The sequence below is a fragment of the Loxodonta africana genome, chromosome 24 (assembly GCF_030014295.1).
Source record: "Loxodonta africana isolate mLoxAfr1 chromosome 24, mLoxAfr1.hap2, whole genome shotgun sequence".
Taxonomy (NCBI): Eukaryota; Metazoa; Chordata; class Mammalia; order Proboscidea; family Elephantidae; genus Loxodonta; species Loxodonta africana.
This window is the reverse complement of record NC_087365.1, coordinates 29957928-30029630: the sequence shown is the minus strand read 5'-3', so window position 1 is coordinate 30029630 and position 71703 is coordinate 29957928. Positions and strand designations below refer to the sequence as shown.

The window sequence follows — 71703 nt, the reverse complement described above, 5'->3', positions numbered from 1 at the left end:
CCCAGTTTCTGCCTTCCATTGGGTGGCACTACCTGCCCACCACCCCTGAGAGAACATCCCATAGGGGGAGGCCTAGGAGGGGAGCAAAAGAAGAGGGGCCTGCCGATGCCAGCTCCTCCTGTTTCTGCTGTCAAGACTAAATCTTGGTGCCTCTCTGCCCACTATTTACAGAGGGGCCAGGACATGGCCTCTTCACTTTGTCCTAGAAGCTAGGCCTGGCAGAGATCACTGTGCCTACCTGTTTGTTTTCCTTTTTTTAACCTTTTTTCATTAAGGTATAAAATACACAATGAAGTGTACAGAGCACACAAGTATACACCTGCGTGGCTACCATCCAGATCAAGATATAGAACATTTCCAACCCCCAGGAGGGTCTCGGCTCTACCCACCCAATCCAGCTCACCACTATTCTGATTTTTATCATTATAGATTTTGCTTCTTCTTGAACTCAGCGTAAGTGCAACTGTCCTAATTGTGCCCATATGACAGATGAAGAAAGTATAGGCCAGACCTGGGAAGTTGGCCCGCTGGCAGCTCAGAGCCCAGCACTCATAGGCACACCTTTGGGCAGGGAGACGCGGGCAGTGGGCCTTCTCCAGCACTCCTTAGCACCCTCGTGCAAAAAATAGCCCATGGCTTTCTTTGTCTAATGGAAGGAAATGTGATACCTAGTTCCCTGCTAGATAGGATGGTGAGCAATTGTTCATTTCAGAGGGACCCACAGGGGTTCCAGGGTTTTTTTGGTCTTGAAAATTTAGGGAGTATTGGCTCCCTTCAGGATCATCAGGGAGATGCTTGCTGTCTGTACTGGGCTGAGCAACGTTCCACCCAAATTCACGTCAACCCAGAATCTCAAAATGTAAACTTATTTGGAAATAGTCTTTGCAGATACAATTAGTTAACATGAAGTCCTCCTGGATTAGGTTGGGCCCTGAATCTACTGACTGGTGTCCTTGTAAGAAGGCCATGGGAGACACAGAGACAACATAAGGAGAATTCAAGGAACACCAAGGACTGCCAGCAACCACCAGAAGCCGGAAGAAGCATGAACAGATTCTTCCTCAGAGACTCCAGAGAGAGCATGGCCCTGCTGCCATCTTGATTTCAGACTTCCAGTCTCCAGAGCTGAGACAAAAGGTTTCTGTTTTAGGTCACTATGTCTGCGATATTTTGTTACAGCTGCCTTAGGGAAACCAATACATTTCCAAGGGCAAGGTCTCAGGCACCTTTGACCCCAAATTGGAGCGGGATTCATCTCAGGAAAGAAAACTTTAGACACTCAAAGAACCTTTCAGGGACTCTTTCTACAAGGGCCTGGAGCTCAGAGCATAAATACTCGGCTTGCTGGGATGGAAGAAAGGAGAATATCACTCCTCTCAGGTGCTAACCCCAAAAGCAAGAACAAAAAAGGTACCTTAACAGATGACCCTGGCGTGTGGCACACTCAGGTTCGAGCCTTTTACACAACCCCAAAACTAAGTCTGCAGCCGCCACCGCAGCCAGCCCCTCTGCCAGGCAGTGTCTGCTTTCATCCTTGCAACAGCTTCTGGAGGTTTCGTTACCCGCACTTTACAGATGAGTAAATGGAGGCTCGGAGACTTTAAGTGACTGAGGCAGGAGGAGCCAGAACCCAGGGTTTGGAGCTGATGAAGCTGGGACCAGATCTAGGCCTTTCAGTATGTTATTTTCCCTCCCAAAGCATCCAGCTGCTGAACCACAAATAACAAGATGTACTACTGATCGGGCCGCCTTTCCAAGCATCATCCCACTACTCTTCATACAACCCTTGTTGTTGTTAGTTGCCGTCAAGTTGGCTAATTGTAACAAGAGAACAGAACATTACCCATTCCTGCGCCATCTTCACAATCGTCGGTATGCTCAAGTCCACTGTTGAGGCCACTGCGTATTTTTAGTTCCTTCCAACCTGGGACCTCATCTCCCAGCGCTATAATGGACAGTCTTTTCTGTGATCCATGGGGTTTTCATTGGCTGATTTTTGGAAGTAGGTTGCCAGACTTCGGACTTCTAGCTTCCTAAACTGTGAGACAGAAAATTTCTCTTGTTTTAAATCACTCAGTTTGTGATCCTTTGTTACAGCAGCCTTGTCTGTCTTAGTCTGGAAGCGCCGTTGAAACCTGTCCACCACGGGTGACCCTGCTGGTATTTGGCACACAGGTAGATAGCTTCCAGTATCACAGCAACACACAAACCACCACGGTACGACAAACTGACAGACGGGTGGCGGTCACATAACCTTAGGAGGCAGCTATGACCAACCCCACTTATAGCTGAGGAAACTGAGGCTCAAGGAGGGAAAGGGTGTGCTCAGGGACATGCACATACCTGAAAAATGGGCGTAAAAACAAAACCCACCTCACAGGGCTGTACTGCAGTTTGGGTTGAATAAAAAGATAAGAATGTGAGACTGGTACACAGGCAGTGCTCAATAAACACCTTGCTTGAGGTCTCACAGCTGGCGAATGGCTGGAAAAACAAATCTCAGCTACTACATATACCTCATATAGCACATACCAGGGAGGGAACTGGCAGGATGGAAAAGCTGGCTCAAAAGAGGATCAGATGACACAGTTCAGTACAAAACTGGTTACTTTCTTACAGGGCAAAACCCCATAAACTTCAGCATTATTTTTACTAGAGGACAGAAAGTATTTGCAACTTATTCATCTTCTACAAGTTTGTAACTTCGCGGAATTGGAAATCAAGACTCTAATCAGTAATAAACAACAAAGTTAAATAAAGGAGCATACCCTAGAGAATCAGGTGACCCAGCCAGGCTCATTATACAGTACTTTAGTATATGGAAAGGGCACGAGAGCATCTTTTTTGCCTTATTTCCAAGTTTTGGGTATTTTTTTTCTTTACAGTTGCTGTTATTATTATTCAACTTCTCCCTGCCACAGGCAGCCGCTCACAGACCGCATAGACACCGGGAAGCCTAGGCACGCCCAGAGCCCACCCTTCCTCCATTCGCACAGGGACACAAGGGCAGAGCCTTTGCCCACCGAGGAACGGACAGCCTGCACAGAGGCGGGGAGCAGATCACACCCAGGCTGAGGGAGGATGGAGGTGGAGCCAATGTTTGCCAGCCAACCCAGGGGGACCTAGGGCAGCATTGTTTTGTAAACAACCTGCCATGAAAAGTAAAATAAAGCGACCCATAGATGAATTAGGTAGTGTGCGATTTCACGAAGGTTAAAATCCACGTGTGTAGGTGCGTATACATTTACAAGCGTGCATGCAAAGAAAAACCTCTGGAGAAAGCCCCCAAACTGAGGATCATGGAGAGTGAGGATGAAGGGGGACAATCCAGCAGAACCCACTGCATTGTTTAAATGGGTCACGTCCAACTTGTTTTCCTGCGTTACTTGCATTCTCTTAAGAAAGGATATATATACATGCGTAGGATATTTCTGGAAGGTCGTCCCTGAGGACTAGACTGGGGGATGGTTTTACCGTCTCCCCTTCTGTACCCTTTGGATTTTCATCACTGCTGTTATTATTTCTGACCATGAACACACCTCCACCCCGCCATCTCGGGGGACAGACCCCAGGCTCGCGGCCCGGGTTCCCGGATGCCCGGCCCCTCAGGTCCAGTGGGGCGGGGCGGGGAAGGGTGCGGGCCTCCGAGCTTGGGAGGACACCCTCGCCGCCCTCCCCGGCTGGGCCGGGTCCGCAGCTGACGGCGGGGGTGGGGTGGGGAGCAGATGGACGAGGCGCCGGACGGCTCGGGGTCCCCCGGTCCCGTCCAGGTGGCTCGGGCCGACTCCGGGCCAGCTGCGGGGGCCGTGGAGGGGCGGGCAGCCCGGGCAGGGAGGGAACCCCATTTTCCATGACAATGCCGAGGCGGTGCGTACAAAGGCGCCGCAATCAGCGTTTTATTGGTTCGAGTTAATTATCCGAGGGGGGGAGGGGGCGGAGCGGGACCGGAGATTCCCTTGTGGGGCCGAGGGATGGGGGGACTCGCAGGGAGGGGCGGTGAGAAAGCAGCTTTCTCCTGTCACCTCCTCCGCCCTGGGCTCGGTGGCAAAGCGCCATCGCCCCCTGGTGGCCGCTTCATTCAATTGTTCAATCATTCGTTCACTCAGTCATTCACAAAGTAATTGCATGAAGTGCAGAGAACAGGACTGGCACGTGGGCCAGATTTTTAAATTGCCTAGTCTCGGGCTAAGGAGTCCCTAGGTGGCGCAAATGGTTAAGTGCTCCACTCCTAGAAAGGTTGGCAGTTGGAACCCATCCAGAGGCGCCTTGGAAGATAAAACCAAAAACCAAACCCGCTGCTGCCGTCGAGTCGACTCCAGCTCATAGCGACCCTATGGGAAGATATATCTTGGAAGATAGGCCTGGTGATTTGCTTAGGAAAGGTCACAGCCTTGAAAATCCTATGGAGCAGTTCTACTCAGCTCACATGGGGTCACTGTGAGTCAGAATCAACTGTGGCAACAAGTCTGGGGCTGGGCCCCTCTTGGTTCCCAGCCTTGCCAAGGAAAAGCTCTCAGCCTAGTGCTGCAGACAGATTTATAAACAGACAGTTACCGTGCAGCCTGGCAAATGTAAGGGTAGCAACAGGGGGCTGGGGTACCAGCTCAGAGGAGGACCTTCAAGGGAAGGCTTCTTGGAAGGGGCCCTGCCTGGGATATGACTTGTGGAAGTCAGCCAGGTGAAGGAATGGAGAGCTGTGGGGAGTAAAAGCATTTCAGGAAGAGGGTTCATCAGGTGAAAAGCAAGTAAGGTGCATGCTGGGAAGAGCAACTTGATGGGGGCAGGGAGCAGAGATAAGCAGTGAGGTGGACAAGTGGGCCAGGGTCAGATGGCACAGGCCACCTGAGAGCAAGGACTGAGGGTGGGGTGGGGAGAGATCATCTGTCAGGTCGTTTCCAGCTTGTCATTCTTCCTTTTATGTTTGAAGAGAAATTGGCTGTCTCTACCCCTAGGTGGTGCAAATGGTTTGTGCTGGATTATGAAACTGAAGGTTGGCAATTCCAATCCACCCAGCGGTGCCGTGGAAGAACAGCCTGGCAGTCTGTTTCTGTACAGGATACAACCAAGAAAACCCTACGGAGCAATTCTACTCTGTAACACATGGGGTTGCCATGAGTCAGAATTGGCCGCAATGGGTTATCCCCACCTAAATTGCTCCTATATGGGTTCAGGCCTTGTCATTTCCCCTCCTTGACTACTGTCCCATTGTTTCGTTGGTCTTCCTGCCTCCTGTATCTCACCCTTCAATCTGCCTGCACCGCAGCTCCAAAAATGACCTCCCAAAAAACAAAGCTTTGTGGGACTATTTTTCCTCAAAATTACAAATGCTGGGGTCTATATATATCCTGGTGGCTGCATGTGACAGAAAACCCATAATAATCATGGTTTGAACAAGGTAGAGGCATTTATCTCTCATGTAAATAAAGTTTGCAGGCAGGCAGGCAGTCTAGGGCTGACTTGGTGCTCCATGGTTCAGGGACCTAGCTCTTTTTATCTTGTTACTTTACCACTCTCAGCCCATGGCTTCTATGTCATGGCCCAATATGGCTGCTCAAACACCAGCCATCACATCTGCATCCCCAAATGGAGTGTCTGCCGGCCACCAGAAAATGAAAGGAGCCAAGAAAAGGGGGGATATTCCTTTAAAGACTCTTTTTGGAAGTCACATATGATCCTTTTGCTTTTATTCCTTTGGTGAGAATTTGGCCATGTGGCCACACTAAGCTACAAGAGAAGCTGGGAAACATGGTCTGTGTTCCACATATTATGGTCCAGATGAAAACTGAGGGCTCTATTTTAAAGAAAGAAGTGGAGCCTGGATATTGGGAGACAACCATCAGTCTCTGTCTCAGGAGTGTGTCCTAGAGGTGTGCTCGCTTATATGACGTAGGTACATCTACAAGGTTATTCACAGCAGCCTTGTCTGTGACAGCAGGAGACTGGAAACAACCTAAATGTACCTTAATAGGGAACTGGTTGAATAAATTACGGAACATCCATGCAATGGAGCGCTAGACAGCCACAAACACGAACGAGGAAGCTAACGGTGCTCTGGTATGAAATGATGGTTAAGATACTTCACTTTAGAAAACAGTTTGACCATTTTTTGTAAAGTTAAACATACGTCTACCCTATGACCCAGCAATTTCATCCCTAGGCATTCACTGCCAAGAAATAAAAGTATATGTCTCCACAAGGACTTGTACATGAATGTTCATAACAGCTTTATTTGTAATAGCCAACAACTGGAAATAGCCCAGTATCCATCAACTGGCAAATAAATAAGGAGCCCTGGTGAAGTGGTTAAGTGCTAGGCTGCTATCTGAAAGGTTGGCGGTTGAACCCACCAGCTGCTCTGAGGGAGAAAGATGTGGCAGTCAACATCCGTAAAGAAACCCTATGGGGCAGTTCGACTCTATCCTGTAGGGTTGCTATGAGACGGTATCGATTTGATAGCAACGGATTTTGGCAAATGGATAAACCGGTGCATCTGTACACTGGAATACAAAAAAAAAAAATTGCCATCTAGTCAATCCCGACTCATATGGCAACCCTGTGTGTGTCAGAGTAGAACTGTGCTCCACAGGATTTTCTTTCTTCCTTTTTTTAAAAAAAATTTGCTTTATGTGAAAGTTTGCAAATCAAGTTAATTTCTCATACAAAAATTTATACACATATTATTATGTGACCCTAGTTGTAGTCCCAATAATGTGACAGCACACTCCCCCTTTCTACCCCGTTTTTCCCGTGTCTATTCAACCACCTCCTAAGAAGTATACTTCTTAGTTCAAGTAGATACATGAGACTAAATGGGCAGCTCCAGTCCCTTTCTGCCTTCTCATCTCGCCTCCGGACAGGAGCTGCCCATTTAGTCTCGTGAAGCACACTCCTCACGATATTATTTTATGTTTTATAGTCCAGTCTGATCTGTCTGAAGAGTTGGCTTCAGGAATGGTTTTAGTTCTGGGTTCACAGAGAGTCTGGGGCCGTGTCTTCTGGGCTCCTCTAGTCTCAGTCAGACCATTAAGTCTGGTCTTTTTACGTGAATTTGAGTTCTGCTTCACAATTTTCTCCTGCTCCATTCAGGCCTCTCTGTTATGTTCCCTATCAGGGTGGTCTGCGGTGGTAGCTGGGTACCATCTAGTTCTTCTGGTCTCAGGGAGGGGGAGTCTCTGGTTTATGTGGCTCTTTCTTTCTCTTGGGCCCATATTTTCCTTGTGTCTTTGGTGTTCTTCATCCTCCTTTGCTCCAGGTGGTTTGGGACCAATTGATACATCTTAGGTGGCTGCTTGCAAGCTATTAAGACCCCAGATGCCACTTATCAAAGAGGGATGCAGAACTTTTTCTTAATAAACTTTGTTATGCCAATTGACCTAGGTGTCCCCTGAAACCATGGTCCCCAGACTGCAGCTCCAGCTACTCTGTCCCTTGAAGTGTTTGGATGTGTTCAGGAAACTCCTTAGCTTTTGCTTTGGTCCAGTTGTGCTAACTTCGCCTGTATTTTGTGTTGTCCTTCCTTTCACCGAAGATGATCCTTGTCTACTATCTACCTAGTGAATTTCCCTCTCCCTCCTTCCTCACCCTTGTAACCATCAAAGAATGCTTTTGTCCGTATTTAAACCTTTTCTTGAGTTCTTGTAATAGTGGCTTCATACAATATTTGTCTTGTTGTGACTAATTTCACTCAGCTTAATCGCCTCCAGATTCATCCATGTTGTGAGATGTTTCATGGATTCATCATTGTTCTTTATTGTTGCATAGTATTCTGTTGTGTGTATGTAATTTGTTTACCCATTCATCTGTTGATGGACACCTAGGCTGTTTCCATCTTTTTGCTGTCGTGAACAGTGCTGCAGTGAATGAGTGTGCATATGTCTATTCCTGTGATGGCTCTTATTTCTCTAGGATATAAATTCCTAGGAGTGAGATTACTGGGTCATATGGTAGTTCTATTTCTAGCTTTTTAAAACAAAAAAAAATTTTTTTTTCTTTTGAGGGAGTGCCAAATCCATTTCCAAAGTGGTTGTACCATTTTACATTCCCACCAGCAGTGTATAAATGTTCCAGTCTCTCCACAACCTCTCCAACATTTATTATTTTGTGTTTTTTGGATTAGTGCCAGCCTCGTTGGTGTGAGATGGTATCTCATTGTAGTTTTGATTTGCATTTCTGTAATGGCTAATGACCGTGAGCATTTCCTCATGTATCTGTTAGCAGCCTGAGTGTCTTCTTTGGTGAAGTGTCTATTCATATCTTTTGCCCATTTTTTAATTGGGTTATTTGTCTTTTTGTTGTTGTGGTTTTGCAGTGTCTTGTAGATTTTAGAGATTAGACCCTGACCGGATATGTCATAGCAAAAATTTTTTCCCAGTCTGTAGGTTGTCTTTTTACTGTTTTGGTGTTTGATTTTTAGGAGCTCCCAGTTATCTAGTTTCTCTTCTGGTGTTTGTTCATTGTTAGTTATGGTTTGTATACTACTTATGCCATGTATTAGGGCTCCTAGAGTTATCCCTATTTTTTCTTCCGTGATATTTATTGTTTCAGATTTTATATTTAGGTCTTTGATTCATTTTGAGTTAGCTTTTGTACATGGTGTGAGGTATGGGTCCTGTTTCATTTTTTTGCAGATGGATTTCTAGTTATGCCAGCACCATTTGTTAAAGAAACTGTCTTTTCCCCATTTAATGAACTTTGGGACTTTGTCAAATATCAGCTGCTCATAGGCGGTCCATAGGGTTTTCAATGGCTGATTTTATGAAATAGATCACCAGGCCTTTCATCCAAGGTGCCTCTGGGTAGACTCGAACCTCCATCCTTTCTGTTAGCTAGCAAGTACATTAACCCTTTGCACAACCCAGGGACTCTACTGGAATACTACACTAAGTATAAATGAGTGAATTAATGATGCTCACAACAACATGGATGAAATCTCAAAACAAGCAGATCAAAATAATCCAGACACCAAAAATAGCATGCTGTATGATGCCTCATATATGAAGTTCTAGAAGGGCTGAAACTATTCAATCTATGGTGATAGGAATCAGAGCAGTGGTTGCCTCTGGGAGTGGGGGGGATGGATTGGGAAGGAGCAGGAAAGAACTTTTTGGGGTGTTGGTTACACAGGTGCATTTCCTTATTTAAAAAATCAAGGTGCAGGACAGTGTGTAAATGATGCTGTCATTTATGTTTGTAAAGGAAAGAAGTTTGCTTGTATCTGTGTAGACTCTGCTTGGGAAGAGACTGGTTTTAGGGGTTGCCTGCAGGAGGGAAACTGGGGGGCTCAGGGCTGGGGGAGATGGAGACTTTTTGCCATATTCTCTTACACCTGTTAAGGTGCCTGGGTGACACAAACAGTTTGCACTTGACTACCAGCATAGAGGTTGGATGTTCCAACCCACCCAACAGCACCACGGAAGAAAGGCCTGAATACCTGCTTCTGTAAAGATTATGGCCAAGAAAACCCTATGGAGTGGTTCTACTCTGTAACACATGGGGTTGCCATGAGGCTGAATCAACTGGATGGCAACAGCCAAGCCAAGCATTATACCTATTGAATTTTAAATGTGCTACACAGTTAAAAAACAAAAATGAAAAGATCATTTAGATGCAAATCTGACATCACAACGCCTGCTTTAAATTCTTCAATAGCTGCCCATGATCATCTGGGCAAAATTCAGACTCTGAGTTGTTCCCACCTTAACTGGCCTCACCCAGCAGCATCCTCTCCAGTCACATACCATCTACCAGGCGCCAGCTCAGTGCCCAGTGCCCTCTCAGACCTGTACTCATCTCCCCTTCCCTCAGCTACTGTTTCCCTTCTGGCTCAGCTCCTGGGTGAAGTGCTCACTGGACCCTAGACTGACTAGGCTGCTTGGGACTCAGTGGTCCCGCTGTGCTTTGCCCCTTGCCAGCCCTCCCCATCCCCCGCCCCCGTCCAGTGCACAGATGTTTGTTGGGGCTCACTGTGAGCTGGAACTAGACATGGATGGGAGCCATCTCTAGGGAGAACCTGTCTCCATGTTTACCTCCCCACCAGTGGGCTGCTTCTGCCCAGAAACTCCGTCAGAACCCCTCTGCCAGGACCCACCTCTGCCCTGGGGCAGAGGCCTTGACAAAATCTGTCCTTTTTCAACTAAGTGACATCACTTGGCTGGGGGTCAGGAAGCCTGGGTGCTAATCTCCGCACTATCGGATACATGATCTGGCCATATCTCTGGGCCTCAGTTACCCTATCTGGTTAGTGAGGACAATTAGATTAGATTGGTGGTTATCAAGCTCTTTTTTTGGCGCAGAACTCATTTCTTAAGGGAAATATTTAATGGAAAAACAATTATATAAGACAGAAGTGGACCTGCCTGAGAGGAATTTGTGAGGTGGGGTCTTGCAAGTGGGCTTCCCAAGGCTCCTTTCCAGAACCCCAGGCCCTGAGAGCTGCTTCTGTCACTGTGTCAGTACATGGTTATTGACACATTCTTGCCAGACACTGCAATGAGTGCTGCGGTGTTGCTGTGACTAGACGGACACGCCCTGCTCTTCTAGAACACACAGGGAAAACGCCATAAACCGACAATTCCAGGTAGTGACAAGTGCTTTGGAAGAAAACAAAACAAAACAAGGCATGTGATAGTGACGGGGAACCATGTCACATTATTAGCCAGGGTGGTCAGGGCAGGTCTCCTGGAGGAGGTGATGTTTCTGAGGAGGCCTAAAGGATGAGGTCCTGAGAGGGGAAGGTTTGAAAGCTATTGGAGGCAACACTGACAATGGAGGACACTTTGCTGGGGTCCCTGGAGAGTTCCCCAGGTGTGAATCGGGAAGGGACTCTCTTAGCCTCTGTAGGTCTCAGAACCTGTGTGGCTGATGCTGGTAGCTCCTTGGCCTGGGCCGGCTGGCAGCCGAGGGATGAGAACAGCCTCACAGCTGACACGCTGCTCTCTAATTGTGATTAACTACTGGGCCCTCTCCCCTGCTCGGGCCTGAGGCCATGGGTGTGACAGCTGCAGAGTGAAGCAATGAGGCCAGGAAGGGGTTAATAGGCTGCCCCTCCATCTGAGCCCCTCAGACAATGAGAGGGGGTGGGGAGGGCTCTGGTGGGGTGTGTGGCATCAGCTGGGGTGAGTGAATAGAGGGGACAGAGGCCTGGTCACTGGGGACAAGGCATGAGTGCTCTGTGGGGAGAGGGGTCAGGAGTGCCCCCCCCACGCTATTATTTAGCCCCTCCCTGTCATCTTCTCCCCACCCCCTCTGGCTGTGCGGCCCTACAACTGCCTCTTAGCTTGAAGGTGAGCAGCATCCTCAGCCGTCCGGAATTCTGAGGCAGGAATCGGAAAGCCAGAGAGCTGCAGAATTGTGAAGCGTCACTACTATGGGGGCTAATGGATTCCTGTCATTTTCCAACTTTTCTGGTTAATTGTGAGGTGGGGTCTAGCAGTGGAACCCAGAAACAACCCTCCCCCCATCTCTCCCAGTATAATAAAGGGCACATCCATTATGAGAACAGACTCCAGTGCCAACCTGTCTCATTCATCCCAGTTCTGAAACTTAAAACCAGAGCACTTTGGGGGGAGTCAGCACAGGTCAGTTTGCCTCCCTGGGCCCAGTTTCCTTACCTGGAAACTGGGATCATATTGGCACTATTCGTAGGGCAGTAGTGAGGATTCAAAGGGATCATGCGTGGAGAGGCTCGTTCTGGTGTGTCCTTTACTGTACACACATGTGAACGTCTGGGTGTGTCTGCATATGTGTGGTTTGGACTCCTGACTCTGCTCTGAATGTCCGCCCCTCCCTGCCCACAGGACTCCAGCTGATAAACCTCCTCCGCACAGCGTCTTCCTGCCCCTCTTTTTCCAGCTTCTTGGGCAGCAGCTCCACCTGCTGGCGTCATTCGGCATTGCACCCAGAGCACACTAGCCTGCGTCAGTAGGGCGAGGAAGGGAATATACACGCGTAATGCTGCGTGCGGAATACTTTATATATACATACACCAAGGTAAGTATCATTACCTCCATTTTATAGAGACTGAGACTGAGGCTCAGGGAGGTCCCACAGAGCCAGCTGTAGAGCTGGGATTCAAAACCACATCCCCAAGTGCTGCACCACCTCCTACCCCCAATACGGTCTTAGGGTGGGAACTCTGAGTTCAAGTTCTCCAGTAGGTCCTAGAGGACAGACCCTCCTCTGTACTCAGAGAGGAGCCAGGAGCTGAGGTTGGGTGGGGGATCCATGGGAGAATGGTCAGGGTTGTCCCCCCCAAGGCCAGGATTGCAGAAAAACGGGCACTGGACTTGGAGTCCCCAAGTTGGGGTCTCACTCTGACTCCCCCAAACACCAGCTGAACAACCTTTGGAAAATCTTTACCTACTTGTTCGAATGCTTATCATTTTGAAATATACTGAGGAGGGCATTTAATGTGGGCGTTAAGTTCTGACGTGAGAAGAAAATTGCAGGCAGTAAAAACAAAAATTTGAAACTCCAAAAGATCCTTTAAGTCATCCATAAAGTCCGGTATGGGGCATTTTCTAAATACTGTCCTTTGCAGTCATAAATCTACTGAGCACAGGGAGGGGCAGTGTATGACAGCGGTCACGTATATTTGCAAGCTCTAAGTTTAGATTTGACTCCTTGAGAGATGTGTGGGATAGATAGAACAGTGGATCTGTACCCCCCACTTCGTGCTCACAGCTCGATTTATGTCTGGACAGAATCGCCCACACCTTGTACATCACTCTCCCTTCTCTCTCTCTTTCTGAGCACATACAGTTGCATTTCTGAAGTTACATAATAAATACAGCTAACATTTACTGAGCATTGATTATGCATCAGGCACTGTTCTGAACCCTTTACTTGTATTAATTCATGAATCCGTTGAACAATGCTATGAGGTGAGTACTATTCTTATCTTGCCACTTTAAAGATGAGGGCACTGAGGCACTGAGAAGTAACTAGCCCAAGGCCACACAGCCAGTGAGTGACAGAGCCCAGACTTCAAGCCAGGAAGCCTGGGACCAGAACCCATACTCTTAGGCATTATGCTACCCACTTGAATGGATGCTCCATGAGTGCTACGTGTATGTGTCCAGGTTTAGCCCACAAGCTCCAGTAGGGCTGGCTGGCGCCCCGTCTGGGTGTATTTGCATTCCCAGTGCATCCCCAGTGCTGGTCCTTTCCATCCAGTGCCCCCACTCAGGGTGTATGCTTAGTAACTGTTTGTCAAACAAATGCATGAGGCTCCTTGAGCCTCAGATTCCTCGTCTGTAAGACAGGCATAATAACCAGCACGTCACAGATTGCTGGAGGCCCCAACGAGCCTGTTGGTGGGAAAGGTCTCTTAAAAGACACTCAGTTCTCCCTTACCTTCCGCCCATTCACCCCTCCTTGGGCTTTTCAGTCTCCTGAATTTAGTGACCTGCACCAATTCATGACAGCTGATTATGTGCAAACCAAAAAATACCAAGCTGATTGCCATCCAACTCATAGCGACCCTATAGGGCAGAGTAGAGCTGCCCCATAGGGTTTCCAAGGCTGTTATCTTTGCTGAAGCAGACTGCCACATCTTCCTTCCATGGAACAGCCAGTGGGTTTGAACTGCTAACCTTCTGGTTAGCAGCCAAGCGCTTAACCACTGTGCTACCATGGATCCTTGTTTGTGTGCATTTCTTCCCAAATCTGCATTCAGTAACATGAAGTTCGGAGCTTGAAATCAGCAATGGTGAGAGTATTTACACCATGGTAATTAATTGGCAAATATTTCAAACAGGGTTTTTTCTCCCCAGAGATGTTAAATACCACTACTTGGGAACCAGGAGGACATGAACCCCTTAAAGGCCACCTTTGGGCAGGCTACGTGGTGGAATGGGCACGCCTGGCGGCCCTCGCTCCAGACCGCTTAAGTTCAAACTCCAGCTCTACTACTTACCAGCTGTGTGACCTCTGTTCAGTTACTTAACCTCTCTGAGCCTTGTTAGTCTCACCCATAACATGATTATTTCATTAAAGAGTCAATCAATGTTAGCACCATATACTCTGTCAGTATTATAAATCATAGAAGTGAGGGAGCTTTCATGTTTTCTCATTTTGGGAAAGGAAGTGATGGGACTAGGACTTCCCATGTCAGAGAGAAACCTTGATAAGGGCAATGCATAACCCCAGGTCTGGGGCCCTAATGGAGGGTGTCTTGAGCACTGACAGGCCCGATCTTTGTGCTGTGTGCATGGGGGTGGGGGGTAAGGACCCTCCACTTCCTCAGAGAGAAGGGTACTGTTAGCTCTGGGGCCTAGAACAGATTTTGAGGAAAGTGGGTGATCTAACCAATGATCCATCTGTCCTCCCCTCCTCCCCTTCTTGCTAGAGAGCATCCTAGGGGAGGGTAAAGGATTCCCCATCCCACCCCCTTCCCCCTCCTCTTCCACTCCTGTATGGGGGTCAAGGCCACGTAAAAACTTCTATGGTATACTCTGGACCCCCCACCCCTGCTGCTGCCTGAAGACAAGGGCTCTCCTTGGAATTACTAAAGGGACAGAAGGAGGGAATCAGACAGCAGAACTCTTTTCCAGATGCAAAGAGCTTGATCCAAAAACTCTGAGTGGAAAAACCTCACCCGACCCTCACCCCACCCCACCAACAGCATCAGTTTTTGGCTGGCAAGACTAATAGATCACATACACACTCATGAGCCAGGGGGCTCCTGGGGCCTGTGGGATCCTCGCTCAAGGTGAGGTCAAGGTGCTCCAGGGCTGGCCCACTCCTGGGAGATGCCCACACTGACCACGATGCCCACAAGACCCTGGAAAGTGTTGCTCCATGTGCCTCCTGCCCCTTCTCGTGAGTCTCCATGCAGCACGAGGGGTCTTTCCAGAATGTGAATCAGTGGACGTCACTCCCAGCCCATCTAAACCCTCCAATGACTTTCTGTAGATTAAGACCTAAATCCTACCCAAGGCACCCCCTTAGGCCCTGCAGGGTCTGCTCCTGCCCGTGTCCCCTCTAGTCCTCTTCTCTCTCTGGCCCCAGACACTTGAGCGTCCTGGAAACCCTTGAGGGTGCCACCCCCACTCTTGTCCAAGAGTCTTTGTTCCTGCTGTTCCCTGGACCCAGGACACTCCTTCCTGCCCTTTGTACTTTGTGAGGCTGAGAAGCAGACGGAATAGTGGTGGGAGTGAAGGGAGGCCACATTGCTGGAGTATTTCAGCTCTGTCACCTTAGGCTGTGTGACCTTCACCCCTCTGTATCTTAGTTTCCTCCTCTATACAGTGGGGATAATAATAGCACCTGCCTCCTGGGGTGTGGCGAGGCTCAGTCGGCTTAATCCCTGTGAATTGCACAGAGAAGAGCCTGGCATTGCCTTTGTGGCAGTTTTTCAAATGGCTGTGAATTCTTCCATACTCCTCCTGTCTGAAGGTGAGCCTGTGACCTGTCTCCTTGAATCTGGGCAATAGGGTAGGGTGGCAGTAATGCTCTGTGATTTCAGAGCCTAGCTAAAAAAGACCCAGTCACCAAAGAGATAACTATAACTAGTGAAAATCATTATTTTTTAATCGTGTTTTAGGTGAAAGTTTACATAGCAAATGAATTTCACATTAAACAATTAACGCACAAATTATGTTCTGACTTTGGTTGCCAACCCCGTGATATATCAACACTCATCCCTTCTCCACCCCAGGCTCCCTGTTTCCATTTGCCCAGTTTTCCTGTCCCTTCCTGCCTTCTCATCTTTGCTTTTGGGCAGGTGTGTCCATTAGTCTCACATACATGATTGAACCAGAATCGCGTTCCCCACATGTGTTATTGTTGGCCCTATAGACCTATCTAATCTTTGGCTGAAGGGTGAACCTTCAGTACTAAATTAAAAGGGTGTCTGGGGGCCGTGTTCTTGGGGTTTCTCCAGTCTCTGTTATACCAGCAAGCCTGGTCTTTTTTTGTGAATTTGAATTTTGTTCTAGATTTTTCTCCCCCTCTGTCTGGGACACCCTATTGTAGAAAATTATTTTTTAAAACCCCAGCCATTTAAAGTCTCTGGGAATTGTCCTAAGGACATACAGAAAATGAAGAAACATTTATTCAAGAAAATCTACTACAACTTCTGAGACCATGGCCCTTGGACACCCTTGTTAACTCAGAACTGAAGCTACTGTTTAAGTTCACCCTTCAGCCAAAGACTAGATAGTCCTACAAAACAAATAGTAACACATGTGAAGAACAGGCTTCTTATTTTAATTATGTATATGAGACCAAAAGGGCAATACCTGCCCAAAAACAATGACGAGAAGGGAGGGACAGGAAAAATTGATGAATGGGAATGAGGAATTGGGATGTGGAAGGGGAGACTGTTGCCACTTCACAGGGATTGCGACCAGTGTCACAAAACAGTTTGTGTATACATTGCTGAAAGAGAAACTAATTTGCTCTGTCAACTTCCACCTAAAACACAATTAAAAAAAAAAGGAAAATCTACTAAATCTCAGTAGAAGTTGTAAGCCTGTGGAACTTGAGACATGATCCTTCCCCCTGCCTCCACCTTAGTGTGAAGGAAGCTCCACTGTAGTGAGTGTGGCCAAGAACATGGGAATCCCTCTCCCCCCTGCTCCTAGTCAGTGGGCGCAGTGTCTCCCCAGGAGGGGCAGGCTGCCGGCATTTCTCATCCCCACACCCCAGATCTGTTGCAGAGGTTAAATTCTAGGCAAATGCAACTGAGAGACCAAGGGCTTCCTTCCTGAAGTAGATTCTAATAAGTTGAGATGTATATGGTGAGGCGGGGCCAAGATGGCGGAGTAGTCAGGCACTTCCTGTGGTCTCTCTTACAACAGAGACCCCCCAAAAACAAGTGAATCGATTATATATGGCAATGTAGGAGCCCTGAACATCAAAGACAAAGTTGAGGAGTTGGACTGAGTGGGAGGGGAATGGAGAGAAAGTATAGAAGCAGCAAGGATTTGCCAGACCTGACCTGGCTGGCACCCTGCAGGCTGGATTGGCTGGTGCACAGGAGCTGAGGCAAGCAGTAGCACTCAGGATGAGTTTCCCACACTGGGAGAAACCAAGCATCGGGAAGTCTGCACAAGCCCGTGGGACTAGGAGAAGGTAGCACTGGATCTGTGAAAGCTAAGTGCAAGCACCTGACCTACCTTGCAAGATCAAAAAAAAAAACAAAAAAACCTTTCCCCCTCTGGGAAGTATCTCTCTGCCATTTACCTACCCCCTCCCCTCTCTGCTCCTGTTCCGATTCAGCTTCAGCGATTGCTGAGCCCCCTGGGCTGGAAGTGGGACCCATCATCTGGGCTTTGGAGAGGGAACAAATTAATATACAAAGAAACAGGAAAAAATAATTTGCCAGCTCCCCTAAACTGGGACCTCAGAGCAGGCACAGCCCCTTTGCACAGGCACAGGCGTAGGGGGCCCACAGACTTTGAATGCCTTCCACCACTGTCTAGACCTGCTTAGGCCCATTTCAACAGCACAGGCCCTCTTTAGCACAGCACAACAGGGTATATTCCTGAAGCCTATTTTCAACTGTAACAGCTAAGGGGGAGTGGCAGATTCATGACATTTGACACTGCCCTACCCATTAAGCAACATCGTCACCTACCCACATTAGGGGCCTGAGGACTGTGGCTCCACCCACTCTACCTAGCCACCCAAGACAGGGGTTGAAGAAAAAGTGGTGCCTCCTAGTCCTTACAGCCAACAGCACTGGGTGCCCAAAGTCTGGCCACAAAACCCACCCACCCATGCACTCTAGGGAACAGGGACATACCTTCCACCCAGACACACAGGGGCAGCCATCAGCCCCCTGCCTTGCTCAGCACATAACCCCCTATTGCAGCCAGATACCTGTGCCTCCTCCAATCACCCCTATATAGCCCTGCCTGTCTAGGATGGTAGGTGAGAGCCTACACCACAAACCTGGTGACAGGCAACCTGGATACCTGAGCTGACTCCGCACAAGAAAAGTAAATGGACTCCTGGGCTCACATACCTAGTAGCAGCTCTAACCACCTGGTCACAGGACGTGAGAGCTTCAAAGATGCCAATAATCAAAGTAGCTCAGGTGACCAGTCTATTTGGGCGTATCGAAACAAAACAAAACAAGAAGCTGGGACACAGTGAGCAAACGAAAATAAATAAATATAATAACTTATTGATGGCTCAGAGAGAACAGTCAATACCAAATCACATAAAGATGAAGTCCATGATGGCTTCAGCAAGCGACCAAAACAAAGAACCAAGAAACCTCTTGAAAAGACCTAAATATAAAGCCCAAAACTATAAAGATCATAGGAGAAAAAAATAGCATCAACACTAAGACCCTAATACATGGCATTAACAGGATACAAACCATAACTAACAACACACAAACTCCAGAAGATAAGCTAGATAACTGGGATCTTCTAAAAATTAAACACTTATGCTCATCAAAAGACTTCACCACCAACTCCTGTCTAGAGGTGAGATGAGAAGGCAGAGGGGAACAAGAGCTGGTTGAATGGACACAGGAATACAGGAATGAGAGGAGGAGTGTGCTGTCTCATTAGGGGGAGAGCAGCTAGGAGTACCTAGCAAGGTGTGTATAAGTTTTTGTATGAGAGACTGACTCGATTTGTAAAATTTCACTTAAAGCACACACACAACAAAAGACTTCACCAAAAGAATAAAAAGAGAACCTACAGACTGGAAAAAATTTTTAGCTATTACAAATTCGACAAAGGTCTAATCTCTAATAAAATCTTCAGGAAAATCCAACACCTCTAGAACAAAAAGACAAATAATCCAATTAAAAAATGGGCAAAGGAAATGAACAGACTGTTGACCAAAGAAGGTATTCAAGCGGCTAACAGACAAATGAGGAAATACTCACCATCACTAGCTATTTGGGAAATGCAAATCAAAACAACAATGAGATACCATCTCACCCCAGCATTACTGGCACAAATAAAAAGAAAGAACATAACAAATATTGGAGAGCCTGTGGGGAGATTGGAACTATTATGCACTGCTGGTGGGAATGCAAAATGATACAACCATTTTGGAAAACAATATGGTGGTTCCTTAGAAAGCTAGAAATACAAATACCATATGACCCGCATGATCCAGCAGTCCCACTCCTAGGAATATATCCTAGAGCAATAAGAGCCGTCACATGAATAGACATATGCACACCCATGTTCACTGTAGTATTGTTCACAATAGCAAAAAGATGGAAACAACCTAGATGCGCATCAACAAATGGGTGGATAAACAAACTATGGTACATACACACAATGGAGTACTATGCAACAATAAAGAACAATGATGCATCTGTGAAGCATCTCACAACATGGATGAATCTGGAGGGCATTACGCTGAGTGAAATAAATCAATCATAGAAGGACAAATATTGTGAGACTACTACCATAAAAATTCATGAAAAGGTTTACATATAAAAAGAAACAATCTTTGATGGTTATGATGGAGGGGAGGGGTGAGGGTGGAAAAACACGAAATAGACAATAGATAAGTGGTAACTTTGGTGAAGGGTAAGATAGTACACAATACTGGGGAAGCCAGCACAACTTGTAGAAAGCAAGGTCATGGAAGCTCCATAAACACATCCAAACTCCCTGAGGGACTGAATTGCTGGGCTGAGGGCTGTGGGGACCATGGGGTCTGGGAACATCTAGCTCGACTGGCATAACACAGTTTATAAGGAAAATGTTCTACATTCTGCTTTGGTGGGTATCGTCTGGGGTCTTAAAAGCCTGTGAATGCACAATGGAATACTATGTATCGATAAAGAACAGTGACGAATCTGTGAAACATTTCATAACGTGGAGGAACCTGGAAGGCATTATGCTGAGTGAAATGAGTCAGAGGCAAAAGGACAAATATTGTATAAGACCACTATTATAAGATCTTGAGAAATAGTATAAACTGAGAAGAACACATACTTTTGTGGTTACGGGGCGGGGAGGGAGGGAGGGTGGGAGAGGGTTATTTACTGATTAGTAGATAAGAACTACTTTAGGTGAAGAGAAGGACAATACTCAATACACGGAAGGTCAGCTCAACTGGACTGGACGAAAAGCAAAGAAGTTTCCGGGATAAACTGAGTGCTTCGAAGGTCAGTGGAGCAAGGGCGGGGGTTTGGGGACTATGGCTTAAGGGGACTTCTAAATCAATTGGCAAAATAATTCTATTATGAAAACATTCTGCATCCCACTTTGAAATGTGGCATCTGGGGTCTTAAATGCTAACAAGCGGCCATCTAAGATGCATCAATTGGTCTCAACCCACCTGGATCAAAGGAGAATGATGAACACTAAGGTCACACGATAACTACGAGCCCAAGAGACAGAAAGGGCCACATGAACCAGAGACTTACATCATCCTGAGACCAGAAGAACTAGATGGTGCCCAGCCACAACCGATGACTGCCCTGACAGGGAACACAGCAGAGAACCCCTGAGGGAACAGGAGATCAGTGGGATGCAGACCCCAAATTCTCATAAAAAGACCAGACTTAATGGTCTGACTGAGACTAGAGAAATCCCGGCGGTCATGGTCCCCAAACCTTCTGTTGGCCCAGGACAGGCACCATTCCCAAAGACAACTCATCAGACATGGAAGGGACTGGACAACGGGTTGGAGAGAGATACTGGTGAAGAGTGAGCTACTTGTATCAGGTGGACACTTGAGACTGTGTTGGCATCTCCTGTCTGGAGGGAGATAGGAGGGTAGAGAGGGTTGGAAACTGGCAAAATTGCCACGAAAGGAGAGACTGGAAGGGCTTACTCATTAGGGGGAGAGTAAGTGGGAGTATGGAGTAAGGTGTATATAAGCTTATATGTGACAGACTGACTTGATTTGTAAACGTTCACTTAAAGCTCAATAAAAATTATTTAAAAAAAAAAAAAAGCCTGTGAATGGCCATCTAAGATATTCTACTGGTCTCACAACTTCAGGACCAAGGGAGAATGAAGAAAACTAGAGACACAAGGGAAAGATTAGTCCCAAGGACTAATGGACCACAACTACCATGGGCTCCACCAGACTGAGTCCAGTACAACTAGATGGTGCCTGGCTACCACCGACTGCTCTGACAGGGATCACAATAGGGGGTCCTGCGCAGAGCTGGAGAAAAATGTAGAACAAAATTCTAACTCACACACACAAAAAGACCAGACTTACTGACCTGACAGAGACTGGAGAAACCCCAAGAGTATGGCCCCTGGATACCCTTTTTGCTCAGTAATGAATTCACTCCTGAAGTTCACCCTTTATCCAAAGATTAGATAGGCCCATAAAACAAAATGAGACTAAAGGGGCACACCAGCCCAGGGACAAGGACTAGAAGGCAGGAGGGGACAGGAAGGCTGGTAATAGGGAACCTAAGGTTGAGAAGGAAGAGTCTTGATGTGTCATGGGGTTGTTAACCAATGTCATTAAACAATAAGTGTACTAACTGTTCAATGAGAAGCTAGTGTGTTCTGTACACCTTCACCTAAAGTTCAATTAAAAAAAAAAAAAAGAAACCTCCCAGAGGAAAAGAAGATCTTGGAATTACCGGAGGCAGAATTCAAAAGATTAATATACAGAGCTCTTCAAGAGATCAGGCAAAATGCAGACCAAGCCAAGGAATACACAGACAAAGCAATAGAGGAACTTAAGAAGGTTATACAAAAGCATAATGACAAATTTAACAGGCTGCAAAAATCCACACAGAGACAATACAATTTCAGAATTAGACAACGCAATAGAAAGTTATAGGAAAATTGAAGCAATGGAAGTCAGGATTAGTGAGAATTGAAGATAAAGCACTAGGCACCAATATATTTGAGGAAAAATCAGATAAAAGAATTAAAAAAAAAATGAAGAAACCCTAAGAATTATGTGAGACTCTATCAAGAGGAATAACCTATGAGTGACTGGAGTACAAGAACAAAGGGGGTAACAGAAAATACAGAGAGAATTGTTGAAGATTTGTTGACAGAAAACTTCCCTGATACTGTGAAAGATGAGAAGATATCTATCCAAGAAACTCATTGGACCCCACACAGGGTAGATCCCTAAAGAAAGTCACCAAGACATATTATTGGTCAAAACCAAAGATAAAGAGAGAATTTTAAGAGTAGCTAGGGATAAATGCAAAGTCATCTACAAAGGAGAGTCAATAAAACTAAACTCTGACTACTGAGCAGGAACCACGCAAACTAGAAGGCAATGGAATGACATATGTGAAGGAAAAAAATTGCCAGCCAAGAATTATATATTCAGAAAAACTGTCTATCAAATATGATGGTGAAACTAGGGCATTTCCAGACAAACAGAATTTTAGGGAATTTTTAAAAACCAAACCAAAATTATATGAAATACTAAAAGGAGTCCTCTGGTTAGAGAATCAACAACATCAGGTAACAACCCAAGACTAGAACACAGGACAGAACAACCAGATATCAACCCAGATAGAGAAGCCACAAAAATAAATCAAAGCTAAAACAGTGAAAATAGGGAAACAGAGATGTCAATACGTAAAAGATGACAACATTAAAACAAAAAAGAGGGATTAAATAATGTAGTCATAGAACTTTCATATAGAGAAGAAGTCAAGGTGATATCAATAAATAAAGATTAGTTTAAACTTAGAAAAATAAAGGTAAATATTAAGGTAACCATAAAGGAAACTAACAGTCCTACACATCAAAATAAAAAAGAAGGAAAACAAAGACTCACCAAATATAAAATCAGCAACAATGAACAAGATGAAAAGAAAATACGTAAAGAAAAATGAGTCAGCACAGAAAATTAACTGGAACAAAGAAACTGTGACAACACAGAAAAAATACATCAAAATGACAGTACTAAACTTATACCTATTAAAAATTATGTTGAATGTAAATGGACTAAATGCACCAATAAAGAGATAGAGAGTAGCAGAATAGATTTAAAAAAAACCAGCCGTCTATATGCTGCATACAAGAGACACACCTTATGCTCAAAGACGCCAAAAAACTAAAACTCAAAGGATGGAAAAAAATATATTAAGCAAACAACAATAAAAAAGAGCAGGAGAGGCAATATTAATCGCTGAAAAAATAGACTCTAAAACAAAATATACCGCAAAGGATAAGAAAGGACATTATATAATGATTAAAGGGTCAATACACCAGGAGGACATAACCATAATAAATGTATACACACCTAATGACAGGGCTCCAAACTCTAACAGGATTGAAAAGAGAAATAGACATCTCCACAATAAGTAGGAGACTTTAACACTTTTCGGTGAAGGACAGAACATCCAGAAAGAAGCTCAATAAAGACACCAAAGATCTAAATGTCACAATCAACTGGCTTGACCTCATAGACATATACAGAACACTCCACCCACAGCAGCTAGGTATACTTTCTTTTCCAATGTACATGGAACATTCTCTAGAATAGACCACATATTGTGCCACAAAGCAAGCCTTAACAGAATCCAAAACATCGAAATATTACAAAGCATATATCTGACCAAAAAGCCATAAAAGTAGAAGTCAATAACGGAAAAAGCAAGGAAAAAAAATCAAATACATGAAAACCAAACAGCATCTTGCTCAAAAACTACTGGGTTATAGAAAAAATCAAGGATAGAATAAAGAAATTCACAGAATCAAATGAGAATGAAAACACATCCTACCAGACCTTTGCAACACAACAAAAGCAGGGCTTAGAGGTCAATTTACAGCACAAAATGCACACATACAAAAAGAAGGGCCAAAATCAAAACATTAACCCTACAACTCAAACAAATAGAAAGAGAACAGCAAAAGAAGTCCGCAGGCACTAGAAGAAACGAAATAATAAAAATTAGAGCAGAAATAAATGAAATAGAGAATAGAAAACCAACTGAAAGAATTAACAAGACTAAAAGCTCGTTCTTTGAAAAGATTAACAAAATCAACAAACCACTGGGCAAACTGACAAAAGAAAAACAGGAGAGAAAGCAAATAACCTGAATAAAAAATGAGATGGACAATATCACAACAGACCCAGCTGAAATTAAAGGGATCGTAACAGAATACTTGGAAAAGTTGTACTCCAACAAATTTGAAAACCTAGTGGAAATGGACAAATTTCTAGAAAAACACTACCTACCTAAACTAACTAAGTAAACCTATAACAAAAGAAGAGATTGAAGAAGTAATTAAACACGCCCCTCCAAAAAACAAAACAAAAACAAAAACCCTGGCCCTGATAGCTTCACTGGAGAATTCTACCAAACTTTCAGAGAAGAGTTAACACCAGTACTGCTAAAAGTATTTCAGAGCATAGAAAAGGATGGAATACTCTCAAACTCATCCTATGAAGCCAGCATAACCCTGATACCAAAACCAGGAAAAAAAAAAAAAAAAAAAGACACCACAAAAAAAGAAAATTACAGGACAATACAAAATTTTATTTTTTATTTTTTTGTACCTTATGAACATAGATGCAAAAATCCTCAACAAAATTCCAGCTAATAGAATTCAGCAACATATCAAAAAAAATAATTCACCATGACCAAGTGGGATTCATGCCAGGCATGCAGGGATGGATCAACATTAGAAAAACAATCGATGTAATCCATCACATAAATAAAAGATAAGAACTACATGATCTTATCGATGCAGAAAAGGCATTTGAAAAAGTCCAATGCCCATTCATGATAAAAACTCTCAGTAAAATAGGAATAGAAGGAAATTCCTCAACGTAATAAATGGCATTTATACAAAGCCAACAGCTGACATCATCCTGAACGGAGAGTCTGAAAGCATTCCCCTTGAGAATGGAACCAGATAGGGATGCCCTTTATCAACACTTATTCAACATTGTGCTGGAGATCCTAGCCAGAGCAATAAGGCAAGAAAAAGAAATAAAGGGCATCCAAATTGGCAAGGAAGAAGTAAAGTATCCCTATTTGCAGATGATATGATCTTATACACAGAAAACCCCAAAGAACCCACAAGAAAACTACTGGAACTAATAGAAGATTTCAGGAAAGTGTCAGGCAGGATACAAGATAAACATTCAAAAATCAGTTGGATTCTTCTACACCAACAAAGAGAATTTTGAAGAGGAAATCACCAAATCAATACCATTTACAATTGCCCCCAAGAATATGAAATACTTAGGAATAAATCTAACCAGAGAGGTAAAAGACCTATACAAAGAAAACTACAAGACACTACTGCAAGAAACCAAAAGAGATCTACGTAAGTGGAAACACATACCTTGTTCATGGATAGGAAGACTCAACCTTGTGAAAATGTCAATTCTACCCAAAGCCATCTACAGATACAATGCATTGGCCTCTTTTGGAGAATTATCTACATGTATGCTTGGAAACTCTAGTGCTGTAGTGGTTAAGAGTTAAGGCTGCTAAACAAAAGGTCGGCTGTTTGGATTCACCAGGTGCTCCTTGGAAACCACATGGGGCAGTTCTACTCTGTCATATAGGGTCGCAATGAGTTGGAATCAACTCGACAGCAATGGGTTTGGTTTTTTTGACAGGCGGTTTGAATCCATAAGCCACTTCTTGTAAACCCTGGGGGGCAGTTCTACTCTGTCTTATAAGATTGCTATGAGTTGGAATCGACTCTATGTCAATGGGGTTTTTTTTTTTTTTTTTGGTACAGGTAGTCCCCAACTTACCATGTATTCAAGTTACCATGAACTGCACTTAGAACTCTTTTTTTTTTTAAGTTTTATTGTGCTTTAGGTGAAGGTTTACGGTGCAAATTCGTTTCTCATTCAAAAATTCACAAATTGTTTTGTGACATTGGTTGCAATTCCCACAATGTGTCAGCACTCTGCCCCTTTCCCTTTACACCCCAGGTTCCCTTTGTCCATTCCTCCAGTTTTCCTGTCCCTTCCTGCCTTCTCCTTTGCTTTTGGGCAGGTGTTGCCCATTTGAAAAATCTTGTATACTTGATTGAACTAAGAAGCACGTTCCCCACGTGTGTTATTGTTTGTTTTATAGGCCTGTCCAACCTTTGTCCGGAGGGTGGCTTCAGTTCTGACTTAGCAGGGTGTCTACATTTTATTGTTAATAATATGTACTACACACAATGTTGGCACCTAATTTACTGATGTTATTGTTCTCAGATATTCACTCACAAATATTCAATCTTATGATTTACTGTTCAAAACACTGCTGTATAGATTTAATTCTCTAAACTAAATCAGGGGCTTCAGTTGCTTGAAGACATGGACTCAAATGCTGAAGGTTTTCCAGAACCTTCCACAAGTGAGTTATTACCACAGCTGACAAAATGCCAATGTTGTCCAACTCTTCTTCATTGTTGGAGTAAATTTTTATGATTTGTATATTTTTGTGTGTGTATGTATTTTTTTTGTGTGAATTTATATGTAATGTTTCCAACCCTCAAAGATTGGATTTATAAAGATACTGATAATGAAAGGCAATAATAATGAATTCTAAAAAAAAAATGTGGTGTTCAACTTATATCAGAACCGACTTAGGACGGAGTCGTCAGAGCGGAATCCCATTGTAAGCTGGGACTACCAATAGTCAGTTCCAAGGAACAGGGACTCAGGGTCTGACTGGATGCTGTGTTTTAGGGTAAATTGTTATATTATAAACACTGATCTGGCCCCCATTTCCATGGCAATGCCAATAATATGTGGTATAAGAATGTTGGCAGTTCTTCTCATGTTCAGATTACTTTTGACTCTCTAGTCAAAATGTTACCCCAATTTGCAAATCATATATTAAGGAAACTTTAATTTCTATTATTGGCTTAGTATGATTTTTATTTTAACAGATCCAATCAAGAGGCAAATATTTTCTGACTGGAAAAAAAACTTCCAACTATGTATATTGTCTTCAGGAGACACATTTTAGATTCAAAGATACGATAGGTTCAAAGTAAAAGGGCGGAGAAAGATATACAAACAGCAGCCATAAGAGAGCTGGAGTGGCTATATTAATATCAGACAAAATAGAGTTGCAGTGCAGTGAATTGCTTTTATATGGCCTTTCTAGCCATGATCTCCTAACTCCCTCAAAATGATTGGCTGGGACTATGCAAATAAGGTGTGTAAAATTCTTGCAGGGATTGAGCAGTGACTATGCAAATAACGTGCTTGTGGCCTACCAAAAGATCGGCCAGTTTTGCCATCCTGATGGGCTTAAAAGAGCCAATCCCACAGAGGCTGAGGGGAGACCTCACTACCATCAAGAAGAGCCAGGAGTGAAGCATGTCCTTTGGACCCATTGTTCTTGTGCTGACAACCTCCTAGAACCAGGAGACAAAGAGAGCTGTAACACTGAAGACAGACTATGCAAGATGGGACAAGTGACAAGAATCAGAAGACCAGCACCAGATGGCTGCAGTGGGCTTGCTGACCCAGTGGGCCCAAACAGGGCCTGGCAGCAGAGGCCTGCCTGAGAGCACGGCTGAGAGGAAGCTGTCCTGATTGAAGAGCTGTATCCTGAGTTGTTCCTGTTACTCTAAGTTGATCCTGAATTGTAACCTGTTACTTCCTTAATAAACCTCATAATTGTGAGTATGGCCCGTGAGCTCTGTGTGACCACTGCAACAAATTATCGAATCCAGAAGAGAAGTAGAGAGTGCCTTGGGAGGGACGGCTGGTGTCAGGATTGGTAAAAAGCGTTGGAGAGTAGAGATATGTCTGACCTCCACCTCACAGGAATCAGCTTTGGGCAGCTGATGGTATTATCCTCCCCACTCAGGAAGTTAAAGGACCTCTAATGCCACCACGTTACAAGCGTTTAATACAAAATATATTATAAGAGATAGTGAGAGACATTTTATAATAAAGGAAAAATATTGAGAACTGAGCTCCCTAGGGTCTTCTTGGCTGTAATCTTTATGGAAGCAGATTGCCAGGTTTTCTTCCATGGTACCACTGGGCAGGTTTGAGCCACCAACCTTTAGGTTGCCTAATCAATAGGGCTGGGAGAGGTGGGCAGAAGTGGGGGAGTGACTGCCAATGGGTGAAAGAAGTCAGCAGCAAAAGGGCAGTGCCAAGAGTCAGGAAAGACGTGAGTCCTGGGGGATGGCTTTGCATCTCTGAGTCACTGCAACATTTTCTGCCTCTTGAGGTGATAATTTCCTTACCTTTTAACCCAGCTTGAGTCAGACTTTCTGCTTCTTGTACCCTAATACATCTTAATGACTAGATAGTCAACATTTCCCCTTGGCTTGCTCCTCTCTTTTATTTTAGCTGGTATATGCCCCTAACATCATGACTGTGTTTTTCTGAATCTGTCCTTGAGGTTTGATCCTGTCTTGCTAAACATCCTTTGTGCCTATTCAAAGTAGACTGAGTCTAGCATTTGTTTAACATCAGATAATCCCAAATATGAGTCTAAGAAGATTCTGCTGATAGGGAACTATTTACATGAATGCAATGGAACTTCCCGCAGAGCTTTCTGTCACTGAGGACTCTTGTGGCTACAATGGAATCTGCCATAAACAATAAAGTATATAGAATGATCAGAAATCTGACTCCATTTCTCTGATTCTCTTGTCTATTATATGTGTTAACTTTGGATTCAGAATGATTCCCCTCAGGGTCACAAGATGGCTGCCAATGGCAACTGTGGCAGCAAGCTTTCTTCTTGGCTACAGGTAGGGTAAGAGAGAGAGAACCTTGCTCCCAACTGTGGAATAAAGGCCCATCTCGTCAACTGACTGTGCCACTATAAGCCATGGGCTCACCCCAGGACCAGTAACAGTAGCCAGATGTGGTAGATTGTTCCTTTGTTCAAGGGCCATTTACTCTATCCCATTTCCATTTGATTTGCAGTGATTCTCTGTGAGGTATGTGCTGTCCTCTGTGTGGCCACACTTCTCCTAGTAGGCTTCCTTATACTGATGGCCAAGAGGATGGAGATGGATGCTGCGAGGTCTCTTGAGGCCTAGGCTCCAGATACCATATGACAGCCCTTCTGCCACATGCTATTGGTCAGATAAAGTCACATGGCTCATTCACATTCGAGGGGATGGAGAAACAGGCTCTGTCTTGGATGGGAAGAATAGCAAGTGTCACATTGCAGAGGTGCTTAGATAAGGGAAGGAAGGAATGTGTGGTAATTCCACAATTTGCTGCAGAGAATGTTTACACTTTACAAGGTCCATGTCCCCTACTAACTCTAAGAAGTTGGTGGAAGGTTTCCATACAGAGATTTAGTCAGGACTTCATGCTGGTTGTCTGAAAGTCAGCAGCTTCCAGAAAACTCTCAGGGCAGCTGTCTAAGCATTATCTCACATTACTCTGTTATGAGGATTAAATTAGTTAATTCACGAGAAGGACTTAGAAAAGTGCCTGGCACACAGTAAGCACATCATAAATTTTATTGCGTGTATCCTCATGATAATTCTATGGGGCAAGCTTCATTATTATCCCCATTTTACAGGTGAGGAGATGGAGACTCAGTGATGTACATTAAGGTGCCTGCGGCCACACAGCAAATAAGCAGAGGAGTCAGATTGGAACCCGTGTTTCTTAGACTTCAAAGCCTCATGTGCGTGCACAGAGAGGCAGGCAGGAAAATGCTGATTACTGCATCGTTTTCAGTAGCTTAAAATCAGAAACAGTGCACATGTCCGTCCACGGGGGCTGTTCAGTAAACGCTGGCACTCCCAGCCAGGGAGTGCTCTGTGCTGGTTACAAGAAACAAGGTCATCCTGTACAGGGAGACATGGGACCATCTCCAAGGCATTCTGTTTAATCAAAGAACCTCTGGGAAAAAAAAAAATCCATGCACCAGGAAACGAAAGCCAAATATTCCATAAAATCTAAATCTGTGTGTGTATGTGTGTGTGACCTCTGAGAGCTCATCTGAAACAAGTGGAGGTGAATTAAACAATAGGATCTATTTATAGGACCCTTTTCCTTTCTTTAGACCTTTCTTTTTGTTGAGTTTTGAAATAAGACATGCTCAAAGGGAAACTTCAAAGAGCACAGCAAATTGTCAAGTTAAAAAAAAAAATTACCTGAAATTCCACCCCCCCATCCCAGAATTAATCAGGCTGTCTTAGACTGGGTTCTCTAGAGGAATAAGACCAGTGAAGTGTGTATATACGAATATGTATAGAGAGGGATATCTCAAGGAAATGGCTCACGGAGTTGTGGAGGCTGGCAAGTCCCCAATCTGTGGGTCAGGCATCAGGCTGGAGGCTCCTCCTGACTCCTGACTCATGTGGTTGCAGGGGCTGATGAACCCAAAATCAGCAGAACCAAAACCAGAGGTGAGAGGATGACAAGAGGATGCAGGATCCAAAGCTAGCATGAGCTGGAACATCCATTTATATAGTGGAGGCAGGCCACACCCCAAAGGAAACTCCCTTTTAAACTGATTGGCTGCTCACAGCAGATCTCATTATGGCGGTCATTACATTATAACGTATCTCACCGTGGAGATGATTGTATTACACTACATTGTGAAAGAGTAATCAGTCCAATGTCTGCCAAACCACTGAGAATCACAGCCTAGCCAGGTGGCCACATAACATTAACCGTCACACAGGCTCACACTTTGGTATGTATCTTTTTGGTCATCTCTCTGTGTGGGTGTGTGTGTGTGTGTATATATATATATACACACACACACAATGAAGTGCTCTTGTACATGGGATTTGATTTACACACAGACCGTAGAAACCAAAACCAAACCAAACCAAACCAAACCCAGTGCCGTCAAGTCGATTCCGACTCATGGCGACCCCATAGGACAGAGTAGAACTGCCCCATAGAGTTTCCAAGGAGCGCCTGGCGGATTCGAACTGCCGACCCTTTGGTTAGCAGCCGTAGCACTTAACCACTACGCCACCAGGGTTTCTAAGACTGTAGAGAAACACGCATATATGAATATGAGAATTTTGCTGCCATGAGAAAATGTCTCAAAGGTATAGAAGCATAAACAACATAGAAGCTTATTTCTTTGTCACATTAACTTGAAGGCTGGTGATGTTATGAAGATTGCCAGGAACGGTGGGTGGAAATGAAACTACAGAGAAGGCGGTCAAATGAAGGTGCCTTTTCCAAATACCACAAGGTCCCTGGCTGGTGCTGATAGTTTGCTCTTGGCTACTAACCAAAATGTTGGCGCTTTAAGCCCACCCAGTGGTGCTACCCGAAGAAAGTCCTGACGATCTGCTTCCATAAAGATTACAGCCAAGAAAACCCTATGGAGCTCGGCTCTACGTGTGATACATGGGGTCACAGGAGTCGGAATCGACTCCACAGCAATGGGTTTGGTTTGCAAATGCCAGCGCACCCTGTCACCTAGCTAGCCCCTGGCAGAATAGGTTAGCCTGGATAGCACCATCATCTACAGTCTCTTCTGCATGTACTTTCTCCGTGTGTGTAATTAATCTAGGAGCATCTGCCCACGTCAGCACAGTTGTCATTTTGTTCAGGTTCCACTCCAACATCCTTTCTTAGAGGAATCTATCGGAAACGACCCAAATGCCTTTGTAAGGGCAGCTATTAAAAAAAAAAAAAAAAAAAAATTCTCCTTGCTGCAAAAAGGGACAAACTCTCCCCTCTTTTTTCTTAGAACATTTACTTTAGGAAACTTGTAAGTTATTTCTCTGCCCCTGAGATGTGTGTAAATCTTTTTAAAAGCTAAGCCAGCCTCTAGCCAGTTTTACAACCCAGGAATGTTTCCTCAAGGACTTGGGGCCATCTCTTTGGAATGGAATCATCGAGGGAGATAAACCCATTGCCGCTGAGTGAATTCCGACTCATAGCAACCCTACAGGACAGAGTAGAAGTGGCCCCACAGGGTTTCCAATGCTGTCATCCTTCTGGAAGCAGATGGCCCCATCTTTCTCTGGTGGGTTTGAATCCTTAGCCTTTCGGTTAGCAGCTAAGTGCTTAACTGCTGTACCACCAGGGCTCCTTATCAAGGAAGATAGGGTCCCTATTTCCCAGTCTCAGTGAGAGGTTAGGAGTTTAACTTGCTCGCTTGGCTCCAAGTTGTAAAACTACCTACTGTCATGATAGGAGTTAATTCTTCCTTGGTGTGATGGTTAACGTTGTGTGTTAACTTGGCTAGGCTATGATTCCCAGTATGTGCGGTTGTCCTCCATTTTGTGATCTGATGTAATTATCCTCCATTTTATATATTGTAAATCATAACCTCTATATGTTAATGAGGCTGGATTAGTGTGGGATGTGTCTTGAGTCACAGCCTGATGTAGGGGAAGTTTCCTTGGGGGTGTGACCTGCATCCAACATATACAGATGCTCTGGCAAGGCTCTCCCTTGCTCTGGATCCTGCATCTGGCTCGTCATTATCTGACCTCTGTTTCTTGGGACTTGAGCCTCTCACCTGACCTGCCACTTCTGGGATTCACCAGCTTCTTCAGCTCTGTGAGCCAGCAGCCTGCTATATGACCCGCCGATTTGGGGTTTGTCAGCCCTTGCAACCACGAGTGAGAAGCCTCCAGCCTGATGCCTGACCACGGATTTGGGACCTGCCAACTTGAGATAAATCTCTATGTGTATATACATATGTATATATACACACTTCACTGGTTTTGTTTCTCTAAAGAACCCAGCCTAAGACACTTGAGTAAATGCAATTTGCTAACACAGATGGCCACCCCACTTCGCAGGTGAATTCAGGATAAACACGTGTGACCAATGGTGCTGTCTAGTCCTCTTAACCTGAGGACTAGTTATTGTTTATCTTAAGAACATGTATGTAATAGGTTATATCTACCTGGCTATTTAAAAGGATGAGATTTCTGTTTTAAAATCTTTTTAGTGGATTGTCTGTGATGTGTACACAGTCTGTTTGAACATGTTTTTAATAATCAAACTGTATTCTTTCTCTTTTACTTTTGCGGAGAGTTTTTCTGGTTTGGCAGGAAATTTTGCTTTTAACTATTCCCCAACACCTTTAAATGTTTTCTACAGAAACCAAACCAAACCCCTTGCCGGTGAGCTGACTCTGACTCATGGCGACCCCATGTGTTACAGAGTAGAACTGCTCCATAGGGTTTCCTTGGCTGTAATCTTTAAGGAAGCAGATCACCAGGCCTTCTTTCCAAGGTGCCCCTGGGTGGGTTTAAACTGCCAACCTTTAGGTTAGCAGTCCAGAGCAAGCTGTTTGCGCCACACAGGGACCTTTTTTCTACAGAGGGCTGGTTAAATTATGGCACCTCCACCTGGTGGAGTACTACGCACCCATGACAAAGTATAAGAATCCTCTTTCTGATTTCACTATTGAGGGAAAAGGGCAAGGCACACAGTGGTTTACTACTTTTGCTGTAAAAAGAAGTTTAAGAATTAAAACTCTGTATTTGCTTACATTTGCATAAATAATCTATAGATTATTTATGTAGGTGTTGAGATGAGCTGGGCAGGTGGGGGAGAGGGGAGGGACAGACTTTTTGCTGTACATCCGTTTTATATTTTTTGAATTTTGAAACATGTGACTGCATTTCCTATTCAAAACAATGAAGAACAAAAGGAGGGCGGTGGCAAGCAAGCCAACGAAACCAAACTATTAAAGAAATTCTAGGACCCGACCTTCTCTAAGTATTTGATTCTGTTCATTTTGTAGCTCAGTCTTGATCTTCGATTAGAACCAACTGAAAACTGATCAGATTGATACATTCTGGGGGGTTTATGTTGTTGAACTTCTCCTTTGAAGGCCATCTGAGTGTAAAAGCAGGGAATGTCTTTATTAAACAAACAGCAAAAAGTAAAACAAAACACTTAGGTAGGTCATGCTCCCCTCTCTGCACCTCTCCTCCTTCCAGTTGAGGGAACTATTTCCAAGGGTCCTCAAGTCCAGCCCAACACCTGGTAGGGAGCTCACTTTCTGAGGGTATGGTGGGACCCCTAAGTCATTTCTCTCTGCCTTCCAGGAGCCCACTTATCCTCCAAGGAGCAGACCTTTGTGGGCCAAGAGGGGACAGGAAGAGGCGTGGGGGCACAACGTCCCTCCACACTGGGGCTCAGGAAGCCACGATGACAGACCCCACCATGAGCCTTCTCCTAGAATCTCCTCTGGGAGGAGAGTGGGAAAAGGGACATGGGGCAGGGGTCACTTCTCAACCCTCTGGCCACCTCCAGGTTGTGTTTAATGTTGCTCTTTATCACTGCTGGGGATCAGATCAGGAAATGACCCAAGAGGGCGTACTACATGCTGGGACCTCTCTCTTTCATTCCTGCAAAGAGCCTAAGTAAGTGCTAGTTATTACAACCCGATTTTATAGATGAGGAAAAAGAGTAACAGTGAAATGAAGCGACTTCCTCAAAGTCACACAGCTTGTGCGGGCCAGGTCACCCAGATGTTTTCCACCTAACATGCCTTCTCCTTGGGTCTGACTCTGCAAATCAGTTACGTATCAAGAACCAAGGGAAGGAAGCTCCGGAATGGTGGACTCCCAGGCACTGTGACAGAGTTGGGTAGGGTTGTGCTTTGCATTTTCAGGCCCTTTGGGGGACCTGTTGCATTCGCCATAGTTCCAAATGGGAGTTCGTGTCGATGGTTCCAGGACTCAGGCTCTGTCTCTCCGCTCCCCTACCCCTTGCTTGGGCATGCCCCTTGCCTTTCTGGGTGTCAAGCGTCCAGGTGTTAGTAATGGTGGGCGAGCTTGGTGCCTTGTAATGGTCCGTGCACCTCAACACTGCAGGCTACAGAAGTCCGCGGAGGAGAAGAGCCTCAACACGTTGACCAGCGGGAACATGAGCACGGCGCCGACCAGCGAGCCTAGCTGCACAGCCGCCCCACACCACAAGAGGGCGCTGCGGCTACGTTCGCGCAGGATCATACCCAGCATCGCCTTGACGTAGCTCAGACAACCAGTGAACAGCACCCACGAGGCCACCTGCGGAGATGGTCGGGGAGAAATGCAGAGTGAAGGGGGCTTGAGGGAGTGAGCCTCAGGGTGAAGGGTGCTCGTAGGATGACTCAGTAGGGCCATGGGAACGCCATGGAATAACCTCTAAGTGCAAAGAGAACCGCGTGGGGTGACCTCGTAGGACTAAGGACATGAGTTGACACTCCGCCCAAGGGCAAAAGAGAGCCCAGTGGTTTTTCTGGTCCCCGTGGTAAAGTCAAGAGCACCTAAGAGAAGGCCACTGCTGACATACACAGGTGGCATTCAGAGGCTGGGCTGTGACCTTGAACCAGTCACCTCACCTCTCTAAGACCCCATCCCAAATGAGAATTGACCCCTCCTCCTTCTCTGCCCAACCCAGGACTTCCTGAGAGACGGTCAACAGAAAGGCCTGTACCCAGGGTGGGGAGGGGAGAGCAGCCCCAGACCAGATACTTACGATGAGGACTTCACCACCCCAGTGGCCCTGCAGGAGGGGGCAGGGGCTCATCACAGCCATGGCCATGTTGTAGGCCCCAAACCCGGTCCCAAGCACTGTGAGGACCCCCAGGAACGGCAAAGACCTAGAACAGATTAGGGAAGATGATAAAAACGGCTATAAAAACAGCGGGGGGTCAGTGTCTGACCTCCTCTAACTTCGGGAGGGGAAAGATGAGTTAGGAGCAGCAGCCCATGGCTGATTCCTAGAGGTAGAGGGTCAGACATGCCTCCTTTCTCTGCCATCTTTACCAACTCTGACACCAACTGTCCCTCCCATGGCACGCTCTACTTCTCTGCTGGGTTCAATTATTCATTGAAATGGCCACACAGAACTCACAGACCATACTCATGACCTTTGCCTCCACCCTTTCCCAGCAGAGTCCATGTGGGAATGGCCTCCCATCTTCAGGGTTAGGAATTAGATCCATGAGGAAACTTCCAGGCCACCCAGGGCCCGTGAGGCTCACAAAGGGAAGGACTGGCTAAGTCACACTGGGCATTAAAGGCAGGGCCCAGCATCCTGGCAGGAGAAACAGAATGGCCTCTGGTTCCAGATGGACCTGGCTCAAATCCCAGTTCCACCATCTAAGCTGTGAACCTCAGCAGGGCTCTGGTGACCTGCAGGAACAAGTGTGCACAGCCTAACCCTGGCCCTGGGCCCCATATCTTTACCTTATCTGCTATTTCCTCCTGTAACACGCCCAACTTCAGCCAGGAAACTGGGCTGACTAGAAGGTAGCTTGGATCACAGCACCAGCACTGCAGGTATGCTGTATGACCTGGGGTGACTCCTTCTCCCTCTGGCCTCAGCTACCCCTCTCAGGACCAAGAGGTTTGCATGATCTCCAGGGCCTTGGCAGCCAACTCAGATAGACCACCATTGACTGCAAGGAGCATCACTCTACAGGTAGCCTTCCATGCAGAGCCCATGCCTGACAGGTGAGGACCCTGCTCTTCATTTGTGGTCCTTGTCCACACTCTCCAGAATGCCAAGACTGGTCTGCACCTTGGGTGAGACAGAAGGGGTCTGTCCCTGCCTCTAAGGACACTTTCTGCTCTAAGATTCTTGGATTCTGTGACTCTCAAGTTCTGTAAGGTTCTAATATTCTGGGCTTCTCAGACTCTGCAGGTCTGTGGCCTCTGGCCCCGCTTCCCCAGAAATCTCAATCCTCCCTCTAGGGTTTTAAAGCCTTGTTATGGGTTCGACTGTGTCCCCTTAAAAGATATATTGAATTCCTCACCACCGGTACTGTGAATGTGACCTTTGTTTGGAAATAGGTCTTGGTAGATGCAATTAGTTAATATGAGGTCATACTGGAGCAGGGTGGCCCTAATCCAATATGACTGGTGGCCTTATAGAAAGAGAAGGGACACAAACAGATGTGAGGAGAGATGGCCATGTGAAGACAAGATTGGAGTTATTACTTGTGAAGAGTGTGCTTCTTACTTCAAGTAGATACATGAGACTAAATAGGCAGCTCCTGTCCCGAGGTGAGATGACAAAGCAGAAAGGGACAGGAGCTGGTTGAATGGACACAGGAAATCCAGGGTGGAAAGGAGGAGTGTGCTGACATAGAGAGAGCAACTAGGGTCACGTAACAATGTGTGTATAAATTTTTGTATGAGAAACTAAAGTGAGCTGTAAACTTTCACTTAAAGCACAAGAAAAAAAAAAAGATTGGAGCGATGCTACCACAAGCCAAGGAATGCCTGGGGCCACGAGAAGCTGGAAGAGGCAAGGAAGGATCTTCCCCTAGAGCCTTCAGAGAGAGCATGGCCCTGCCACTACCTTGATTTTGGACATCTAGTCTCCAGAATGGCCGAAGAATAAATTTCAGTTGTTTTAAGTCAGTTTGTGGTCCATTGTTACAGCGGCCACAAGAAACTAGTATGAGCCCCCAGGGAGATAACCTGGCTTCCTAGAAACCTGGCATTTTCTGTCTGACTCCGCTGTCCTCCTTCCCTCTCCTTCCTGCTCTGGGGGAGGTGGGTGTATGCAGGTGGGGGTGGGCAGATTTGAGAGGCCAGCAAGGGCCAGGCAGTGTGGAGGGGGGAACAGAAGGCTCTTAGAGCTAAAATTTTATGTCCCCAAAGTTGGCATTTCTCCTACTGGAGTCTGAAGCCCTGGCATTGAACCATCCAGGTTGCTTATTAAAAATTCAAATCCCTGGTCCCCATCCAGGCTCCACGTGAGCTGTGCCACCTTCCCCACTCATTCTTCCAGAGCTGCAGCTCCAGGGGGGCCAGCTGTGGGCTAGAGGCAGGAAGGCAGGGCTGGAAACCTGGGAGTTGTACCAGGTCATGCCCTCGTTCCGAGCTTCACTGTTCTCACTTATAAAATAGGAACTGCAGTAGCTGCCTGTTTCTTGCCATGGGGCTGATGACAGTCGTGGCTGACACTTTCACAGGACCTGCTGCGGGCCAGGTACTGCTCTATGAGCTCTGCAAAACGAGCTCCTTTCATCCTCCTTGCAACCCTAGGAGGTGGGAGCTATTATTATCCCCACTTTCCAGATAAAAGTCTCTGAGGCACAGAGAGGTGAAGTGATTGTCCAGTATCACACAGCTAGCAAGTGGCAGAGGTGGGATTTGATTTCAGGCAGCTGACTACACATATAGCCTGATAGATGGGGCTTGGAACTCTGGGTTCTGGAGTGACATCTTCCCCCAACCAGGGTTCCCCAGGGCCAGATGGGCCAGACCTGCTAGACAGGAACATGGCCAAGAAGCAAGCGAGAGGGTTGGCCATGGAGCTGAGGGTGACAGACAGGTGGTAGGCGACAGGCCCGTAGGACAGGCAGGAGTAGGTCTGCACGGAGGGCAGTACGCCATTGGTAAGTGCATTCACAAAGGCCACCAGGAGGTAGATGAAGGTCAGGCGAGCCAGGTGGAGAGGGGCCATCTTCTTCTCTAGAGGTGCCTGGTCCTTGCCACTGTCCTCTGGGGCTGGGAGACCCAGGTCCTGCTTTTCGTGCAGCCGGATGGAGCGGAGGGTGATCTGGGAGCTGAGGAGGTCCTCAGTGGAGGCCTTCCAGTGCCTGGGTTGGCGCTGGAGGAAGAAGAAAGCCACTAGGCAGCAGGCCATCATGAAGGACAGCAGGAGGAAGAAGACCAAGGGTGAGAAGTTGGCGGGGAGGTAGCGGCTTTCCAGGTGGACAGTGGAGGTTTTAGTCCCTGTGAGGTCAGACATGACGGTGCTGCTGGTTCCCTGGGTAAAGACAAAACAAGGGCCAGTCAGATCCCTGGGGATGGGAGGATGAGGGTCGGTCAGGTTCCTAGATGGTGTCAGGACCAGGATTAGTCAGATCCCTGGGTGATGTCAGGATGAGGGCTGGTCAGGTTCCTGGGTGAAATGAGGATGAGGGTCAGTTAGTCCCTGGGTGATACAAGGACAAGGGTCAGTCAGGTCCCTGGGCGATGCAAGGACAAGGGTCAGTTAGGTCCCTGGGTGATGTCAAGACCAGGGTCAGTCAGATCCCTGGGTGATGTGAGGACAAGGGTCAGCCTGATCCCTCGGTGATGTTGGGATGAGGGTTGGTTAGATCCCTGGATGATGCTGGGATGAGAGTCAGTCTGATTCCTGGGTGATGTCAGGATGAGCGTCAGTCAAGTCCCTGGGTGATGTTGGGATGACAGTCAGTCTGATCCCTGGGTGTTGTCAGGACGAGGGTCAGTCTGATCCCTGGGTGATGCTGGGATGAGGGTTGGTCAGATCCCTGGGTGTGAGGTATTGAAGCAACATCTAAAGTCTATAGTTCTCAATCCTAATTGTACCTTAGCATCACCTGAGGAATTCTGACAAAATACAAGGTCACAGTCCCTTATCTGCAATTCTGAAATCCAAAATGCTCTGAAAATTAAACTATTTTATAGAACTAGTTGGCAACAACCCTGGAGATGAACAGATGTGTGGCTATTTACAGCCCTAATTGGCCCTCTGGGTGTGGATGTTGATGGGCTGTGAGCAGTGATGTCAGTGTGCTGGGTCACTGGGTACCCTGCATTGCTGGGGACTGGGGGCCCATGTTCTCAAATCTGAAAACCCCAAATTCTGAAACACATCTGGCCCCAAGGATTCCACATAAGTCCCACCCTCAGAGATTCTTATTGAATTGTTATGAATGTGAGTAGCTTCCCCAGGTGATCTAAGGTGCAGACAGGTAAGAATGCTGGTCTACCCAGTGTCTAGGAAACACAAGCCCTCTGCATGACTCATGATTAAACCCAGAGCAATGCAATGGCTCTGGGTCCCACTGGGTACCTGTATGAGGCCAATCGTCCTGTTAGTCACAGGGCTTGGGGTGGTGTCTGGTGTTGTAGTGATGTTGATGCAGGTGGTAAGACCCGAGCCCTGAGCAAGAGCCACCAGGGCAGGCAGGAGGCCACTGAGTCCTTCGCCCACAAAGAAGGTGGTGAGGTAGCGGGTCGGCAGCCGACTCATGAAGGGCAGGAAGGTGACGGAAGAGGTACAGTCCACTAGGGCCAGGAAGAAGGTGAGAACCATGAAGGCAATGCTGTGGTGGCCACCCAGCACCCAGGAGGTCATGCTCCAGAGGAAGGCGAAGAGGATGCAGGTTACGGTACCCACACACACTATGGCAAAGATGACGGGCACCTCAGGAAGGCAGCTGGGCTGGAAGTGATGGAGCAAGGTGACCAGGAAGGGACCAATGTTGGCCAACTGGATGATCACCGTGAGGTAGGAGGGCAGGTACCAGCCCTCAGGCAGCTCTGTCACCAGCAGGGGTAGCTCTACCCAGAGCCCATTGATGGCCACCCAGGAGCCCGTTCCAAAGATGCAGACCAGCAGGTGTATAAGGATGGCCATGGTACTGTCTGCCTTGGATCAGAGCCACTACCTCCTCAGGTCAGCCTACAGCAGGAAGAACAGAGAAAGATACCAGGTAAGCAATCTCTAAGTTTACAGCCTAGCAAGAGACTGTGCTTTTGGGCCCAATGTTTTTCTTGTCATCCCTCTCCCCATGAACAAGCTGGCTTCTTAGTAACAGAAAACACAGGCAAATTCCTTTATAACTGGGGAAAGCCTTCCTAACCATGATTCATAAATCCAGAGGGAACAAAAGAAAAGGTTTGATACGTTCAACTGCATAAAAGTGAAAACAAACACAAACCAGCAAATAGAAAAAAAAAAAAAAAAAATCTATGTGGCAAAAAATACCAAAAGCAAAGTCAAAAGGCAGATGACAACCTGGAGAAAAATATTTGCAGCGTGCACCACAAAGGACTCATCTCCCTAATATATAAAAAGTTCCTAACTATGTGCCAAGCAGTGTCTTAGGAACTTTATATATATGATCTCATTTGATCCTATTATTACTGCCACTTACAGAGAAGGGAACGGAGGCACAGAGACGTTAAGTCACCTTCCCTGGGTCACCCAGCTAGTGAATGGTGGAGCCAAGATACCAACCCAGGCGGTCTGGCTCCAGAGGTGGTGCTCGTACCTGTTATGCCCCACTACCTTCTTCATTTGGATTCTGTGAACAAAGTGGCCAAGAGGCCCAGAGTGGCTGGGGAGGTGGCAGCTGGTCCTTCAGAGTATGAGCGAAGGCTGGCCCATATCCTGGGCCTCATCAGCAACTCTCATGGATTTCTGTGTGTGGAATTCCCTGGCTGTGGTTACTGGCCAACTCCCCCTGCTCTCTGGGATGGGAGCTGGGTTCCCAGGGGTTGCTTGTCTCAGTGATCCAACTGAAGTCAGTCATGTCATTGTCTCCATTTTCTGCCTCACACTTGCCAGGCCAAACTACCATCCCTTGGACTCCCTGTGATAATGGAATATACCACTTATATACCTCTCCTGGTCCCTGAGTCTTTCCTTGATTTTCTTACAGCCTCCTGGCTTCTGGTGAGAACTCTTTTTCTCTTGAGGACCATTTGCTACTTTTGTGACTGTGACAGACACAGTCCTAACTGAAATCACCTCCAAGACTTAGAGAAAGCAGAGTGCCCCTTGTTACCCTAATACTCCACAATATATTTTCCCCTTTTCAAAATGGGTGATTGAGAGCTTGACATAACGAACGCCACAATAAGCCTATGAGTTTTTTTCTGCTTGCCTCCTCCTTGCTGTATACTTTTGTTAATGACTGTTTTGTTCTGTCCAGCCACCTGTGACTTACGACCCCCCCACATGAAGATTGCAGCCCAGATGTCTGGCACGTATATCTTTAGCCTAATAAGGACATGTCTGGCATGTATCTCTTTAGTCTGATAAAGAGTCTCTTGTAATTATCTTGTAATGAATAACTCATCCGGCCATGCCATCTGTGGGCTGTGTGCCAAAAGACACTCGAAACAGTGATATATAATCTGTAATGTGAAATTGCCTTTCTGGACTCCAGAAAGACAGCCTGTGTTACTGCCGGACTTTCTGTTGGTGTCACCTCCTAAATAAACTTTCTCTTTCTGAAAAAAAAAAAAAAAAAAAAAGTTCCTAGAAATTGAGAACAAAAAAGAGCAACAGCCCAATAGAAAAGCAGACAATGGATAGGGACAGTTCAGAGGAAAAGGTGCAAATAAACCTTAAACAATGGTAATGCCCATTACAATACTACTTGTGTTTCTCACCGGGAAATTGTCCTTGGGACGAAAGTTACCTGCCCCAATTCACTAATTAGATAGTAGATAAGAACTACTTTAGGTGAAGGGAAAGACAGCACACAATACAGGGGAGGTCAGCACAATTGGACTAAACCAAAAGCAAAGAAGTTTCCTGAATAAACTGAATGCTTCGACGGCAAGCGTAGCAGGGGCAGGGATGTGGGGACCACGGTTTCAGGGGACATCTAAGTCAATTGGCATAATAAAATCTATTAAGAAAACATTCTGCATCCCACTTTGAAGAGTGGTGTCTGGGGTCTTAAATGCGAGCAAGCAGCCATCTAAGATGCATCAATTGGTCTCAACCCACCTGGATCAAAGGAGAATGAAGAACACCAAGGACACAAGGCGATTATGAGCACAAGAAACAGAAAGGGCCACATGAACCAGAGACTACATCATCCTGAGACCAGAAGAACTAGATGGCGCCCGGCTACAACCAATGACTGCCCTGACAGGGAACACAACAGAGAACCCCTGAGGGAGCAGGAGAGCAGTGGGATGCAGACCCCAAATTCTCATAAGACCAGGCTTAATGGTCTGACTGAGACTAGAAGGACCCCAGTGGTCATGGCCCCCAGACCTTCTGTTGCCCCAGGACAGGAACCATTCCCGAAGCCAACTCTTCAGACATGGATTGGACTGGGCAATGGGTTGGAGAGGGATGCTGGTGAGCAGTGAGCTTCTTGGATCAGGTGGACACTTGAGACTTGTTGGCATCTCCTGTCTGGAGGGGAGATGAGAGGGTGGAGGGGGTTAGAAGCTGGCGAAATGGACACGAAAAGAGAGAGTGGAGGGAGAGAGCAGGCTGTCTATTTAGGGGAAGAGTAATTGGGAGTGTGTAGCAAGGTGTATATGGGTTTTTGTGTGAGAGACTGACTTGGTTTGTAAACTTTCCCTTAAAGCACAATAAAAATTATATAAAAAAAAGTTACCTGCCCCAGACAAAATGATGCCTGTATGAGATTACTCTTCGCTGTGGGGCCTTCTTTGTTGGTAATAGCTAAAGGTGAGAAACCACCTAAGTACCTATCAAAACAGGAGGGGCCAACTAAAAAAAAAAGGGACCCAAAAAACCAAACCAAACCCATTGCTGTCGAGTCGATTCTGACTTATAGTGATCCTATAGGTCAGAGTAGAACTGCCCCACAGAGTTTCCAAGGAGCACCTGGTGGACTTGAACTGCTGACCTTTTGGTTAACAGCTATAGCACTTAACCACTATGCCACCAGGGTTTCCAAATAAAGGGACAGTCTCTAGAATATCAGGACCTGTTTAAAGAAACGAAGAATGCAGAACGGCTGACTGGGCTGATCTCCAGGTTATTCTGGTAAGTGAACAAAAGCAAGGTAGCTAGAGGGAGGGCGTGTTGCCCTGTGGTAGGAGGCAGGGGAAGAGAAGGGGAAAGTAAGGTATCTGTGCTTGTATTTGCATAAAGTCACCCCTGAACAACACACAGGAACTGGTCAGATGCTGGAGGCACCTCAATAGCTATATCCTTTTACATAGTTTGGATTTGTTAACCACGTGAACATACTGTTAGTTGTCGTCGGCTCTGACTCATGGCGACCCCATGTACAACAGGGCAAAGTGTTACCTAGTCCCACACCATCCTCACAATCGTCGGGATGCTTGAGTCCATTATTTCGGCCACTATGTATTTTCAGTGCTTTCCAATCTGAGGTGCCATTTTCCAGCACTATATTTATATATTAGACAATATTCTGTTGCGATTCACAGAGTTTTCATTGGCTACTTTTCAGAAGTAGATTGCCAGGTCTTAGTCTGGAAGCTCCATTGAAACCTGTCCACCATGAGTCACCATCGCTGGTATTTGAAATACTAGTGGCATAGCTTCCAGCACCATGGCAACACACGAGCCAACACAATATGACAAACTGACAGACGGGTAGTGGTTGAACATATTACCTATCACAAAAATATGGCTACCTGAAATAAAATCTAGTCTTTTCTCCTGAAATTATAGAACTTCCTAGCTGGACAGGACTTCGAGACCACCTACTCTAGCCCTCCTGAGCCATTTCGGCATCTGCTTACCACTTTCCCGATTACTATCCCAGGCCACCTGGGCCGTTCCTGACTCTCTTCTATCTACCCTCGGTCTAAGAATAAATATTGCAAAGGCCAAGAGCTGTCTGGGTTTGATCCAGCTCTTTCGCTTCCTAGCTGGTAACCTTGGGCAAATGACTTTGCCTCTCTGTGCCTCGGTTTTCTCATCTGTAAAATGGGGACTCTAATAGTATCGACCTCATGATTTGTAAGGAGATGTAAATGCCATTTCAAACAGGCCTGGCACATAGGAAGCACTCATTAAGGGTTAGCTATTATAATTTTTTTTTTTTTTTTATTACTAGGAGCCTGAGTGGTGAAGGGGTTTGCAACTGGCTGCTAACCCAATCAGTCTGAACCCACCCAGTGGCTCCACAGAAGAAAGGCCTGGAGAATTGCTTCTGTAAAGACTGCAGCCAAGAAAACCCTATGGAGCAGTTCTACTCCGTGACACGGGAGTCGGGGGCCAGTTCGATGGCAAACAACAACATCCTTATCATGAAACACCAGGTTTGGCAACATGGTTATTACTTTTTTCCCCTAATTCACATAAACATTAATGTATGATCATTAAAATTAAAAGAGAACAAAGTTCTCCACAGGCACCATCTTTGGAAGTGGGAAGCAGGGTCCCGAGAGGTAGAGGGGCTTTCTGGAGGCTGGGAGGTGAGATTTGGAGTAGGTCCCCTGCACACACAGCCCACTCCATGGTAACCCCTGATCCCTTGGTTCAGCTTAGTTCACTTGGTCCGTGTTTACCTCCCTGGCTTTCTTCTTTCCAGAACATACAGGAGCCACCCTTTTGGCTGTACCAGGACATTCCCAACTCTCCCTGTGGTCTCTCGCCCTGCCTCAGGGCCTCCCCTTCCTCTCCAGGAAGTGCTGGGGCAGAACGCAGTCAGACCTGTTTCAGTGCAGCTCCACCACCCCGTCTGGGCAGCCATAGGCAAGCCACTGGAGCTCTCTGTTCGAGCATGAGAAACTGGATTGACTAACAGCCCAGGACAGGCCCAGCTCTGTGTGCACCCAGAGGACCCAAGGAGAGAGCGCGGGCTCCCAGACCACTGCCACAGGTGTTGCCCCTTCCCCACACTGGCTGTTCTAGCTAGAGCACCAACCCCACCCTGTCTGCATCCTAAGCTTTCTGCTAGATCCCATTGTCCCAGCCTCACCTCCCCAGGAAACCTTTCAAGTATCCTCACATGGGAACCTAGAGGTTCAAGGTTTCTGTTTTGTGGATTTATGCAGATACACGCCTTGTCTTCCGGGAGAGGCTGGAGAGCATTGAGGGCAGGGAGCTGCCTAGCATCTGGCCTTTTGAAGGCAGAAGGGCCTTTAGCCATCGTCCAGCTCAGGGTTTGTAAGCTGGTCCCACGAGAGCTGAAGCCAGGCAGCAGACATGCTATTTTGGTTTGCTCAGTGTTCTAGAAAAGAGCTGTGGTGGTGCAGTGGTTAAGCACTCAGCTGCAAAAGGTCAGCAGTTTGAACTCGCCAGCTGCTCCCAGGGAGAAAGATGTGGCAGTTGGCTTCCGTAAAGATGACAGCCCCGGAAACACTGTGGGGCTACTCTGTCCTACAGGGTTGCTCTGAGTTGGAACTGGATTGCTTCAGCAGCCACGGGCTTAGCATTCTACACAATTCGTTACCGAATCTGGCCAGTCAGGAGATGGCATATAAAACTCTAAAGTTCTGGTTTCTCAGGAGTACTGTGGAGGAGCTGGCCAGCTAGGCTTGCATGCCCATATGGCAACAATCAGTGGGAGCTTCAAGTGCTCCGCCCAGACACACGGCCTCCAGGACACCACTCTTGGTCCTGTTCAGCTAACAGTTCCTGCCTGGCCCTGCAGGAACTTTTGTTTGCAACCCTGACTCTACTACTAACCTAAAGGTACTGCTGAAGAAAGGTGACCTGCTTCGGTTAAGGAAACCCTGTGGAGCTTAGGTTCTGCTCTGTAACATGTAGGGTCACCATGAGTCAGAATCAACCCCATGGCAACAGGTTTGTTTTTTTTTTTTGGGTTTGGGGATTAAGCCCCACCCTCATTTTCTAAAGAGAGATGTGGCTTGTCCAGGCAAACTGGGGCTGGAATCCAGCTCTTTGGCCTCTAAGTCCAGAACTTCATGTACTGCCTCCAGCCAGCTTACTGCTCTCCCTGAAGTAGGGAAGTAGCGTCTGGAGCCCGATGCCTGGGTCCAAATGCCCCCTGCAACCCTTAGAAGCTGAGCAGGTGACATAACCTCCAGAGCTCCAGATTCCTCTCCTGCCCAATGGGGAAACTCCCAGTCTCAACAGGATGCAATTGTTATTATGATGAACACGTAAAGTGTGCAACAGTGCCTGACACCCAGTAAAAAAAAAAAAAAAACAAACAGTAAGTGCTCAGTAAATGTTAGCTATTTCAGCAAATGTCGGTACTTCAGCAAACATATCAATTGTGTTTGAAATACGATTACCCTGAACACATTTCTGGACACCACAACACAGTGATTCCTGATGGCAATATTGTCGTCATTTCCTTCTAATCAACGAACAAGGGGTTATTAAACACCTGCTTTGTGCCTCACCTTGTGCTCCACGCTATGAGGGATGCAAGAAAGGAGAGCCAGGAAAAGCTGTGCTGGCTGCAGAGCCCGGGCACAAGGGACAGGCTGAAGGAAGAGGCGGAGTTGAGGGAGGGAGCAGGGTGGCTGGGACTGGATCCTGGAGGTGGAGCTTCCCACCCTGCCACGGCCAAGGCAGGTAGCTCATCAGCTGCAGAGCGGAGGCAATCCTTCCCTGGTGGAACAGTGGAGTGGAAGAGAGGGGGACCTCTTTCCAGCTACTGCCTCTCAATTTCCATCGCACTGTCTGAGAAGACCCAGAACCAGGTAGTGGCTGCCCACCCCCACCTGAGAGCAGCGTCTGGCATAAAGCATGCAAAATCCCACTGAATAAACCTGCCCTGTGTCAACCCTGGCAGATCTTTGCCTATTATTGGTGAAACAATATGAATGTGAAAAAAGGTAGGAAGTTGTGTGATATTCCAAGGCACAGGCTGCTCAGTACTTCCCAGTAGTCACTCTCGTCTTCGTTTGTTGTTACAGAGCCCTGATACTTTTTGTTGGGCAAATAGCCACTCAGCTAAAGGACAAGCTGTCTTATAGTCCCTTGGAGCCGGGCATGGCCTTGCGACTAAGCTCTGGCCACTGAGGTGATGAGGGACTTCAAGAAGTTTCTTTAAAAAATGAGGGAGTGTGGCCTTCTGCCATCCTCCTGTCTAGAACTCGGATGCGATGGCCAGAGCTTCAGCAGCCATTTTTTACTATGAGGGATGGGGGTTTAGAAGCAGACCAGATCCCTCAGGACTTGGTAGAACAGAGTAGCCATACCAGGACTATGCTGCCTGCCCTGAACAGTTTGTTTAATATTGTTTAAGCTATAAATGAACTTTCATCTTGTTGAAGCTCTACCTATTTCATATCCAGCAAAACAGTGACTCAAATGTACAGAGGAATATGTTCAAGGATGTATCTTGACCAACTATTAGTAACCAAAAACTAATGAATAATATATTTACCTCCTGCACTGTCTATGTTCTAACTCAGAAACTCAGGTTCTGTCCCAACCAGGATTAGGTCAAAAACAAAAATCTACCATAAAGGGGCATAGCCACCTGCAGATACAGGTTTGGTGGTAGATATTTCTACATATATGACTGTATATGTTAATATAGACAATAGAGCACACAAGGGGCACAGTCAGGAAAACCTCTTAGACATAACCAAACACCTTGTGGGATGAAGTTCCTAGGCTCGAAGGCAAAGTACCATAGACTCAGGGGATATTTATGTCAATCAGTACAATATAGCTCATAAAGGCAACGTTCTGCATCCTACTTTGGTGAGTAGCATCTGGGGTCTTAAAAGCTTGTAAGCGGCCATCTAAGATATAACTGTCGGTCTCTTCCTATCCAGAGCAAAGAAGAGTGAAGAAAAACAAAGATTAAAGGAGCAATTAGTTCAAAGGACTAATGGACCACGTGAACCACATCGTACGTGATCCCGAGACCAGAAGTAGTAGATGGTGCCTGGCTGCCACTAACAACCACTCTGACCACAACAGAGGGTCCCGGACAGAGTGGAAGAAAAGTGTACAACAAAAAATCAAATTCACAAAAAAGACCAGACTTACTGGTCTGACAGAGACTGGTGGAACCCCTGACTATGAGACTATGGCCCTAAGACATCCTTCTGACCTGTAACCGAAGCCATCCTGGGAGACCACCTTCCAGTTCCAAAATTGACAAGCCCGTAAAATAAACGATGATACCCGAGAAGAATGTGCTCCTTAGAACAATCAGTTGTGTGAGATCAAAGGGGTAATATTTGTCCAAATGCAGGGATGAGAAGGCAGGAAGGAGAAGAATGTCAGGATGAGGGGAAATGGGGAAGCCAGGGTGGAGCTGGGGAGAGTGCTGACACACTGTGGGGAATGAAACCAAGGCCATGAAATACTTTGTGTATAAATTATCAAATGAGAATCTAATTTGCTCTGTAAACTCTCACCTAATGCACAGTGAAAAAAAGGAAATCAGCCAATGAAAACCTTATGGATCACAACAACAGAAATCTACCAAAATTAGTTGTTCAGACACACCTGAAAGAAAGAGACACCAAAAGGTTATGAATAAATGGGGGTAAACTTCCAGAGAAATGCAAAGAAAGAAAGGAAGGGAGAGAGAAAGGGAGGGAAGGAGGGAGGGAGGAAGGAAGGAAGGGGTCTTGATATAGATTTTGGTGCCAAAAGTATAAATTGAGATCCAGAGTGATTTCATATTGATAAAGACTACAGTTCACAGTGGAGTCAAACTGTAATGACATCAGTATTCCCAATAACATTCCCCAAACAGCCTGAGGCTTGCCGAAAGAAGTGGACAGAGCGGCACAGAGTGGTAGGGCGTTGACTCGCTGTGCCAGGCCTTGGCAGCTGAAGAAGGTATAGCATAAACAAGGCTATAGAGGAGGTGATAAATAATGGCACCAAAAAGGAAGAATAAGTAAATAATTAAAGGCAGGAGGTGAATTTACAGAGACGGTTACCTTTGCCATCTGAAAAGCTATTAAACTAATGAGAGAGTTCAGCAAAGTGGCCGGTTACACATTTACAAACATCAGCAGCTTTCCTGCATAGAGCCAGTTAGAAAATAAAGTAAGACTTGGTATTGGGTAGTCATTTGGGCGGGGAGGTTATATCTTTCTAACTTCTTACACCAAAAAAAAGAAAAAAAAATCAATTCTAGCTGGATCAAACATATAAATACATATGTATTTTTAATTGTTATTGTGCTTTAAGTGAAAGTTTACAAATCAAGTCAGTCTCTCATATAAAAATTCATATACACTTTGCTATATACTCCTAGTTGCTCTTCCCCTAATCAGACAGCACACTCCTTCCCTCCACTCTCTATTTTCGTGTCCATTCGGCCAGCTTCTGACCCTCTCTGCCCTCTCGCCTCCCCTCCAGACGGGAGCTGCCCGCATAGTCTCATGTGTCTACTTGATCCAAGAAGCTCACTCTTCAACAGTATCATTTTTGATCCCATAGTCCAGTCCAATCCCTGTCTAAAGAGTTGGCTTTGGGAATGGTTCCTGTCTTGGGCTAACAGAAGGTCTGGGGACCATGACCTCTGGGGTCCTTCTAGTCTCAGTCAGACCATTAAGTCTGGTCCTTTTATGAGAATTTGAGGTCTGCATCCCACTGCTCTCCTGCTCCCTTAGGGGTTATCTGTTGTGTTCCCTCAGTTGTAGCCAGGCACCATCTAGTTCTTCTAGTCTCAGGATGATGTAGTCTCTGGTTTACGTGGCCCTTTCTGTCTGTTGGGTATAAATATTTTTAAAATTTCAAAAGTAACAAAAATACCCAAAGAACAGATAGGCAGCTTGTGCTAAGGTCCTAAGGTGAGTGTGACTGGAGCAGAGGGTTGATGGGGAGATGAGGGCAGACCAGGCAGGTAAGGAGTTTAAATTTCATTTTATGAGCAACGGGTCCTGTGCACACAAAGCCTAAATCCCCCCTCCCCACAGAGCTGAGTTGTCAGAGGTCTGATCCAGATGCCACCATAGCTGTGTAGTTTCAGGCTAGTGATTTGGTCCGAGTCTCCATTTCCTTATCTGGAAAATAGGCATGGTGGGGCAGGATGACCCATCTCTCTGGCCTCTCTGCCCTGACCCACTCACAGTCAGCCCCACTGAACTACCTCTGTTCCTCAAAAGTGCCATGTGCTCCTGGATCTGGGTGACACAGTGAGGAACAGCCAGCAATGACGATGGGAGGAGGCGGCGTGTCTGAGGCAGAGGGAACAGCATGTTCTAAGGCCTGGAGTTTTCAGAGAACCAAGGAGTGGCTCAGAATGGTGGAAGCTCAGTGTTGGGGACATTTATAAAATAGGCATTTCTATCTTTCCTATTTTTTTCTACAGTGACCTTGCAGTTCTTATTTGTTTATTTTACCAATATTTATCGGGCATCTACCATGTGCTGGACAACATCCCTTGCTCTCAGGAATGTGTAGGAAGCAGACACTACGCAAAATAAAAATTAGAAATAAAGAGCAAGTCAGCTGATGATAAGGGGTGTGGAGGAAAGCAGAGCTGGGAGGAACAGGCAGGAAGGGGGTTGCAGTCTTAAAGCGGGTCATGGGAAAAAAAGTCCAAGAGTGAGCCCCTCCGGGGAAAGAGTGGTCAAGGGGAGGCAGCAGCAGGTGCAAAGGCCCTGGGGTAGGACAGCACCTGGCATGTCCCAGAAATAGATCTTGGTGTTTGAGGAGCAGCCAGGAGGCCAGTGCGGCTGCAGCAGCAGGAGGGAGGGGGAGAGGGCAGGAGATGGGGTCGGGAGGTGAGCAGAAGGTCACTTAGGGCCCTGCAGGCCTGCGTGAGGGCTTGGGTGTTTATCCTGAGCCAGAAGCTCCTTTGTTGGACAGAAGAGGAACAGGCTCTGAATTAGTTTTTAACAGGATCGCGCTGGCTGTTGTGAGGAGAATAACAGGGGGCTAGGGCGGAAGCCTGAGTGAGGCCCGTTAGCCCGTTGGGAAGCTGGCATAATAATCCAGACAAAAAAGATGATGATGATGATGATAATAATAAAAACCAAACTTGTTGCTGTAGAGTCGATTCCAACTCATGGCAACCCCATATATTGCAGAGTAGAACCACTCCACAGGGTTTTCTTGGCAGTAATCTTTATGGAAGCAGACCACCAGACTTTTCTTCCTCTGTGCCGGTAGGTTCAAACCACCAACCTTTAGGTTAGTAGTTGAGTACAAACCATTCTCGCTAACCAGGGACCTCTTAATAATGACAATAGCTGCTCTTTATTACCTGCGCAGGTGTCTCTTAAGTGTGTAAAACATATTATCCATCAAATCTTCTCAACAACCTTGGGGTAGGTGTTATGATTCTATCCTTTCTACAGACAAAGAAACTGAGGCTCAGAAACGGAAAATAACTTGCCCAAGGTCATACAGCTGGTCATGTGGAGCTGAGATTTGAACTCAGGCATGTCTGACTGCAGACCCAGCCCTCTTAACCCAGTCTGAGCAGGGCACTGGGGATGAGGGGACCGGGAAGGGTTTATCAAGAGGCTGTAGGGCAGGCTCCCTTTCCACTCCCCTCAGCCTCCCCATCACTGGGCCAGGAAGGGGGGGAAATGGGGTACAGTCTCCAAGACATATCTGCTTCTCAAGAACCCAGGGCCTCCTCTGAGACTGAAGAGGCCAGAGATCTCAGGCTTTGAATGAGGCAGCTAAGACCCTCCCTGAAGGACAGAGAAACCAGAGGGCTCAGTTCCAGAGCAAAGGTGTCCCTCATTCTTGCATCAAAACCAAGATCTTTCAAAGGCGGGGCAGGCTGGGTAAAAGAAAGGGTGGAAGGAGTGTGTGGCTTGGGCCATCTCCTCCCCCAGCAGGCAGGAGTGCCCTGTCTGCCCTTGGCCCTCTGAGCCCATGCAGCCCTACCCAGGCCTTTGCTCCAGCCATCTGCTTTATTATTTAAGTCGGCTTGGTTACTACTCCCCATGTGAGCAGGGTCCTGTTCTCCCCCAGTACCCAGGTGGCCATCTGATTAGCCAAGGGCTGGGCTACCCAACCCCCTGGCACCACAGCTGGTCTTGCTTTGCAGGGGTCAGCAGGCAGCGGCTCCACTCCCAAGTGATATCAGCTGGAGGCTATCAGGAGACCTTCTCCACTGTTCGTCACCTTCAAGCTGAGTCCCCATGGATTTCATCTCAACTCAATGTCCCCATCATGCAGATGGGGAAAACCAAGGCCCAGAGAGGTGGCTGTGTGTGCCCATCCCAGGCTGTGGCGGTCATCTTGCCTGGACTCCCTGACCATTGCCCTCCCTGGGCCTCAGTTTCTCCAACTGTGTAAGGCTCTGGGGATGCTCCTTGGCTGGGCTTGGCTGCCAGGGAGAATGCCCAAGATAAAGAGTGTGCAGGCTGGCCTGCAAGACTGTGAGTTCCTTTGTTTCCTCTCCCCCGGGGCCTGGGGGGGAGGTTTCCACCTCCCACGGGGCTGACCTTGGCAGAGCAGCCTCCCCCAGGTGGGATGCCCTCACCCATGGTGCTGGTTCCCACACTCCTAGCCCCACACCAGGCTGGGAGGCTCAAGCTGACCTGGCAGCAGTGGCCGTCTAGATACCCCGATGGGGTGGAGAAGAAGCTGGGGAGGGATCAGCGGGGACCCAGTCTTTTGGCTGAGGGTTGAGGGGGCAGGAGGGGTCTGGAATCCACCCGAGCCGGCTCAGCTGGGTCTGTCCCAACCCCAACCCGAGCGGCTGGCGCTGAGGAAGAGGCCCTCCTTCCCTCCTATTCCTCCGCCCAGGAACTAAGGGCAAAGCCACAGGCCATCCGCTGTGCCCAGACATGCGCTCCTCCCCACCCAGCCCCGTACTCTAATCGTGCCAGCGGCTCGCCCCCGGTACCTGCAGCTGTACCCTCGCAGACTTGGGCCGCCTGGCTCTACCGCGTACCTGCCGGTCCAGTCCCGGAGTGGAACTGCTAGGGAGGAGCCCGAGGCGGCGGCTGGGTTAGTATTAACCTGCCCGCCTCCACCTCGAGGTGACGGAAAGGGAGGAGGACGGTGGGCGGAGCTCCCGGCTCCACCAAGCGCCTACTGTGTGCGGGGGACCTGGCCAGAGCCCCGCTGCGAGGAGAAACAAGATGAGGAGACAACAGAAACAATAAATGGCTGACATTATCGAGCACTTCCTGCTCCCCAGTTCACGAGCGTTGACCCCCAGAGGGCAGAAGAATTGCCCAGAAGGTTGCCCCTGGCCCCACCCTGGGGTCCCTGGCTCCACTCTGTAGTTGTTATAATCCCTTTCACACAGGAATAGGGCTCCCTGGAGCGGAAACTCTTGGTTCAAACGCTGGAGTTTAAGCAAGTTACTTTTAAGGCCAAGTGTAAACTGTAAAGTGGGGATAATAATAGCGCCCTCCTCACAGGGCGGAAATTAAACAGCCACAGCGCGCTGAGCGCTGAGCCTGTGCCAGGCGCTGTTATTCCAGGGCTTGACACGCACTGACACATTTAAGCCTCACCGTAGCCTCCTGGGGAAAACACTACGGGTGGCGCCAACGGTTTGCGCTCATCTAAGCAGTGGAGCCCTGATGGTGTAGCGGTTAAGCGTTTGGCTGCTAACCAAAAGGTCGTCAGTTCAAATTCACCAGGCGCTCCTTGGAAACCCTATGGGGCGGTTTTACCCTGTCCTATTGGGTCGCTATGAGTCGAATCAACTCAAAGGTAATGAGTTAAGCAGTGGCTGAGACATCAGCTGCTAACCAAAAGGTTGGCCGTTCTAATCCACCTCAGAAACCCCATGGGGCAGTTCTACTCTGTCCTATAGGGTCGCTAAGAGTCGGAATCGACTAGATGGCAACGGGTTTATTAACCTAAAGAGCCCTGGTGGCGCAGCAGTTAAAGCGCTAGGCTGCTAACCAAAGAGTTGGAGGTTTGAACCCACCAGCTGCCCTGCGGGGTGGGGGGTGGGAACAGGGAGGCGGGGGCAGTAGGAGGAGACGTGACAGCCGCCTTCCGTGGAGATTATAGCCTAGGAAACCCTACATGGACAGTTCTACTCAGTCCTGTAGGTTTGCCGTGAGTTGGAATCCACTTGACGGCAACGGTTTTTGTCTTTGGTTTATTAATCTAATGGTTGGCGGTTCAAATCTACCCAGCAATGCCAGAGGAGAAAGGCCTGGTGATCCGCTTCCTTAAAGATTACAGTCAAGAAAACCTTCTGGAGCAGTTCTGCTCTATAACACATGCAGTCACCATGACATAATTGATTAGATGACTGTATATATATATATATATATTTTTTTTTCTGTCACTATCCCCAGAATGGAAACCCTGGTGGTGTAGTGGTTCAGAGCTACGACTGCTAACCAAAAGGTAGGAAGTTCAAATCCACCAGGCGCTCCTTGGAAACCATATGGGGCAGTTCTACTCTGTCCTATATGGTCACTATGAGTTGGAATCGACTCGACAGCAATGGGTAGGGGTAGGTATCCCCAGAATGCTCCTTAAAAGAAAGGATGGCAAGACTTCATCTCAAGTACTTTGGACATATTATCAGGAGGGACTAGTCCCTGGATAAGGACAGCATGCTTGGTAGAGGGTCAGCAAAAAAGAAGAATATCCTCAATGAGATGGATTGACATAGTGGCTGCAACAATGGGCTAAACATAAGAACAATTGTGGGAACAGTGCAGGATCGGGCACTGTTTCATTCTGTTTTACATAGGGTCATTATGAGTTGGAGCCAACTTAAGAGCACCTAAGAACAACAACATCCCCACTTTACAGAACAGAAAACTGAGGCCCAGAAGTCAAGAATCTTGAATGGTGTCACACAGCTGATACATGGATATATGCCAAAGTTGGTCTTTGATGCCTCTTGAGGTACCCCGGCAAATACAAATAGCTAATGTCCCAATTCGATCCCATATAGTTCTTTAATTAAGTCTTAATTAATCAATTAAGTTAATGTCTGATTAAGTCAACCCTATGGGGCACGTGCTAGTTTTATTCTCCACTTTACAGATGAGGAAACTAGCTCAAAGAGGTTCAGCAATTTGTTCAAGATGCTATAGCCGGTAAGTGTAGGCCGGAATTTGAACCCAGGCTCAAAGTCCACACCCACGCTGTGTAAAATGGCTCACACAGAGCCTGGTGCCTAGTAAAAGCTCATTCCATGTTAACTTCTACTAAGAATTCTAGCCTGCTTTTTGCATTATTTTCCAAGACATTTATTCATTTAGTAAATAATTGCTCTCCAGCGAATGGTCGGAGCGAGAGATGAGCGGAGCCTACTGGGCCTGGGGAGGGGACTGCATCCCTTGCTCAGCAGGCAGATGCTCAGGAAGCCTTAGTATCAAGCACTTCGGGTCTCTAGGATGCAGGGATTTGTTTCTGGGGGAGCCTAGGGCACTCATCCTCTCTGTGCCCTCCATCTAAAACTTCAACAGCCACTGCCAAGGCTGCCCCAGGTCCAAATCCCTTCCTCCCAGGACTACTCCCCTCCTGCCTCCACTAGGAAGTTCGGAAGGTCCGACCAGAATTTCTGCTGCTGTGGTCTCACCTCAGGCCATCTTCTCACAAGCACCTCTTAGGCTGTTTTTACTTCTTAACTGATATGTGACATATGTGGACCTGCAGTCCTTCAGTCCCCTTCCCAGAGGCAGCCATCACTGGGTTCTCATGAGTGTGTATTTGTATAGCCAGTCCCAGGGTGGCGCAAATGGCTAAGCACTTGACTACAACCAAACGATTAGCAGTACAAATCCACTCGGAGGAGCCTCAGAAGAAAGGCCTGGGAATTTGTTTCCAAAAGGTAGAAAGGAGCCCTGGTGGTGCAGTGGTTAGAGGCTACGCTGCTAACTCTAAGGTTGATGGTTTGAACCTACCAGGTGCTCCGAGGGAGAAAAGACCTGGCAATCTGTTCTTGTAAAGATTACAGCCTAGAAAATTTATTAGGAAGCTCTATGTCCCTGATCAAAATGTTCAATAGTGGTAGCCAGGCACCACCTAGCTCTTCAGTCTAAAGGTAGAGAAAGCAGTTGTTCATGGAGACAATTAGTCCTATAGTATGGTTCTTTCTCTCATTCTTGGGTTCCTTCTCTTTTGTCCCAGACAAATAGAGACCAATAGTTACATCTTGGGCTGCTTGTAAGCTTTTAAGACCCCAGACACTACTCACCATACTGAGAGGTAGAGCGTAAACTTTAAGAACTATATTATACCAATTGACTGGATTGTCCCACAAGACCATGATCCTAAGCCCTCAAACCAAGAGAACCCATCCATTGAGGTGACTGGTTATATCTTATTAGAATTAGCATCTATAACCCCCCTGTTATGGACTGAATTTGTGTCCCCCCAAAATATGTATTATACATCCTAACCCTTATACCTATGGTTGTAATCCCATCTAGGAATGGGGTTCTCTTTGTTATGTTAATGAGGCAGTATTAGTATAGAGTGTGTCTTAAGTCAGTCTCTTTTGAGATATTAAAAAAGCTGATTGAGCAAGCAACGAAGCAAGCAAGCAGAGATGGCAGAAGATAGATGGCAAGCCACATGAAGGTCTTGGAGGAACAGAAGCTCAGAAGAGAGACAAGGACCTTCCCAAGAGCCAACGCAGACAGAAAATCTTCCCCCAGAGCCGGCAGCCTGAATGCAGACTTCTAGCCTGCTAAATTGTGAGAAAATAAGTTTCTGTTTGTTAAAGCCACCCACTTGTGATATTTCTGTTATAGCAGCACTAGATACCTAAGTAATACGAGAATCTGGACTATATGAAGAAGAACGGGGCATCAGGACTGGAGGAAGACTCATTAACAACCTGTGTCATGTAGATGACACAACCTTGCTTGCTGAAAGTGAAGAGGACTTGAAGCACTTACTAATGAAGATCAAAGACCACAGTCTTTAGTATGGATTACACCTCAACATAAAGAAAACAAGAATGATAAATGGAGAAAAGATTGAAGTTGTCAAGGATTTCATTTTACTTGGATCCACAATCAGCAGCCATGGAAGCAGCAGTCAAGAAATCAAAAGACGCATTCCACTGGGCGAATCTGCTGCAAAGGACCTCTTCAAAGTGTTGAAGAGCAAAGATGTCACCCTGAAGACTAAGGTGCGCCTGACCCAAGCCATGGTATTTTCAATCACATCATATGCATGTGAAAGCTGAACAGTGAATAAGGAAGACCGAAGAAGAGTTGACGCCTTTGAATTGTGGTGTTGGCGAAGAATAGTGAATATACCACGGACTGCCAAAAGAACGAACAAACCTGTCTTGGAAGAAGTGCGGCCAGAATGCTCCTTAGAGGCAAGGATGGCGAGATTGCGTCTTACATACTTTGGACATGTTGTCAGGAGGGATCAGTCCCTGGAGAAGGACATCAGGCTTGGCAGAGTACAGGGTCAGCGGAAAAGAAGAAGACCCTCAAGGAGGTGGATTGACACAGTGGCTGCAACAATGAGCTCAAGCATAACAATGATTTTAAGGATGGCACAGGACCGGGCAGTGTTTCATTCTGTTGTGCATAGGTCGCTATGAGTCGGAACCGACTTGACGGCACCTAACAACAACAACAACAGATAACTAACACACCTCCCCTCCCCCTTTTTTAGTTGTTGTTATTGTTGCGAATTTCTCTTTTTTTCTTATGTGCAGCTTATTGACATCAATTATATTAGTCAAGCTGCGCAAACTTTATCCACGTTCATTGCCACCTTTCTCATTATAAACAAAAAGTGACTACTACCTCGAGAATACTTCCCCCTTCTCCTTTCACACCCCTGGTAAGCACTAATGACCATTAGCCTCTGTGTATTTACCTATTCATGTCATTTCATAAAAGTGAGAACATACAACATTTGTCTTTTTGTGATTGACTTATTTTGCTCAACAAAATGTTGTCCAGGTTCATCCATGTTGTAAGATGTTTCAGGAACTCATTTTTATCACTGAGTGGTATTCCATTGCATGTATGTACCACATTTTGCTTATCCATTCATCTGTTGATGGGTACTTGGGTTGTTTCCATTTTTTTACTATTGTGAACAGTGCTGCAATGAACATAGGTGTGCATGTCTCTTTGTGTCATTTCTATTAAATCCCTAGGGTATATACCCAGGAGTGGAATTGCTGGGTCATATGGCGGCTCTACCTCTAGTGTTTTGAGGAACTGCCAGGCACCATAACGGCTGTACTACTTTGTATTGCCACCAGCGGTGGATAAGGGTTCCAATTTCTCCACATCCCTGCTAATGCTTATTTTCCTTGTTGTTTTATTTTTATTTTTTTTATCTTAGCTTCCTACTTTGCTCTTCTTCTTCAAAATTGCTTTGACTCTTCAGGGTCTCTTGTCTTTCCATATAAAATTGAGGATTAGTTTTTCCATTTCTATAAAGAATGCTGTTGGAATTTTGATCAGGATTGCATTGTATCTGTAAATCACTTTGGGTAGTATTGACATCTTGACTTTATTAAGTCTTCCAGTTCATGAGCACGAAATGTTTTTCCATTGATTTCGGTCTTCTTTAGTCTCTTCCAGCAGTGTTTTATAAGTTCCATTGTATAAGCCTTTCACATCCCTGAGTAAATTTATTCCTAGATACTTTATTCTTTTAGATGGTGTTATAAATGAGTTGTTTTCTTAATCTCCTTTTCAGATTTCTCATTGCTGGTATATAGCAACCCAAGTGAGTTTTGTGTGTTGACCTGTATCCTGAAATTTTGCTAAATTCCTCTATTAGTCCTATAAACTTTTTAGTAGATTGTTTGGGATTTTTTATATATAGGATCATGTCATCTATGAATAGAGACAGTTTTACCTCTTCCTTCACAATTTGGATACCTTATTTCTTTTTCTTGCCTTATCGCTCTCAGGAGCCCTGGTTGTGCAACAGTTAAAGTGCTCTGCTGCTCACGGAAAGGTTGGTGGTTCAAACCCACCAGCCGCTCCACAGGAGAAAAATGTGACAATCTGCTTCCATAAAGATTTACAGCCTTGGAAACCCTATGGGGGCAATTCTACTGTCCTATAGGGTCACTAAGAGTTGGAATCGACTTGATGGCAGTGGGTTTGATTTTGGTATTGCTCTGACTAGGACTTCCAGTACAATATTGAATAAGTCTTCTATAAAATCTTTGATCAAAACATTCGGTAATGCTAGCTGGGCACCATCCAGTTTTCTGGTCTCATGGCAAAGGAGACAGTTGTGGGAGCAAATGGGTGAGGGAGCCAGCAGCCACTTTCAGGGCAAGAGTCCCAGGCGGGGGAATGACCTGTAATGGTCAATAGCTGGAGTGGAAGGAGAGAGGGCTGGCAGTTAGGGTGAGGTGTGAGGTGGGCCTGGTGGGCAGCAGGGGCTGGGCTCTTTCTCACAGCTGGTCAGGCTCTCATTACCCACTGGGATTAATTTAGCCAGGCACCATTGCTGGGCACATATCTTTTTTCCCCAGTCCTTTTGTAGGCTATATATTTAATATAGTGTGAGCAAGTGACATATACAAAAATAGATGTATTAATATTTTAAAAATTAAATGTCTTCTGATTGTAAAAAAAAATACACATTATATCATAGAGAACTTGGAAAATACTGACATGTATAAAGGAAATGAAAGTCACCTAGATCCAATTAGCCAAAAATAACCATAGTTAATATTTTCACCTATTCCTTTAGTCTTTTTCTATCAATTTTCTTTTCTGTATAGGTAAGATGATACAGTACAGAAATTTTTAAGTCTATTTAACAAACATCTACATGGAGGATGACAAAGAGGAACTTGGTGATAGATAGCATTTACCACTCAAATTATTCAGTAGGCTTTAAGGAGAAGGCTAACAATCTCTCATGTTGCCTGTCCATTCATACAGCCGTCAGAGTATCTGTAAGCCTTAAAACGTGTACTGAGTTCCCACCAAAGTGAATGCAGACATAGACGTTCTTTTTACATCCAAGTCTAAACCATGTACAGAGGAGTACCCCACACATTAAAACATTCAATGCCATGGAAAAGCCCCTTTGGGAGAAGACAACAGCTGTCATCTGATTAGTAATATTTAGTAGCTTCCAATGAAACCTGTATAATGCACCTTCAACCTGTGCATACTTAAATTTGCATAAAAGTGGGTTAGCAAGAATATAAGGCATGATTGACAATGGCTCGTGGAAGTTTTAAATGATGTCATAGTCTGGATCACATATTATTGAAATTCCAAAGAATTTATTATCAAAACTAAACACAAAACTTAAGCTGTAGGTGAAGCAATAAACCTTTACAACAAGCTGTTACGGGTAAGTGGTAGCGGAAGTTCACACATATTACTGAAGGCAGGGTAGGCAAGGGAGAGCCCAGGGAGGAATGTTGATTACGTTCGTACAGTTTGCTCTTGACTGAAACCCTCATGACACACTGAGTGAAATCATGATATGGGAAGTTCACAGCACCTTGCTGACCAGTATCCTGTCTTCTTGAAAGTTTTGAGAGGCCTCAGTTTGACGCAGCTGTCAATGTGGTCATCAAAAGTGATCTTTCCATTGGCGCTATACCTCTTTGCAATTGAATTCACGGCCTGAGGGCTCAACCTAAATCCCATAACCGTCAGGGCCTTCTGTAATTCTTGAGGACCCACCGTTCCACTTCTATCCCTGTCAAAACTGGTGAAGTGCCATTCGGTACAACACAGAGTTCTTTAAATTCATTGAAACCCATTGTGCCAGACATGTCTCTATCCAGCATCGAAACCATCCGCTGACCAGTCTCCAGGTTAAAAGGTTTGTATCCTCCAGCAATGCCTGACCGTGTTAGACACCTCTGCAACTGATCAACGTCTGTTGTGCCATCCCGTCCAGCTATAGCAGCAAAGTAACCGTCCAGCGGATCCTGAGTTTGTCCGGGAGACGCAGGCCCTCCTTGAGCCCCTTCGCACTAGCTTGGGAAGATGTCGCCGCCGGCGTCAGGGGGGCCTGGGGAGCCCATGGTGCCGACTGCGCCGCTGCCACCGGTGCCCCTGAGCACGTATCTTTTGACCTCACGGGCAATGCCGCAGTCAACCTTCTGCCCATCTGTCATTTGCCAATGTGTGGCCTACTTGTAGAGTCAATTCTTAGCAGTGAAGCTGCACTTAAGAGAGATCACCCAGTCGCCGTCTAAAAAAGCTGTGCCAGGGACGCATGTGTCCCCACAAACGGGCCACCCAGTGTGCTCTCAAACATCTGGTGGATCACGGTCTCCAGGGCAGAGATCAGCTATTCTGTGTCCTCGCCCTTAGGTCTCGCACCGAGACGGTCACAACTTGGGTTTTCTGAATGTATTGATCCCGCCATTGCCGTCTAGTTGATTCCGATTCATAGCGACCCTATAGGACAGAGTAGAACTGCCCCATAGGGTTTCCAAGGAGCAGCTGGTGGATTTGATCTGCTGACGTTTCGGTTAGCAGCCACAGCTTTTAACCACAGGTGAATGGATTGAGGACTGAAGGTGTCCCTGCAGTTTCTCAGAGAAGCCACCAGGGGGCGGAGGGAGATTTAAACTTCGGAAAGGAACTTTTTTTTTTTTTAATTGTGCTTTTTAGATAAAGGTTTACAGAGCAAATTAGTTTTTCATTAAACAATTAATGCACATGTTGTTTTGTGACATTGGATGCTAACCCCACAGCATGTCAACACTCTCCCCTTCTCCACCTTGGGTTCCCCATTACCAGCTTTCCGGTCCCCTCCTGCCGCCTTTGCCTGTGGTCTGGTGTGGCCAGTTAGCCTCGTTTGGTTTTATGGGCCTGCCAATCTTTGGCTGAAGGGTGAACCTCAGGGGTAATGTCAGTACTGAGTTAAAAGGATGTCCAGGAGACTTACCCTCCCGGCTTCTCCAGTTTTTGTGTATGTGTGTGAGTTAGAATTTTGTTCCACATTTTTCTCCAGCTCTGTCTGGGACCCTGTATTACGATTCCTGCCAGAGCAGTCAGTGGTGGTAGCCGGGCACCATCTAGCTGTGCTGGTCTCAGTCTTGTGGAGGCTGTGGTAGTTGTGGTCCATTAGTCTTTTGGACTAATCTTTCCCTTGTGTCTTTGGTTTTCTTCATTCTGCCTTGCTCTAGACAGTCAGATCAGTGGAGTATCTCAGGTGGCAGCTCACAAGCTTTTAAGACACCAGATGCTACTCACCAAAGTAGGATGTAGAACATTTTCTTTATAAACAATGTTATGCCAATTGAGCTAAATGTTCCCCGAGACCATGGTCCCCAGCCCTCACCCCAGTAATTCAGTCCCTCAGGGAGTTTGAATGTGTATATGGAGCTTCCATGGCCTTGCCTTGGTCAAGTTGTGCTGGCTTCCCCAGTGTTGTGTACTGTCCTACCCTTCACCAAAATTACCACTTATTTATTGTCTACCCACCCAGAAAAAAAACCCAGTGCCATCGAGCTAGTGTTTTTCCCTCCCCACCCCTCCCCTACCTCACAACCATCAAAGATTGTTTCTTTTTACATGTAAACCTTTTCATGAGTTTTTATAGTAGTGGTCTCATACAATCGTTGTCCTTTTGTGATTGACTTATTTCAGTCAGCATAATGCCCTCCAGATTCATCGACGTTGTGAGATGTTTCACAGATTCATCGTTGTACTCTGTCGTTGAGTAGTATTCCATTGTGTGTATGTACCATATTTTGTTCATCCATTCATCTGTTGGTGGACACGTAGGTGAGACGAACATTTTTAAGGGCATCTGGTGTCAATCCAAAAACGCTGGTGGTGTAGTGGTTAAGAGCTATGGCTCCTAACCAAAAGGTCGGCAGTTTGAATCCACCATGCGCCCCTTGGAAACCCTATGGGGCAGTTCTACTCTGTCCTATAGGGTTGCCATGAGTTGGAATTGACTCAATGGCAACGGGTTTTGGTTTGGTGTCAGTCCAGATCCCTGAGCGGCACAAACAGTTTGTAACTGACTGCTGACCTAAAAGTTGGCAGTTTGAACCCACCCAGTGGTACCTCGTAAGAAAGGCCTGGTGAACTGCTTCCATAGATTACAGCCAAGAAAACCCTACGGAACTGTTCTACTCTGTAACACATGGGGTCACCATGAGTTGAAATTGGCTCCGTGGCAACAGGTTTGGCATGATTTTTGGATCTTTTGGAAGTAGACCACCAGCCCTTTCTTCTGTGGTACCGATGGGTGGGTTCAAATCGCCTACCATTAGGTTAGCAGTTGAGTGCAAACTGTGCCACCCACAGAGCACAACCATTAAAAACTTTATGGAACTCAATTCTATTCTGAAACACATGAGGTTGCCATGGGTCAGAATTGATGTAACAGCAACTGGTTCTAGTGGCTTGGGGGAGTCCATGCGTGGTGCAAATGATCGAGTGCTTGGCTGTTAACCAAAAGATTGGAGGTTCAAGTCCACCCAGAATGCCACAGAAGAAAGTCCTGGCTATCTACCTCTGAAAATAAGCCATGGAAAGCCCTGTGGAGCAGTTTTACTCTGACACACGTGGAGTCACCATGAGTTGGAACTGACTTGATGGCAATTGTTTCTGGTTTTGGTGGCTTAGGACTTCCTCTCACAGGGGCTGTGTGGGGCTTAAAAGTCAGGGTGAGAAGATGGAGGTGGGAGAAACGGGAGTGGGGAAAAGGAGACTCGAGAAAGGAGGGTTAGGAAGAGGGGCTTTTGAGGGCACCTCCAGACCAGTTAGGGAGCAGTTTGTCTCCCCACTGGGGCCCCCAGCATGATGCAACGCTTCCCTCACCCCATCAAAGCAAACTGGACATTGTACCTACGAATTGAGCTCAAGAGCCCAGAGGACAGTGGGAAAAAATTTGCAGGATAAATACGTACAGTATGATTCCAATTTGTGTAAAAAAACAATATTTGCAAATAAATTCTATATATTCTTTAGGGGTGTGTGAATGTTTATCACGTATCTATCTATAGAGAGAATTTTGGAAGTATAAATTTTAAACTGACAGCAGTGGTTATCCTTGGAATTGTATGTGTGGGGGAGAGGGGGGTCAGGGGATGAAAAGGAGGAATGGGTAGTGATCAATGGAACTTCAGCCTTAACTGAAATATTTTAATTTTCTGGGAGTCTGTAACCCTATTAGTTGTATAGGTTAAAATAAAACTTTACACAAAAACAGAAAAAAAAAATCAAATGCCACCTTGAGTTGCATCAACAGAGGCCTCACACACAGCTCAAAGGAGGTGATAACCCCCTTTGCTCTGCTCAGACCACACCTGAGGCCTCCTTTTCTCTCCTTGACCCTGTCCTACCTGAGGGACAGTGACAGCTCTAGGCATGCCAGGGTTTGGGGTGGAAGGGATTGCAGTGCTATCTGAATGGGGTGCAGGTGGGGCAGCACACTCCTTACCCAAGCTGAGTAAACAAGGAACTGGATGGGGAGGAGAGCTGCTTCCAGGTGTGTGTGTGTGGCAAGTGGATGCTTGCAGACAGATCTGTGCAGGGTGCCCTGGGGCAGAGTTTGGGAATGAAGGATAGGGGAACTGCTCAGGGTAGGGCAGAGATTTCTCACCCAGCTAAGGAGGGATGGTATGTGCTTATCTGGGTAGTTGGGAGTTCTGGGAAGTATGCAAACCATGGCAGCACAACGCTCCATAGGATTGCGGAGGAGGGGCCCCCAGCATCCTACTGAGGGTGTATTGGAGGGAGGATTCTCTGTAGGCCACCTTCAGCTCTGGGCTCTTGCGTCTCTGGTGCCTTCTGTTCCTTTCCAAAAGCAAGAGTCGGGAGGCCGGAAGGGCAGCGGTGGTGGTGTTGGCATGGAGACCAGACCCCTACCTTAGGTGGGCCTCAGTATCCTCACTTGAAAAATGGGTGAGGGGTGTGGTATAGTATCTGATTTTATCCATCCCAGCATCTACCAGGGCCTTTTGTCTGTTTCTTATGGTCCCCAAAGGAGCCGTGGTGGTGCAGTGGTTAAGTACTCCGCCGCTAAGTGAAAGGTCAGCAGTTTGAATCCAACAGCCGCTTCGCGGAAAAAGATGTGGCAGCCGGCTTTTGTAAAGATTTACAGCTTTGGAAACCCTATGGGGCAGTTCTACTCTCTGTCCTATAGGGAGGCTATGAGTCGGAGTTCACTGCATCTCCACGGGTAACGGGCAATGGGTAACTTGAGAACTTGCAGTTCTAAAAATTGGCCACCAGAGGACGCCCTTGGTCAGGCTTAAAAAAAGAAAAATTGAGACGTGAAAGGGGACTAAGGCTGGGCTTCTTTTCTTGTTCTTTCCCTTCGCATAGATTGTTTACTTGTTCTTTCTCTTTGGATAGATATCTGTTGAGATCTACTGTGTCCCAGGTGCTGGGGATTCAGCAAGAAGCATGCTCCCCAAAATGGAACTGCTGATCTCCCCTCTTCTTTCTCGCACCCTACATCTGATCCCCCTGTGGAACCTCTCTTCCTTCCAGTAGATCAGAAGCCAACCACTCCACAGCCCTCCACTGCCCCCACCCCACCCAGTCTCCTCAACTCCTGCCTGGACTGTCACAGCAGCCTCTCACTGGCCTCTTGTTTCCTTGCACCCGGGGTCTCCTTCACTCCCCTCTCAGCCAAAGGGAGCTGTGAAAACACAAGCCCTAGCCTATCTCCCCTCTGCCCAGAGCCTTCCCAAGGCTCCTCAGTGGAACCTACAGGACCCTATGTGATCCTGCCCCCATTAGCCTTGACTGCGTCTCCTGGCCCTCCCCTCTCACTCTCTCCACTCCAGCCACACTCACCTCCTTGCTGTTCCCCCTCTGTGTTGAGCTCCACTGGGGCTCTGTTTCTCCAGGTAGCCCCATGGCTCCTCCCTTGCTTTATTCACACCTCTGCTCAATCTCACCCCTCAGAGGTGACCTCTCATTAAAACAGCCTCACCCCTGCTGCTCTCTATCTCCTCATGCTGTTCCGATGTCCCTCACTGCTCGGTTATATGTTCTCTTATTCATGTTCCGTGTCTGTCCCCTCTCCAGTGTCAGCTTGATAAGAGTGGGGACTGTGACTGCTTTACTCACGGCTGAGGCCTGGCTCATGGAAGGAGCTTCATAAACATCTGTTGACCGAATGAATGAAAGGGGAGACCCTTGAGAAGGGGCGCTGACTGGATTTGGGGGTGAGGGAGAGGGAGGAGTTGAGAGCAACTTCTAGGTTCCTGCTTGAGCAGTGGGTGGAATGGTCACCTTTCCTTGAGCTGGGGACACTGGGTGCGGCACTGATGGAGGGAGGGTCAGGGCTAGGTAACAAGGGGGAGTCCTCTCCAGCTGGGGCGGGGGACTCACAGCCTGCACCGGATTCCTTATCTCTGAGAGTCTGCAGGCCCCTCAGACTTCTAGGGCCCCGTCCCTTACCTTTGCTTTGACCCTGACTCATGGGGTGCCAGAGACTGGCTTCTAACCCCCTCTATGCCCTGGGGCTTCTCATTACTTCTTTGCTTTTTACTTGTGAGCCCTTAGGAAAAGCCCAGGTCAGGAGACAGGGGACCTGGGCTGGGTGTGGGCCTTGGTTTCCCTGCCTATCCAATGAGGTGGGCAGTGAGAGAGCAGATGCCTAGGCCTGGGTCCACTAGAGCAGCCCAAAAGGGTGCAATGGGCTGGTGTGAAAGGGCTGGACCCTTCTGACCCCACCCCATCCCCAGACATTGGTGGAGTGGCTGGGCTTCCCAGGGTTCAGGGACAGCTAAGCTGTTGTCCAGAAGCTGACCAGATCCCTCCTGCCCAGGCACCCAAGCCCTAGCCCTGAGGACAGATGTATGAAGGAGACAGCCTGCTGTGAGGCCCTGGGAGCCCTCAGGGCATCAGATGCCAGCTAGGGCAGAGAATCGGGGTGTCCCAGGGAAGAAGCCGCCAACAGGGGAAAGGACACAGGGCCAACCGAGTCTCCTGTATACGGGCCTGCCATTTCCAACCCAGAACATTCATTCTATCTTGCCCAGTCTTCTTCCACTTTCATTTTAAGTTCATAATCTTGGCCATATCCAGGAACCGCTATAGTGATGGTTTTCTTAATGCTTTTTTTTTTTTTTTAGATCAACTGGCTTTCCCTGTTTTAATTAGAATAGTTTTAAGCACACAGAAAATTTAGAGAATAACATTAGGAACTATAAACTCAATGCCCAGACTTAACAATAATGAACATTTTGCCATATTTGCTTCATTTATTTCTTTCTGAAGTATTTTAATGTGAATTATAGACATTGTGAATTTTCATCCAAATACTTTAGTCTGCATCTCTAAAAAATAAGGCCATTTCCCTGCATAACTCAAGACCATTATTTCATCCCACAAAATTAACAGTTCCGATATCTAATATTAAGTCCACAACTGATTTCCGTAAAATCTGTTTTAGAGTTGGCAATGGATTTCTCGTAAAAGGAAACTTGGTACACTCAATGGAAAGCAAGTATCTTGTCATAAATGACAACAACAACCAAAAAAAACAAACCCTTTGCCATCTAGTTGATTCCGACTCATGGTGACCCCATGTATACAGAGTAGAACTAAACTCCACAGGGTTTTCTTGTCTGTAATCTTTATGGAAGCAAATTGCCAGGCCTTTCTTCCCTGGTGCTACTGGGTGGGTTTCAACTGCCAACCACAAGTAGAAGATATGAAAATATCCCTGGAGGTGGACATCATGCTTGATAAAGTGGAGGGTTAGCGACAAAGAGCAAGACCCTCAATAAGACGGATTGACACAGTGGCTTCAACAATGGGCTCAAGCATAACAAGGATTGTGAGGATGGTGCAGGACCAGACAGTGTTTTCTGCTGTTGGACACAGGGTCCCTATGAGTCAGAGCCTAACTCGATGGCACCTAACAACAACAAACCCGCTGCCATCGAGTCAATTCAGACTCATAGCAACAACAACAAGCAAGGATTAACATTAAAGACAGAGTGGCACCAAAAAAGACTTTCTTACCAATGTGATAGAACTTGAAAGAGATTCTGAAAGGGAACCACTGTCTCCTCACTGGGCTCATTGTTATTTAATTTGGGGCTGGTCTGCAGGGGTGCGGGAGGTGTGGGCAAGGTAGGGGAGTGGCCCCTTCTCTAAGTGAGGGAGTACTTGAGGCTTCACAGGGTTCTAGGGAAGGACCTGGTGTCCCTGGAAGACCATGTTGATATAGTAGCAGAAGCACTGGACAGGGAGTCTGGGAGTGTGGGCCTGCCCCTGCCCCTGGTTTGCTTTGGGCCTCTCTATTTCTGTCTGTCATTGGGGGAAGTGATAATACCAGGGCAGTTGCAGAGCTCTAATGAGATAAGAGAAGACAAAGCACTTTAGCGATGGGAAAAGTGCTGGATGTTGGGGTATATCGGCCCCGTCCCACCCTCACACATCTTCTACCCTTGGGTAAAGTTCCAGCTGTCTTCCAGAGCTTGGAGGACCTGTGTGACCTGGGTGCCCTGGGTGACCAGGCTTCCTGCCCATCTCCCCTCCCCCAGCCCTAAGGCCCCTTCTGTTCCCCCCTTCCCCATGCTCTTGCTGGCTCCCTCCTCCTCACCCTTGGAGCCTCAGCCCTGATGTCACCTGTCCGAGGAGCCTGCCCTGACCTCCTGAATAGATTAGGGCTCCCCACATTTGGGGCCTCGGCTGCCTGTGCTTCCTCCATCACCAGGGCTTTGAACTGGTTCAGGTTGGAACCCCTGCTGAGAATTGCATTTCTAACAAGTTCCCAGGTGATGCTAACACTGCTGGTTAGGGACCCATTCTGAGAAGCACTGATCGAGCAGTGGTTCTGAAAATTTATTATATGTAAGATTACTGGGGATCTTGTTAAACTGTGGATTCTGATTCAGTATGTCTAGGGTGGAAAGGCAAATTCTCAGCAGGGGTTTGAACCGGAATGAATCGGTTTGAAGCCCTGTCCATCATATCCCTGACCAGTCAGAACTATAATCACCTGCTGGCCTTTCAGTGTCTCCAGCTGGCCGCAGGCAACAGACAGCAGAGAGCAAGTATGTCTTATATTCCCAGACCCTGCTTCAGTGCCGGGTGCATACTAAGAACACAAGACATTTGTTGAACGAACAAGTGATTATTATAATATTTCCCATCTCCTTGGGGTTCTCAGAATGGAAAACTGGCCCTTTGCTCATTCATCATTGTTGTTACGTGCTGTCAAGTGAGTTTGGACTCATAGCGACCCTATGTACGAACAGAACGAAACACTGCCCAGTCCTGTGCCATCCTCACAGTCGTTGCTATGCTTGATCCCATTGTTGCAGACACTGTGTCAATCCATCTCACTGAGGGTCTTCCTTTTTTTCGCTGACCCTCTACTTTACCAAGCATGATGTCCTTCTCCAGGGTCTTGTCCCTGCTGATAACGTGTCCAAAGTATGCGAGGCGAAGTCTCGCCATCCTTATTTCTAAGGAGCATTCTGGCTGTACTTCTTCCAAGACAGATTTGTTTGTTCTTCTGGCAGTCCGTGGTATATTCAATAATCTTCCTCAACACCATAATTCAAAGGCATCAATTCTTTTTCGGTCTTCCTTATTCATTGTCCAGCTTTCACAAGCATATGAGGCGATTGAAAACACCATGGGTCAGGCACACCTTAGTCCTTAAAGTGACATCTCTGCTTTTTAACACTTGAAAGAGGACTTTTGCAGCAGATTTGATCAATGCGATGCGTCTTTTGATTTCTTGATTGCTGTTTTCATGGGCGTTGATTGTGGATCCAGGTAAAATGAAATATTGCTTATTCATTATTCACTTTCAAATATTGATTGAGCACCTACTGTGTGCCAGGCACTGTGCTAGACATGGAAAGAAAGACAGAGCCCCTGCCCAAGTGGTGGGGGGGTGGGCAAAGAAGGCAAAAAGACAAAATATAAAATAATTTCAATGTTACTTATGCTGCGGAGATAAGCAGAGGCTGTGGAAGAGAGTGTTGGAGGGCTTCATGGAGAAGGTGACATTTATTTGAGTTGAGACTTGGATGAGAAGGAGCCGGCCAGGGTAAAGGCGCTCCCAGCAGCCAGAACAGAGTGTGCAAAGGCTCTGAAGCAAGAACCAGCTGGGCCTAGTGAGGAACAGTAGGAAGACCTAGGGTCGGGTAGAGGAAGGGAGCTGGCAGGCAGTGCACGAGGGGCTGGTCAGGAGGGCTGTCCTGAGTCCGGGAAGGCCAGTGGGAGGTTTTAAGTGAGAAGAGGATGGAATCTGATTCATATTTTAAAAGATACCTGCCCCTGGGCAGAGGGAGAGCTGGAGTGGCCCAGGGTGGCCTAAGGAGCAGCAGCAGGGCAGTGTCCAGGCAGAGATGGACCAGCGGAGCCCATTCAGCCCCGGTGGAGGTGTGGGGGTCCAGGCCTGGGAAGCCAGGCCAGGTACTGGGCATGCAGAGGGAATGGGGGCAGGGCTTCTGGTGTCATTGGGGTCTTTCTCTGGGCCTTAGAGAGAGAAAGGGAGGCGGGGCTCCCCTTGCTCCAGCTGGCTCATTTGTATCTGGTTAGCCCACATAGGAAGTGCACGGATCAAGTTGAAAGTTGGAAAGGCTGTGTCAGCCTCTTGGGTGGAGGGTCTTGGTGTGCTGGGTTAAGTTTCCACAAAGGTTTTGCCCCGAGGATGCTACCTTCCCTTTCAGGAGGGGCTATACTCCTCCCACCCCACCCCGGCCTGCCACTGCCATCTGGAGTTGGGGAGGGGCCCTGGGGACAAGGCTGGTTCTTTTCTTGAGGGTTCTGCTATGAGAACAAAGGGTTCCTACTCCCGGAACTCCCTTCCCTGCAAAATCCCATCTGTCAGGTCCAGCCTCTGACCTTCGACCTCACTGGCAGTGCAGGATAGGGGAGGGGAGGATTCTTTCCTTGCCTCCCCAGGGGAGTTCCACGCCTCTGCTCCCAGCCTCTGCCATCTGTCCTGGGTAATGCAGACATCTTCCTGCCTCTGCTACCTGCTCTCCCCTTTCTGGGCCTCAGTTTCCCTGAGTGTCACATGGAAGTGGGCTTGGATGGCTTTCCCTAACGTGAATGACTCCTGTTCCTCTTTTGTAATCCTCGCCACATCCATGACCCACCTGTCCTGTTGTTGACTGAACGCTTTTTTTTAAAAAAATTGAACTTACTCTCCTTTACTTAAATAGATTTAATTTAAACATTTCTGTTAAAACCATCAATTTTATACCACCTCTGTAAATGGAAATGAGCCCTGGTGACGCAGTGGTTAAGAGCTCAGCTACTAGCCAAAAGGTCGGCAGTTCAAATCCACCACCTACTCCTTGGAAACCTTATGGGGCAGTTCTAATCTGTCCTATAGGGTTGCTACGAGTCGGAATCAACTGGATAGCAACCGGTTTAGGACTTTGGTAAATGGAAAACCAGTATCATTTGTCGTAATTAGAAAAATACTGGAAAAAAAATAATGGAATGGAAATAAAACAATGTTATTAAATTTTAGTGTAGCCTGAGGTGAAAGAAGCAGACACAAAAGGCTACATAAATGTATGATTCCATTTATGAGATATTCTGCAAAAGGCAAATCTGTGGAGAAAAAAACAGATTCGTGGTGTCCAGGGGCTGAGGAGGGGGAGGGAACTGACCGTAAGGTTCATAAAGGAAATTTTTGGGGCGATGGAAACTATTTCTTAATTGTGGTGGTTACAGACCGTGTGCATATGTCAAAAAATCATTGAATTGT

The 71703-nt window shown here is 46.7% G+C and overlaps 1 protein-coding gene and 1 pseudogene across 4 annotated transcripts; both read right to left on the bottom strand.

Annotated features, from left to right (window-relative positions):
- Positions 1–31756: 31756 nt before the first annotated feature.
- On the bottom strand, positions 31757–53728 carry SLC52A3 (solute carrier family 52 member 3). Of its 4 annotated transcripts, none has more exons than XM_023550115.2 (5): positions 52976–53724; positions 39586–40197; positions 38027–38532; positions 35284–35407; positions 31757–34832 (listed from the first exon to the last, which is right to left on the bottom strand). In XM_023550115.2, the coding sequence occupies exons 2-5, from the start codon at positions 40150–40152 to the stop codon at positions 34626–34628; spliced, it is 1404 nt and encodes a 467-aa protein (XP_023405883.1). In that variant the 5' UTR covers positions 40153–40197; positions 52976–53724; the 3' UTR covers positions 31757–34625. The 4 variants fall into 4 exon arrangements, 3 of the variants coding, with proteins under 3 accessions (XP_023405883.1, XP_023405884.1, XP_064131977.1); XM_023550116.2 differs by having other exon boundaries at positions 53024–53724; XM_064275907.1 differs by lacking the exon at positions 52976–53724 and adding an exon at positions 42532–42918.
- LOC100654027 (sorcin-like) lies at positions 52795–61054 on the bottom strand (annotated as a pseudogene).
- Positions 61055–71703: the final 10649 nt, after the last annotated feature.

Excerpts from the sequence above, each read along its gene's own strand:
- SLC52A3 (XM_023550115.2), bottom strand. The coding sequence starts at position 40,152 with ATGGCCATCCTTATACACCTGCTGGTCTGCATCTTTGGAACGGGCTCC. Across the intron at positions 38,533-39,585 it reads GGACGATTGGCCTCATACAG|GGAACCAGCAGCACCGTCAT; the intron begins GTACCCAGTGGG and ends GTCTTTACCCAG. Across the intron at positions 34,833-35,283 it reads GGGGTGGTGAAGTCCTCATC|GTGGCCTCGTGGGTGCTGTT; the intron begins GTAAGTATCTGG and ends CCATCTCCGCAG.